The 60,948-nt window shown below is 40.8% G+C and overlaps 2 protein-coding genes across 5 annotated transcripts in view; one reads left to right on the forward strand and one right to left on the reverse strand.

The window, feature by feature from the left end:
• melk (maternal embryonic leucine zipper kinase) overlaps positions 1–4,303 on the forward strand; it is a 6,703-nt gene extending 2,400 nt beyond the window's left edge. For both annotated transcript variants that reach the window (XM_072463710.1, XM_072463709.1), the window contains exons 8-18: positions 38–136; positions 270–338; positions 520–618; positions 698–784; positions 926–1,057; positions 1,185–1,343; positions 1,424–1,697; positions 3,148–3,244; positions 3,327–3,483; positions 3,588–3,691; positions 3,773–4,303. In XM_072463710.1, the coding sequence (XP_072319811.1) occupies positions 38–136; positions 270–338; positions 520–618; positions 698–784; positions 926–1,057; positions 1,185–1,343; positions 1,424–1,697; positions 3,148–3,244; positions 3,327–3,483; positions 3,588–3,691; positions 3,773–3,950 (1,455 nt within the window). In that variant the 3' untranslated portion in view covers positions 3,951–4,303. The remainder of the gene's footprint in view (positions 1–37; positions 137–269; positions 339–519; positions 619–697; positions 785–925; positions 1,058–1,184; positions 1,344–1,423; positions 1,698–3,147; positions 3,245–3,326; positions 3,484–3,587; positions 3,692–3,772) is intronic.
• A 14,891-nt stretch (positions 4,304–19,194) lies between these two features.
• On the reverse strand, positions 19,195–58,578 carry pax5 (paired box 5). 3 transcript variants are annotated; one of them, XM_072462709.1, is made up of 11 exons: positions 58,157–58,578; positions 47,689–47,854; positions 45,854–46,051; positions 45,235–45,296; positions 43,132–43,257; positions 36,174–36,358; positions 29,530–29,656; positions 24,558–24,659; positions 21,254–21,340; positions 20,906–20,992; positions 19,195–19,665 (listed from the first exon to the last, which is right to left on the reverse strand). In XM_072462709.1, the coding sequence occupies exons 1-11, from the start codon at positions 58,197–58,199 to the stop codon at positions 19,583–19,585; spliced, it is 1,266 nt and encodes a 421-aa protein (XP_072318810.1). In that variant the 5' UTR covers positions 58,200–58,578; the 3' UTR covers positions 19,195–19,582. The 3 variants fall into 3 exon arrangements, with proteins under 3 accessions (XP_072318810.1, XP_072318811.1, XP_072318809.1); XM_072462710.1 differs by lacking the exon at positions 58,157–58,578 and adding an exon at positions 53,079–53,327 and having other exon boundaries at positions 36,258–36,358; XM_072462708.1 differs by lacking the exon at positions 58,157–58,578 and adding an exon at positions 53,079–53,327.
• Between the last annotated feature and the right edge of the window lie 2,370 nt (positions 58,579–60,948).

Here is a 60,948-nt window from a genome sequence, read left to right on the forward strand (position 1 = left end):
GAAGCTGAAATTGTGCTGTGTGATGTGTAACTTCCAGGCCGACGTATGGAGTATGGGAGTGCTGCTGTTCGCTCTGCTCTGTGGGTACCTGCCCTTTGACGACGACAACTGCATGGTGCTGTACAGAAAGATCACGGTATGTCGCATGAATACGCACGCACCTTCTGTCCCTGCTGGTGTTCTACTGGACGCAGAGCCAGAAGGCAATTGTATATTTATTATGGTTTGTTTTATAATGTTCTAATACAGTGTTTGTGTTTTGTTTTAAGCGAGGCAAATATGACAACCCTCACTGGCTTTCAGCTGGGAGCGTTCTCCTCATGAACCACATGATGCAGGTGTGGATTTGTCGCCATGTTAATTATTTAATTCATGTGAAATATTTGTTATATATTTTTTTACAATCTAGACATGTTTTTCAAATCTTGTTTTGTCCTTTCTTGTTTCCTCAATCAATTAATCACAAAGCTTGATTAAGGGCTGCTCAAATTGAATTGTAGTGTGTTATGTGTCCTCTAGGTGGACCCCAAGCTTCGTCTTACTGTCAGACAGTTGTTGGATCATCCTTGGGTGTTGAAAGACTATAACAGCCCTGTTGAGTGGCACAGCAGGCTGCCGGTAAATACAAATACTAGTACTTTTTCCATCAGTATACACAAATATTATTTATTATTTGTGAAATGTTTTGTCTTTGTAGCTGGGCCATATTGATGAGGACTGTATCACTGAGATGGCTGTCAACATGAAGCGATCAAGAGGGAGCACAACTGAGCTAGTCAAAGAGGTGTGCCCTGCTTTTAATTTAGCTCATTCAATTGTGTTTTCTTTGTCAAATTTACAATATCCCTTTTTTTAAGTCCTTGTATTGTGTAAATCTTGGCCATTGTTGGTAGAAATGCCCTCTAATTGCTGTGATCTGTGACAGTGGCGGTATGACCACACCACAGCCACCTACCTGCTGCTGCTGTCAAAGAAGCAAAGGGGTAAGCCTGTCAGACTGCGCGCTCAACCACTGCTCCATGAGGACTCCTGCTCTCCATTACACCAGGGACTCCAGGTCAGACTACAGAGCCACAATCCTCTGTGCTGTGCTTCACATGCTCAGTTTTACAACCTACACACCATTTTAACTACCTCTGAAGGAGTAGTTTTATATGCTCTGTATTCTCTTTACATTTTATTAGACAAAGGAATCTCTTCAATTCAGTGAAGATGAAGATGGTTTTATTGTTGGTTCTTTGGACTTTTGCTCTGAATACTTGGACGATGGCCCATTCCTTAAATCACAAACACCCCAAGGTGTGAGAGAGAGGCGGGATAAAACCCCAAATAACAAAGTGATGGTATGTTGCATCTACACTATTGTGTTTCACACATTTTTAATGATCGATCATGAGTAACCAGTGAATGCGTCTGTCTGCAGAAAATGACATCTCCCGTCGTAGAGAGATGTGATTATAGCCCGATGCCAGAAAGGGGACGAGCAGCCAGGCACCACCCAGAGAGGCGAGCAAAGAACCAGGAGCACTCCACAGAAGATAAAGAGAATACAGTTGTGCAGGAGCGAGATGCAGATACATTTTTGGTGCCGCCTCCTCAAACACCTGTATCCAGTAAAAAGAACAGCCGACCAAACAAGAACATACTGACGACTCCCAATGACAATATCGGCACCAAAACCTCAGTTACGCCAAGAGGTAAGACCTAGGAGACATAATTAGAGCCATGCCTGCATAAGGAATCTGATGTTCTATCAACTGTCTTCATTCAAATATTTGCATTTGCCACTGCTCACTGCTTTCTATTCATTTAGTCTTTTTCTCGCCTCACGCAGCGTTTATTATTACAAGTGCCACAGCCACATGCCACACATTTGCAAGTAAATTGTCTTCTGGTAATATACTCATTTGTTGGGCTTGTTTTTATCCCTGGGCCACTCATATTTCTATGATTTAGCTGTCATTGGGCCATTAAAATGGACACACACTCATTTGCTCCCAGACACTTATCACTGTCAACTCCAAGGTAAGGTTATTATCAGGACGCTAATTCTATTCACTTATCTAAAAGTCAAGGACACTAATATGAATGGAGAATCGTTTAGGTCTTAATTATTTGTCAAGGGGAGTTTTGTTCAGATGTCCAGCCTCATTAGTTTCCTCTCCAAAGCTTTGTCATAACTTAGCTCAAGAGCTTCTGTGGAGAAAGCTCGTGTTAAACCCTTGAAATGTGTGTACGATTGCTGCTCTTCTGCCGGCCTCTGTTCTCCGAGCGGCTCTCGACACTGTTGTGACCGTGACCGCGCACATACGCGTGGTCCGTGTGTGGCGGTCCCCAGGCGTGTGCCGTGACAGGTGTAGCTGTCTCTTTCCCCTGCTCACTGTCCCACGTGGGCTGTAGTGACACGTGTTCCGCTGCACCAAAGCCCACCTCTGTCCGTGTCAACCCACTGATTCTGTGCCTTTTTGATATTTGGGAGTTTGGTCGTTACAAGCTTTTTTCCGTGTGTTCATATGTCTGAAAGGAAATTTACTTCAAACATTCTCGGTCACATACGTATTTTCTGGACTATAAGTTGCATTGGAGTATAAGTCGCATTTTTGAGGGAAATTTATTTGATAAAATCCAAGACCAAGAACAGACATTTAATATTGAAATGCAATTTAAAATAACAGATTAGAGAACATGGCGAAATGGTGTTCCTATGCTAACGTAACACCTTCAGCTGCATGACGCACAGACAACGAACTGTCGTAAGTGTCTGGTATGTTAACGTAACATATTAAGTTATTCAGATAAAGAACATGTTTACAAGTTTACTAAAGCATCAGTAGTACCCCAAATCACTAAATCCATTGATTTCTTCTTCCTCTGTGTCACTTCTAAACAACTCCGGAGATGGAAGAAGTGCTGATTCTTCTTCTGCATCGCTTAGAGCCTAGAGCGCCCTCTTGCGGTTATCAGTGTAAAAATAATAAACATGTGAAATGCGGTTGCCAGTGTGAGAATAACGAATAATATCACGTCGCTCTGGAGTAATAAGTCGCACCCCAGCCAAAACTCAGAAAAAAGGTGCGGCTTATAGTCCGGAAAATACGGTAATATAAATAACAGAATTAAAGTACACTGGTCTATTCTTTGTTTTAGTTGGAGGTAGTGCCAGCAAAGACCAGAAGATAAAGAAGGCAGCAGAGAACGTTGAACCTGCAAATCTTGAAATAATGGCCTTGAGCCCCGACAGAAGGTGAGTGGAGTCTTTTCTTTCCCCCGTTCTTTTGTTTTACAGTACAAAGTGAATGTACCGCGTTTCTCCTCGTCGTGTCCAGATCTCGATCTTTGGACATGGCCGGAAGTGAAGACAGTGGTAAGAAGAGGAGGGCGGGGAAAATGTTTGGCTCCTTGGAGAGAGGCCTGGACAAAGTAATCACCATGCTCACTCCAAGCAAGCGACGAGGGCCACGGGATCGACCACGCAAGATCAAGGTGGGCTCCGAAAGTCGAGGAAGATGAATTATTGATTGCTTCATAACATCTATTTGGTATTTGTGGATTAAAATAATTTGTTGCTGTTTTTTGTTTTTTTTAAGGTGCTGTACAATGTGACGCTGACTAATCAGACGAACCCAGATCAAGTCTTGAATCAGATCTTGTCTGCTCTGCCCCAGAAAAATGTCGACTTTACACAGAAAGGGTAGGAAAGAAACAAATCTGCCGTCTCTATTGCGTTCTTGAGCAAACACTTAACAAGGTTTTTGCGTTCCTTTCTCTCCAGGTATACCTTGAAGTGCCAGACATGGGGGGATTTTGGAAAGGTGACCATGGCGTTTGAGCTGGAGGTGTGCTTCCTGCAGAAGCTGGACGTCGTGGGGGTCCGTCGACAGCGGCTGAAGGGAGACGCGTGGGTCTACAAGCATTTGGTGGAGGACATCCTTTCCGCGTCCAGTATTTGAAGAGAACAGTTACGGTCTGGTACGAGAAAGCAGCGTATGAGCTTTCAGGCCTCTACACGAGCCCGTCATTATTTTAAAACTTTAACTAATGCACTACGGCCGAATGCACGTGCAAGTGTCTGAGCAGTGCACGCTGGGCTGCTGTACAGTAGTTTTACGTGACTCTTTTTTTTTTAACATTTGCATTCCACATAATTAGTAAGTGAAATGGATTCCTTGTAAATTCTCCCGAGGTAAAATGTGTGTATGTAACGAGTCCGTTTCCTCAACACCTTCCAGCCGCTTGTTACCATATTTATGTGTAGATGTTTATTCTCCCCTCTAGGTGTATGTATGTTGTTGGAATAACACAGAAGAACGCTGCGTTATTATTTAACCGACATCATTTGTATGTGCATATGTGTATGTTCACAACTGTCCATTATGTTTTACACGTTTTGTATTCTGTTTTCCTGTCTGTAAGTAGTCTACTGACGATTTAAAAGCTGCAAAATAAATAGTTTGTGGTCCCTACTTTGTCATTTAGTGAGATGATGGGCAGAGTTCGTTCGTCGAATGGTGAATGCGACTTTGCTCACGTCGAGGGCTGTCTTTGATTTGCTCAGTAGTTTGACAGAGTAGTTTTACACGCTGTCGCCGTCCACCTGTTCAGCCTCCGTTTTCCATCTCTTATTGATGGGGATGTGCGAATACGAGACAGCGTTTTATACCACAGGGGGATTAAGATGGGTTTTGATTCCTACACTCTTTGCCATATTTTAATTCTGGTGATAATAAGTTAGAAGTGTCACTTTTACACATTTATTCTTTTAATTTGTGTATCATAAGGTGGAGGTGCCTTATCCCAGTGATGATGCAATGCCAGTAATAGAAATCCAAAATCCCATCTTCCTTTGCAGCCTAAAAGCAAATATGAATCCACCTTATCACAGGGCAGTAAATGGGGTCATTTTTTACTTTTTCGAAATGTGATTCGTGGCGTAGAAATTTAGAGGGAATTATCTGAAATAAAACATATTGCAGTAAGAGGCAAATCCATGAAGGGAAAAGCAAAGCGGAGAATACAAATTTTCCAGGATTGCCACAAAGTCTCTCCTTTTCTGTTTTGTTTGAACATCTCAAGCTTTTTTTCCCCTTCAACATGCCTCGTGTCAAAACTCATTGTGTCGCTGAGTTTTGCGTATTTGCATTTAGAAGAATTAGAACAGGTTTACATAATAATCTACCCAATTTACATAGCATTTCCACGCATTCAGCTTTATTTGCCCTCTTGCTCCCCCCCCCTCACAGTCAACCCAACAGTGCAACCAAAGCAATGTAAATGTATCTTGCGTGATGAAAATGGGGGGCTGATCATTGTTATTGCGAATGCGGCAGTTGGGAGCACGATTTCAATAATGATCATTGCCCCAGGTTGTGTGTTGCATATAATAAATGTAGCTATAATACATCACACGGAGCAGGATTCCTCCACTCCACATGGTCAAAGGCAGGAAGCCACTTTAGGCATGACAGTTGGGCGGCTGATGGGCACATATTTGTGGCAGGCTCTCCTTGGTGTCTCGGCAGGGAGTGGGAGATTAATGATGGGCTGCAGTGGTGATGAGGGGGGGGGTTTAATGGAGTCTGAGGAGAGCGGGGGGGCGCGGTGATCGTTTAAGACTGAGGTGAAGGTGAGAGTAAGCAGGTAAAGCACACATCATTGTCCTGTGAGGGGCCGCGACTCCTGCAGGGGACGGGTTCATCGTTGGTCATGGAAGCCTGGACCATATGCAAATATGGGGATTATTGTGCTGTTGTGTGATCTTCATTGAGTGCTCTTTTTTTCACACAGGAATTTAAAATATGTGTGGTATGAATTGATTAAAAGGGCAAGTTAAACACTGTTGGATTCACATTTTGATAATACATGAGATGGACAGATTGTGGATTGACACTAATGTAAGGAAATTCAAATGATCCAATTGGTTTAGCCCCTCCATTCAAACAGATGGCGCTAAAATCCAAAATTGTGAACACCTCCCTGTTCAGAGGAAGCCCTGAAGTCTGCCAGTCCCAAATATCACAGTTGTGCTGGTCTAGTAAAGGGCATTGGGAGGCAAGCAGTGACCTACTCTCTCTTGCTCACTCTACAGGAGCAGTTCTGGGTAAATTCTTTCTGCTTTGCTTATAGAATTAGAATTAAATGTATTTCAGTACAAAATGATTACATGTTACAGTCCATTAGTTTAAATTGAGCTCCAAACAACTGTCCACATGTTGTTCTTGGGTTTCTGTTGTAGGGTTATGTTGGGGTTTTAGGCTACAGTAATGCAATATTGCAATACATTTGAGTGATTATCATAGAGTTTGTTAGTCCTGTTAACTTCTTGGGGAAACTAGACTTGAATAATCAAATGCATCATTGCCAGACATGTTGACCTGATCTGATTTACTTATTTTGAACATGTACAATGTTTTAAAAATGCAAAATTAATCAAAATGCAGTCAATACATGTCAGTGAGTTCAAAAAGGAGACGGAGGAAGTCTAAAGCTTATGGACTAGAAGGTTATCACAGTTATGTACCACTTAAACTTCTCACCTTCAGTAAATACACAATGTGGGTCAAATGTTTGAGTGGATTATGCCAGCTTTGTGCCAACGTCTTTTATAATTGTTTACTTAGAAGCTGCACAATGAGGCTTTTGCTCGGACTGGCCCTTTTTCTCCTTTTCCTTTGTAAGTCCTTGAGCAGTATTTTCAGTTACTTGCAATGTGTTTGATCAGCTCTACTTATGCTCGTTTTATTCCATACGTAGGGCTGCAGAAGTCCCAGATGTCCAACGACAACCATCCTCCCTGTGAGGTAAATGTATGTTTTAATACTTGGAGCAACATTATCATCACTAGTTCACTAAGAAGGTCGTCAAATCCATTCTCACGACACTTCTTCTTCCCGTCTCAATGATTACAATTACAATGGTTACAATGCCCTATGCAGTGTTGCCTGTGGCTATAGAAGTAGCTCTCCGCCGTAGGATTCCCCGAAGGAGTGAATAAATGTTTAAAGGAGACATGTTATGCTTTTCTTTTTTTGTAGGTAGGAGCTATAACATTATTTGGTCATCATTTTACATTTTGTTCATTTGCAAACCGCAATATTGAACTAAAATGGCAAAGTAATAGAAAAATATTAATTTACTTCCTGTTCAAAACTGCAGCAATGATTCATAGTGACATTTCCAGCAGCAGATTTTCATTCACATGTATTTATTTATTTTGACTAGTGCCTATGTAACATTTTAGAACCCTAAATGTGTCAGAGTCTTAATGATTACAATAAAATACAGGGTTGTGAGCGGGGATAGGGGGCAGGCAAGAACAGGAATTGTCTTAGCACTCGAGCCTCAGTTGCAGGACAATGCAGGATTACTCAAACATGCATGAATCAATCAAAATACAACTTTGAGCAAACTAATGATGAGGAAACACTGTTGTAATAAGGTTAAAAGCTCATTTGAGTTTGCATAATATGTCCCCTTTAACAGTATTTGAACACATAATAGACATTTTCCACAGCAGATTATGCATAACTACATTTCTCTGTGTAGGCTGTGTCGTTGAGTGACTCCACCGTGTCGCTGCTCCTGTCCCCTCTGTCCTTGTACTCCTGGCTGACGTCCGTCCTGCTCAGGCTGGTGCTGTCCCTCCCAGCGCTCATCCTAAATGTCCTGCATCACTCCTGGCTCCTGCTGATGGCCTTTCCTTTGTGCGTCGCCTCTGTCGGTTTCTCATTGGCGTTCACCATTACGCGAGTGGCTCTGTATCTTCTCCATCTCGCCTTGGTGCTTGGAGTTGTTGCTTTTTTAACGCTCTTCAAATCCCACTTGGCCAAAGAGGACGTGAATACAAAGACTGTATCGAGCCAGCACAGAGTTGCTAGGAGTAGAGTTGGACATCAAGGCTGAAAAAAACAGGCTGAAGTCAATTTGTTTGGAGCTGCCTTACCTTCATCTATTAAATTAACATTTCACAGTACATTTTTTACTCTGGTCCAGTGTGTAAATTGGCTTAGAGAAGCAACAGGAAGAAAAGCTCTGATTAGTGTGCGTCCGTGTGACCTAAATGAGGGTGAAAACATATGTGCTTGCTGCCTCTTCAAGCCCTAGTCCACTTATCTATCCCCCAATTATCTGCGGATTGTTGTACTGTTTTCTCCCCATCCACCAGTGTTTTCATTAGATATGTCTGTCAAATGGAGATGAGCGAGTGAGAGCGCAAAAAGCAGAGAGGAGGAAAGAAGGTTTTCCGCTTTTGACTGGTATTAAGTTTTTTCTGTGTACATTGCAATAGATAGTCCTGAGAAACACTAATAAAGGGAGTTAACCGTGAGAGAAAGTTTATGGAGAAGTGTATGCATTGAGGCAAGAATGCTCAAGCAGGCAGTAAACAGCAATGGACACACAAGAAACAGGAATAAAGAAGTGTATCACACATTGAATAGGTAATCCAGTTGGTGTTTAAAGTATAATGGTGGCTTTCTTTCTAAGGTCCTGTCTGCCTTTTCACTTTGCTCTCTGGCAGCTAATTATAAGCCAACGTTGCAAACACCATACAATAATTATGTAAAACAATGAAACTGTATTTTCAGCTCTTGAGAAGGGCAGTGCCTCGGCGTACTGAAATTACAAATTATTCCAACTACTAAGCTTTTTGAGGTGGAAAAAAATTGTTTAATAAATAGCGGTAATACTTGCCACTAATCACCCATTTTCAAATTCCTTTGTAGCAGATAATCTAATATTTCCCACAATGAATAATAAAACTAGCGGAGTGGATTATCTCAATTACATATACTTGAATATTTAACTTCAAATATTCCTCTTGTATTTACACTCATTACTTCTTCCTCAAACCGTTCCATATTTCAAAATTGCACACATAAAACACATTTGATCAAAACTATTAACAAACTCACGTGAAAGTAATGGGTGAACTTTTAGCGCTGGTGCATGTGGGTGTGTGCGTTTAAAAGAGACAGACAGAAAGACAGAGGGGAAATGAGGCTGGATCATAGAGATTTATTACATGGCTGTGGCATCCTAATTAGCATAAAGACTGGACCGGCCCACTCAAGCAGAGAATTAAAAACCTTAATTGTGCTGTCAGCCCTCCTCTCTCTGTCTCACTGTTGACTCTCCCCTTTCCTCTCTCTATGAAGTAGCCTGTGTCTGCGCCGTTTAATTGTTAGTGATAAATGGGGAAGCAGGATGTTTGTAATTGTCTCCGAGATGGGAAGAGGATGGCGGTGATAGAGCAGAGGAACAAGAACACGACAAGAGAAAGCTTCCCGAATTCCGAAAGTGATAGGAGAGCAGCTGAAAGCTATTCATCACATATTTGGTAAAGTTGTAAATGAGTTTGGCAGCGAGCAGTGGGGACGTAGAGCTTTGTGAAACGAGGCCGGATTTCAGCGAGACAATGTTTTTGTCAAGTTTGTAAATATGATTAAAGGGTATTAGGGCTATTAAAAAGGGTCACTAGGTTCTATTGCGGCTCAGTTAACAGGAACGCCTGCTGTTTAAGATCTGGAATTACTTTTGTTCCAATTGGTGCCAAACTGAACTAATTGTTTGAATAAATAATTCATGTAACGCAATTCATGTGTTTTTGTTGCATTACTTCAAATGGTGAAATGTTTTTTGCGCACCATTGACCATCAGGGGGCAAAAAATGTATTAACAAGACACATTTTGGTTCTCCACATAGGGAAATTTGTCCTGTGTATTTTGACTCCTGGACCATCAGAATTTTCATTTTGAAGGATTTGAACTACAGCCTCAGTTATTTTGATGGTGAAGAATCTGTTGGTTACATGTCCAATTGCAGTTCATTGCTTATTTTCTCTATATATATAAAAAAAAAAAGCCCCATTGCAACCTCAATATATTTGCAAAGCGTGGCACTTTACTTGTTGCCGTTCCTGACACATTTTTCCTCTTTTCTCCTGGTTTGGGACTGACTTTTGGAGTAAATTGTAGCTGTATTATAATTATACGTCAGTACTAAGATCACATAACGATATGTTTTTTCTAAAGAAGTTGTGTTGTGTTTTTGCAATGATCCTTTGTGCTGTCAGCGTCTCCTCAGCTGCAGTAGCGGACGAGGTTAAGGCTCGGTATCCCTTCGCACACAGCGCCTCTCCCTCAGCCCTGACAGCTCGCCCACACACAATGCACTGTCTCAACTCCCTGCCCCAATCTTATACCTCCTTTTTAACCTATCTGCCCTTCTCCTATGCTCTCCATATCTTCCTTTTGACTTTCTATCCCCTTTTTCTCTCTCTTCTACTCTCTAATTGGTCTCTGCTAGGTTAGCTTAGACAGGCCTATTCATCATAGCACTATCCTCAGAGACAAACCCTCTGGGAGCCGGAGCTAGATAGACAGAGTCAGACGGGAGGGCAAAGAGGGGTCTGCCGCTTGTCAACCCTCTTCCTCTCTCTCTCCCCATAGTGTCAGAAAAAGCCCAAAAAAATGTTACATTAGTTTGGCTATTAGTTCGCCGCACTGTTTAAATGACTGCCAGTGAAGCGCACATTGAGTCTTTGAGACATTCGTTGCATGTGGTACATCTGATGTTGAGGGACAGCATTGTTACAGTATATGAAAAGTTAACATGATTTCTGATGTCCAATGGGAGATGTAACAAGGCAGACATAAGCACTGTACTGCTGGTGATTTGCTCTAAAAGGGCAATGAGAAGCATGTAGGGCAGGGTTGACATGTCATCTGCGAAAAGGTCAAACCGGATTTTCTCATGTGGATGTGGGATAGCCAGGAGTGTCTGTGTGGTTGATGGAGACAGTGAGTAAATCAGAGGTAGACTGGCATAAAGAGAGCATACATGGACATCGACATGAACATGTGCCTGAATTAGTATTTCAGGTTTATATAACAATGAAAAACCTGTTCTTTTGGGACCTCAAATGTTTTACTTTCCTGAGAATACTTGGATTGGTTGTCTGACTCCATCTGGTCATAATTGTGAGTGGATTGTATTGAAATGGCTTTATCAGCACAACCAGGGCCACTGCTTGGCATCTGGGTGCCCTAAGCACTGGTGCCCCCAATCCTCCAACCAACTTTGAACTTGTAAAAAATACGTACGTTTTGTTTTTCCTCTGTATTCTTGTGCATTGTAGATGCAACATTATGAGCAACTCATTGCTCAGTTTATTATGAGCAATGTCCCTAATTTTCTCTGCTCCGCCCCTGCTCCAGCATCACCTGAAACCCTTCTCCAGCTCTTCTGCAGAACGATCGAGCCACTAGAAAACACTACAGGCTGCAAACTATTGATGCTTTCTGTTGCATTTATGAAAACACGATTTAGACATTTGTAAGAAGTTGAACCACTTTTGCTTTGCGCACGGCGTGGTGTCAGTTCCGCGGTGGTTTGCTGCACCAGCTGGAGCATCGTCTTGTTTCATTTGCTCTTTTTCAATGTTTCTAATTGAATATGAGATTGAAGTGATCTCAACTGTGCCCCAGATTGGTCTGAGTCTGTTCAAACTGTGGCTTGTACAGTGGAAATGCCCGTGCGCATCTCCTAGAGCTAGTTTTAAATGATAAACAGAGTATGCCTTCTAAATATGCTCCCTGTTTGATTGTAAAAGAAACAGTGCAGCTACTGCATAAAAATAATAGTCTGTCATTCAATCCAAACTGCCCGGTCAGGCTCTAGCCCCTCAGAGCTCTTGATGCCCTATGCACTGCACTGTGCATGAGGGGAGAGATGGAACTGTTCTGCAGTACAAAACGTGTTGTTATGTGCATCATGCTAAAGTCTACACAGAGCTAATGTGAACAAAAGTAAAGTTCCACGCTCAAATTATGTTTTTCAAACTATAAATGTAACTACAATGTCCAGGTGAATTCATTGATATAAATTGATCTACATTTTGGCTGATTTGAGCAATGTTATATAGTTTATAGTTTTATTAATTACAAGATTGAATTGTTACTGTAATAGGCAACTCGTTGTTTTCCGACTTGACAACTGGAACACAGAAACAGAGAAATCGTCACTCCCAGGTCTGATTTCTGACCTCCAAGGACGACTGGAACCATGGGCGTCGGACCCATTTATCAAGGGGTTATTGTCTGACGCATCAGTAGTTTCTTATTGTGTTTTATCATGGAAAATTCAGATTTTAAAGGTGCACTATGCAACTTTTCTAATGGAGATACATGTTCATTTAGAACTAACCCCTTGTCAGAATATTCAGTATAGGCTAAGTTACATGTCTGATCTGTGGAGAGGTGGCCTTGCTCACGGTAAGAACACAGATTTTTCAGAGTAACTCTAACCCTGTAATTGAATAAATAAAAGATCAATACCTTTAACACCATAGTGGAACATTCCAATAATATCTCCATAGAGACAAGCAGGTCGAGGACCCTCACCAGAAAAGTTCATTGGTGCACCTTGAATGAACAGGACTTGTCCTTTCCTATTATACTAAAAAAGGATCCATATAAGTCTGCACAGCTGTTCAATATTCTAATTAAAATGAATGAATATTCTACAAATTATGCTTAACATTATGTGCATAGGTTAAATAGAATAGGCAATTTACAATTAGATGTGGCCCTGGGGTTTGGCCTTTAGACTAAAAGCCATGATTTTTCTTTCGGCTCATCCAGCTATTCACCTTAGTCCACTCCGCCCTCTTTTGTCTCTTTATGCCACAGATCATCACTTCTGGTCAGGTGGGAACTCAGCTCATCAAGTATACAATGAGGGTAAAGTCTCACAGCTAAAAATGTTATAAAGTAGATTGATTTGTGTAAAATGTCTAATGTTCATGTGACCAACGAGTCAATTATACAACGATTCCCTGGATGGCCTGAAACTACATTTTCTGCTGCGTTCAGACCATGGCATCCAATTTGTGCCGGACGCCCCTAGTTGACGCCAGTGCATTTGAAGGCAGACACATTTTGGATGCACGTCCAGCACGTCCAGCACGTCCAGCACACATGCACGGTCAAGGAGTTCTTGTATTTTCTGGAGAAGCTGTTCTCTTGGTGTGATTACAACCCAGGCTTTTGAAAGTGGCTTTTGTGTATTTGCTTTACAAAGCCCAACAACAGAGGGCTCGATGGCTTTTCTGGGTCCACCAGGTATTTCTGGTATTTCATAATTTGCTCCAAAAGCTACGTCTGAATGATTTTTGCAGGTATGTCACTGTGTGTAATCTCTCATTGGTTACTAAAAGTTCAGCTTTGTTCAACTTGTGCGTTGGAAAAAAAGCACCACATCAAATGCTCAAAACGCGGGATTTGCGCCGCTCTGTTATTAGGAGCCCAATACTCATGTGTTTACTGAAGAATCCTGTTATTAGCACCGAGCCCTGGGGCTACCATAATTATAGACACACCTGCCCACACCTAGACACGACCAGACAAGCTACAGTGCCACACAGTGGCTGGTGGTGCAAACATGTAAAACACCTCAATATGGCTCTTACATCTTTAAATGTGGCTGTTTTAAATGTCCATATATTCTAATAACTGTAGAATGTGAACATAAACATATATTGAAATGTATGCATCACAGACTTTAATATGTGCAAATACATTTATATGTTTCTGAATGTATTTTGTGTGAATAAGTTATCCAGTCAGCATAATTAATTGTTACACCAGTGTTTAAATGTTTGCATATTTGCCCTAATGAATTATAGGGGAAACACTAGAATATACTTTACATAAACACAAGTGCACATTAATGATCAGAGGAGAAAACAGAATAAATGCAACAACAGCAGTAAATATGCAGGTCATGTGTTGAATCCATTCAGTTCCTGTTGATCATTCTCTCCTGTTCAGTCTGCAGGGCTCTGCTCCTCCAAGAACCCCACTTTTATTTCTTTTTTTTTTTTACTACAAACCGCTTTTCACTAATAAGTTGAGGCCCAATTATATTCATTTGGCACCACACCTCCCCCCTACAGGGGCTTTGGAGGGCCAAAATGTACCAATGCTGACTGACGTTAATTTGCATGACTTTTTGGCCTCCATAAGTACCATTGTTGTGTGTCTGCTCTGTGTGCAGAGGAGGCACTAAAGGATGTGAGGAGAGATAGAGCACATTAGTGTTTAGTTGTGTTATGTAATCATACACAGAAGAGCACAAGGGACATATGTGTCACGCGGCTACTAAATTCTGTCAAACATTGATCCGACAAATCATCAGACGCTATGAGCAGCACCGGTCAGACATACAGCTCTACTATTTGTATTTTATTTCGAAGAACTTCCCCTGTTCAGGTCTCACTACTAACAATGCTCCTGCTCTCTCTTGTTTTCTAATGAATACACTCATACTTCCTAACTGCAACAGCACAATTATAGTCCACCAATGCTTCATAAAATGGGTATTAACAGAAATTATCCAAGTTGGAAATGTCAAAATGCTGCAGATACGTTGATACAAAGGCTATGGTCTCTATGGTCTCTATGGTCTCTATGGTCTCTATGGTCTCTATGGTCTTTATGGTCTCTATGGTCTCTATGGTCTCTTTCAAACGCTATGGCTCTTTGGTCTCGCTGATATGGATGAATGTATTGGACTTCATGCAGGGCTGGTTACCATGTGACCTGCCCGAGTCACCCAGGATGTGTCGAAGCACTGGACTGGTGACATGCGCTCGACTAATTATGGCTCCATTAAAGAACCCGGCAGGCGAACCATCAAACTGTGGAAGTTTGATGGTTGAGAATGAGCAGTGGCTTGTTTTAGTTCTTAGTTAGTCTATATGTCTAAAATTTTAATTTTTGTGTTTAAGTTTTTGCTTTTTTTGTTTTTTGAGACCTGTATAATTTGTATATTATGTTATGCTACTTTTGCGTTGTTAAATAATTATAAAAATAATGTAAATAATAATTTCATTTAAAAAATTGACTAAACAAACCACCATAACCCTGTGCCATTTTCTGTAAATGCTCCTGCAGCAGTTTTTAGCAATCCTTCCTGTGTCCCCACCTCAGTCCAAAATACCAACAGTATCAAATACCAACAGGATGAGTCTGGCAGTAGCAGGATTGAGCTCACAAGGAACACATATGAACACTATGTAGATATAGACACAGCAGGGCAGTGTCCTGGACCAGAGCCCAGAGTGCCGACAGCCTGGCTTGTTTCTCAAGATGGAGGAGTGCTGTTGTCTGCTTTGTTGTTACCATGTCATGCTAGTGTCCTATTATAACCCCCCTCACACACACACACACACACACACACGCACACACACGCACGCACACACACACACACACACACACACACATGAACACAGGCACAGTATGTGTCGCATGCTCACACACTACTGCTCCTGTCAACAGTGCATGGGCCCAGTGCCAAACTGGCCGGGACTCCATCCCTCTGAGGTTTTATGCTATCTGTATCATTGAACAAAAGGCAATACAAAGAATATACAATGAAATTAAATGAAATGTTATTTCTAAAATTGTAACAGTCACTACGTTTTAATTTTTATTTAATATAATAATTTTATATAATCTTCACTTATGTGTTTTTTAAGAATGCAATGGCAGAAACGGGACAACAAGGACACACATTTAACTTCCAAAAATTATTTTTTTATTCTGAAGGATCAATAAAATTATGGCAAATATTTACAAATAATTACTTCTTAGCTTCACATTACAGGTACATAAATGGAATAATTCACCACGACAGTCACTCAGGTGATGGACAGGTACAGTGTATGAAGATGCATCAAGCAAACTGCAATTTATTTGTCCATTTCACAGTAAAAATAAAATTAAAAATAAAACAGGAAATAAAATAACAATAATATTAATAGTAATTTAGAGAAGATGAAAAAAAGCAGAACATCAAATACACAATCTATTTCCAATTTCCTTTCCTCAAGAAATTGGTCACAATTATGAAAAAACTAAACCAGAAGGAATAAAGAAATTCAGTGATATGATATCTTTGGCAAATTCTCACTGCAGTAAAATACATTCAAATATTAAGACAACACACAACACACAAGAAGAAAAAACACCAAGTTTTGTTTGCAACTACTAGAAAATTGAATATAAAACATACACATTTTCTTAAAGAAGCGTTTGTTTTACTTTTTTTTTTAAATCCTCCCCTCCAGAATATGTGAAGGCAATTCTTAACTTCATCTAATGTTTGTATTTGAAATTATTTCCTGTTTATTTAATGTTTCTGTACAAGACTCTGCTGTTAAAACAGGCATCACAGGCTTTGGTGAGCGGTACAGATATGCTGCGATTTCAGTTTGATTTTAGAAGGATAGCTCAAGGAGATTTTTTTCTGTATATGACTTTCTTTTAATTTTTATTACCAAAATGTCATAGGTATAAATACCCCTTCAACACCTCGGATAGGAGGCCATGAACACTACAAACTTGGGATTGTTACACGAAAGGCCACAGTAAGGTGAAAACGTATGTATTTTTTGATTGGATTGATCGGATTAAAAAACAGCACAGTCGATTTTGTAGGTTCAGTCCTGTGTACGTCTCCTTTTTTTCCACAGTTAAATAATATTAAGATGTACAGAGCATTGTAAGACTTCAGTAGCAGATATGTCCAAAGTCTAGTTATATTAGCAAGCATGAAACAGATTGTGCCACTAATTGCTGTCAAGAAGTGATGCCGGAATCCCCTCAGGTTTTACACCAGGCAGTAGCCATCTTCGAGGGCTTGTATTGAGACACAGTCAGGCACTGCACACTTGCTGAGAGAAGTCATAATAAAAAAGAAAGCTCATTTACATTTTTATTTTAGGTTTTGACTTTGACAAGATTGTTCAAGATGAGAATGCCGAAACCACAGACAGAAGAAACACTGCTACGGGAAGACCAAATGACAGTTTAGGCATGAATCGGAGTGCGAATCCGTTATCTACATTTACTGGCAAGTGATCATCGTGTGACATTTCAAAGTTGACAGAAGAATCGACTGACCTTAAACAACTTGAATGTTAAGTACAAACTGCTTACTAAACCAATGGATTGCTTACTAGAGTTGATTAAGGTAACTCACGGGTTACACTTGATAATCAGGGTACTATATTTGGATCAGAGATTGTGAGCTGGCTATGAAAATTGCCTGTAACACCTTTGCCTTCAATCCACACATCGGTTTCTTCTACTGCCTGTGGTTACAAAAACATGTTCTAATTGTTTGATTTTGCCATTGAAATGACCTGGCTTTGGTCAGATAGAGAAGTCAGAAAAAGAGTGGAAAAGGGATTAATCCACCGTGTTTGAAGAAAAGCGGTCAGCAGAGCACTTTTAATATTCCTAATCTGGCCCGGTGTTGGGCAGAGGAACGGCACGGGGAGAGATATTCTGATAAGATTAGAGCAAAAAGACAGGATGAGCTTCTGATGGCACAGCAGGTTTGGGCGCCCCTTGGGAATGCGGGGCACGTGGGAGGGGCCAGAGCGCGCTAAAGGACAAAAGGGGGTGTGTCCTCGTGCGACTGTACTGTAGTGTACAGTGTGCCGCCAACGGAAGTCAATGTCACGGATGCCAATCAATCGACACGAAATTCTGTCCTCTCCCCCACAATGTGAGCCAATTAGGTCAAAGCAATGGCAAGGCCGGATGTGTCCTTATGAAGATGCATAGTTAACAAATAATCCTGTTAATGGAGAGGAGACTTGTTTGGTGTCACAGCTTCTTGGACGCAGCCGATTCACCGCGTCAAGGACTTCCTCAAGGATTGACTCCTGTTCGCGCTACAGGGTGTGACGTAATGCTTTTGTACAGCATAAAACCGTTGTAACTTTTGAATTTGTTGTGCCTTTTTAGTATTTTGTTTTGTACAATAACTTGGTACTAAAATCACTGTCTGCTTTAAAAAGTATTCATACAAGGGTGGCTGAATCTTGTTTTAGAGTCACGTGGTCAGCAAAGGGGGTTGTCGACATATAAAACTAAAGGCACTGTCCTTGTTTTTAGCTGGTGTGGTTCAGGTTTGATAATGCCTCAAAGTTTGAGAGAAAAATACAGAATGGAAAGAAAAATGCTCCCCGCTGCTCAGCACAGCGGGCAAGCAGTTCATTAAAATCTTTTTTAGAGTTGTTTGCTCACAACTTTCAAACTCTACAAAAAGATAAGCTCTAGCTACTTGCTCAGAAACAACGACAGTTTGAGAAACTATTAACTTTGTTCAGTTGTATACTTTTATATATTTGTATGTTATGCCACATACAATGTAGCGTGCCCAAAATGTCCTCTAGTAAACTACAGAAGCAATGAACAGTCTTAAGCAAAACAATGAAACTGAGAATAACACTCGCAGACAATAGCCAAAACAACACCACACACCTTTGTTAAAGAAAGCATCATCACTAAAAGCTAAATTTTCATGGGAGTATTTCAAATACCTGTCAACATTGTGACTTTGTGTTTTTCTATTTCACTGATCACTGTACAAAATTGTCTGGATGGAAAGTGGGCCATATTACAAAACCAGTTTATATTAACCAGAAAGAAGTCATTATTTCAGTGGGAAAAGTTATGCTTCTCTGATGGATGTGAATGGGTAAGGCCTCAACCCTGGCGTCATGCATTGTCACTGCGCAGAATCAATGTGGCAACCATTTGTTTACTTATAATTCACCCAGGCAGTTTCATCTGTACCATAGAACAGTTTGTAAGTAAAATGTAAAGCAAATGAAAAAAAAAGGGAGGAGAAAAAATACTCAAATGGCGGCTTTAAGAAATGATTGAGTCTCTTTGTGCTTTTGTAGTTAGTCAGCCGATCCACTAGGGGGGCCCGTCTTTGGGGAGTTTCAAGAGAAATAGAAAGACAGTATTAAGTAAGTTCCATGGCTTCCTGTTTTCAGGGAGCGAAAAATGGCATTTTGTGTTGACTTGTACCAGGCGAGATATATCGCAGTCAATTTACATTTATCAACAAAGATAAAGATTAATATGAAGAAATGTCACTGCGTCATGTTCGTCATCATCACTATTCTATCACAACAGCATAACACACATAAATCGTTACAGGCATTAGTCACTCCCATAGCACAGAAAAGCTTCATAATATATTACTCTGTTTCTCCTTCATTATAAATAGCTCTTATATCTGGGCTGCGGGGGCAGGATAGCACCTTCATGTACAGTGACGCTCCCTGGGTCATTTAGATTTGGGGCTGTGCTTTTCATCTGGTTTGAAATGCCTTTTTGTTTTGTAAAGCTTAAAATGCCGTGGAACTGGAATGGCACGTTATGTCTGTTTTTCCTGCTATTCGGATACTTTCAGCAAAGGTGACAAAATGACAATGATTCAGTGGATTTTGGTCATTCAAAGTTTTGGGGAGTTGGATTGTCTTTTACATCACCGTTGGATGGCATAGATACACGATTGATTGACAGTGAATTTGCAGAAAGGTTTGCACTGATGAACTCACTCAACTGCACTCTGATCCCACTGGCGTGTTCGGAAACGTGGTCATGACAGTGGCGGATGCTGGACGATTTGTCAGCCTAGTCTAACTGGGAATGGTCTTCACAATGTCAAGTTCTGAGATGTCCCGGTGCTATCGCTCCCTCCCACATGTGGTCCTGGTCAGTGGCGGTCGTAGGCTGAGGCTGTAGCAGTAGCAGCAGGGCCAGCCCCTCGAGATGCCGCGCTATAGTAGTATGGTGACCCTGTGAAGATAAAAAAAACAATACACATCTTTAATACTACTGTACAGTGGAACTTATGTCACAATCATTCATTCAAATCCCTGATAATAGTGGCTAATTATTTAACAAATGTATAATCTGCTCATCAACAACCTCTCAGACGACTACTCATACAACAGAGGAAAGGAGGGTGAAACTGTTTGCCCAGGGACACAACCCATGCATTTGACCCATAGTTCAATGGGGCAACCTGTCAGGAGCAGTGAGACGCAGCGCCAGTTCTTGATCAGAACAAGGTTTGAGCTAGAGGATTGTTACCTATTGTGCATATTTTGTATGTTTGTGCCAGGGGGCAGGGGAAGTTAAACCCAAAATCTTCTTGCTGTGGGGCAAAAGGGCTAACCACTGAGCCACCACGCCGGCAACCTCCCTGTTAGCCGATGCCCAGTCCTTCACTTGAGTCACATTCACATAATATTACACTGGCTGTTACGCACCTTGTGAGCTTTACCCACTGAAAGGTGCTTTAGAAATATGTTTACTTACTTACTAACATTATATTGTACAACTCAGTGAGTAAAATAGAGTCAAAGTGCAAAATGCTAATTCTCTGAATGATCTGCCAGTTTCTGAATCTCAATGACTCGAGAACAGTGTTATCGGAGGAGTAAATGGCATGCATATGTAAAAGAGCTATCCTTTGACTCTATGGCAAATGTGAAATGAGCAGCAACAATACCTTCTGCAGATTGTATTGTACTTTTAATGTAAGAAATGAAAGGACTTCTATGAGATGACATGAGCAGATGAATCTAATGACCATAAAAGCTTTTTCTCAGACTGTTTGACCAATGAGACGAACTGCGAGCCAACTCACTTTCTTCTTTCTGATGATTTTCTTTTCATCTCGTAACCCACACACACCTTAAAGAGTCCATCTAAGTGCCAGTTTAAGCTACTGATCCCTTGAGTCTATTCTCTCCTCAGGGAAGAGGTCAATTCAATACTGTAACCTCAAAGCCACACACAGTGAAACTGCCACACTCACACCTGTCTCTGTCACTTCCATCCATCAAGATGGCCGCTCACTGGCAGGTTATGTCTGTCTACAGCGCAGGTAATCTCAAGGGGCTCTTTGGGAAGTGAGGCATTAAGCCTCTCTGATAAACTATGTAGTCCAGGACTTTAGGCACCTTCACTTCTCCCTCCACACTTTTTCAGCCGTTTGTCACTTAGGGATCGCTTCTCTTCTCTAACGTACCTTGCATCTGTCCTGCTTGGCTTGTGAAGAGACTGGAGGAGCAGCCAATTTCTGTGCCCAGGATAGAACCATAGTCCTGCTGAAATACTGTTGAGACGGGAAGGAGGAGAAAGAGAAGGTGGATTCAGTCAGTCAATTTTATTATTAGTTTATGTTCACATGTTCCTTGAGACCTATAAAGGAGAGGCCTTGATCTATTCCTGTTCAAAACTACCAAGACAATTACTATGACAGTCAAGCTAAGTAGTTATTTATATTTGTAAAGGATAAGAGGACATGGTGGCATTGATAGTTTTGTTTGTAGAACTAAACAATATTAGACACACATTAGAGGAGTCTGTAACATACCTAATAAACTAGGGTTTGGAAATCTCCACGATTCATTGTAAGTAGAATACTGAGGATGAGAATATGGACTTCCAGAGAAATCTCCTCCTGCAAAAAATGAAAAAATAAGTATAGAAGAGTTTAGTCATCATAACCACATCAGTTACAGTAATCTATGCACTTTTAGTATCTGTAAATGACACACAACATGAAAGTGATCGCTTGAGACTGAAGGAGAAGTTCCTCGTCGCTGTTTAAATTATATTTTCAGATTTAAGTGTGAATGCCGTCATTTGTATTGACTGCACTGGCCTGAGGGCTATTGGTAGTGACTGTTGAGCTGAGCTGGTGTGTAACGGCCTTGTGGATGATAGCATAGCTTTTCTCCCTCATTTACTTCTTGCTGTCTGGGGTCTTCTCGTTCTCTCATCTTCCCTTCACCCTGTTCTCTATATGCGCCTCTCTCTCTCTCTCTCTCTCTTTCTCTCTCTCTCTCTCTCTCTCTCTCTCTCTCTCTCTCTCTCTTTCTCTCTCTCTCTCTCTCTCTCCTCTCTGACGTCTAGCTCTCGCTCGCCCGTCACCCTTCACATCAAAACAACATTCTCCCCCGTTTCTTCTTCTCCTCTGCGGACTCTCCAGCGTTTTCATTTTTTCTCCTTTTTTTTCTTTGGTTTTTATCCTGAACCTTCACTCGTCCCGGGGGATCCCTATCCCATCGCTGACAGTCACGGACCCCAGTGCCCCCTCCTCCCTCTGCCTCTGGTTCTGTCGGTTCTGCCTCAGTGCTCTCCTACACCCCCTCCGAGTGTCAGCCCCCCTGCTGCACGCACAGACAGAGCGCACGGAGCAGCAGCAGAAGAAGTACAGAGTTGCTTGCTTAATGAAGGTATGATATTAGACAGAGCGGACAAAAAGAAGGATAATTTGCCTGAGAAGTGCTGAGATAAAACATGCCCACGTCAGAGAAGCAAAGTTAAGAGATTATCCCCTCCACTCATTCCGGGCAACATTCAGAGAACACAAAAGAGAATTTAGACACTGCATGGGACAATTTAGGTACCGTACACATAAAATTGTATGATGGTAATGAAGCTGAAGGAGAAACTGATCGACAAAACGAATGTAACTAAGGGTTAGCCATGCGTACACTTTGTTATATCACAAATTCAGTAACAACTTGTGTGTAAAGGCAGACATTATAATCTCTTTGGTATTTTGCCCCCGATTCCAAATCACACACTAGAATTAGATTTACCTGAATGATGATTTTATAATGTTTTATAATATTATTGGACCCAATGGAAACATGGGTGTAGATTGTATTGCACTTTTAATGTGTTCATGTATTTTGTGCAATGTATTAATCAAGGTATTAATTAAGTAGTTACTAAGCCTGAATAATTCTTATTAAAATATGTGTTTATTATCAAGTTCATGCTTTATTGGGGCTAATTAAAGTGCAGTTATCAATTAGAGTAACTGAGCTTCCTTGTGTTTTTTACATACTTAATATATACACAATTCTATGTCTTTATAATTTTAATTATTGGCATTTTGTTTCCACTGCAGTTTTCTATGTGGTCTGCATCCAATGCTTTGATCCACTTTTGGACCGACTTTTCTTTGTTTTGCTGAAGCTTCTATATATTTGTGTTTATCTGCGTCTGTCAGGTGGGGTCGGGATGCGGTCTCCATGGCATCCCCGGGTTCGAGCCTCCCTCCCCTTGTCAACACCGTAGTGACGGCGACGTGTCAGGTTGTGTGGGAGACGCGGACGTGGGTGAGAGGGGGGAGCTGTAGGAGGCTAAGGGGGCCCTCCCTGGTGTAGCTCGGTGTCAAGGTCGCACACTTCCAAACAATCGCATGCCAACACACACACAAATATGCTGTCAAACCTGAGCGCGGGACGGGCCAGTGCAGGGGGACAGGGCGACAGGGTTAGCCATCTTTAGACGTGCTGTTCCGACATGTCCACTGAGAATGTGTGAAAGTGAATGAGTGGGAATACAAAGAGGCCAGAACTTGTAAACAGTGTTTTGATGTTGTTTGGGTGTGGGTTTTTGTTTTTTTTCTTCTTCTTCTTCCCTCTGAGGTATACTTCGCACTGACCAATATTAGAAAGCAGAGGGAAAGCCAAGAGAAAATGGTCCAAGATTGAAACACAAAAGCTGCGTGGAAGGCGGAGTGGAAGGGAATGAATTAGTCGTGGGTCACTGGTGATTCTCATTAAAAACAAATTACTAATGTTGAGGAGGGACAGCTGTGCTACTGTGGCTGTTTTCTAACGATACACATGCACACGCAAACACTCAACACACACTTATACAGATGCATGCAAACGCACACGGCCCCCCTGGGAGCACTGTCAGGCGGAGTGGAGGGAGACAAGAAGAAGGAAGTGGCAAAGCTAAATACACCCCTGAAGATATAAAGAAGCTCCGGGGGGAATTGGGGCGGGTGCGTACAGTTACAGGTCTCTGCAGGAGGGAGCGGGGCTGGGTTACAGTAAGAGGGTGTGTGTAATTGACGGAACAATTAGACATAGTTTTTTATAACATGACATTTGTCCTAGTTTGGTCCTGGTTTGTGCCCAGTAAAGTCTTGATTTTGAACTCCGGTTTAGGTCCGGTCTAGTCCTTGTTTAATAACAAATTTAGTTTCAGTTTAGTTCCAATTTTGATGTGGTCGATGGGCAAGTGTGAACAAACGCTAACAATTCAACAACCTCTAGGGGATTTGTCATAACAAATAGCACATTTTGATTCATTATCTCAAGGACTATTGTATCCTAGGTCAATGTGAAACTACAACTATTTCATTATGGTATGTTCATATATGCACACTGCACATTGCGCCAAGAAATGTAAACTCAATGGATGCATATCTATTTTAATACCAATAGTATTTTCAAACTTTTGTTATGCCGGTGTTGGTAAAATGTTTAGTTACAGAATACTGAAAAACAATATTAGTGTATTTAAGTGTTTGTTTGTAACCTATTCTCTTCTCCAATCAGAGTACTCTAATACTTGTTGAGTTGCATTATATTATTGGCCTGATCACAAGCTTTGACATTTCTTTATAAATATGTTTTTGTCTGGAATCCTATCCTGCCTCTCTGATTTCAGATGGTCACAATTAATAGGTATATTAACCAATCAGAGAAACGCAACGTCCGTTCGTGTCTTAACAAACACGACGGCATAAAAAGTATGAGTAAAAAAAAAGAAACAAAGCACTAAATTCTATAAATCTGAGGTAAAAGAAGAATATTCAGAGGAGAAGTCACACGTGATACAAATTAGATCAAATGTGTACTACTTACCAGTAACCATGCCCGTGAGCGAAGGGGTGGAGTAGCTGCCCTGTCCAGTGGGAGGGACATGAGGAGGGTAGCCTGGCAGAGTTGTGCTGGCCAAGTCTCGACCTGTAACCACAACAATACATGATGCATGTTAATACTCTTTGTGGGTCCATTTGACTGGGAATACTCGTTTAAACTCTGGTATGTTGTACTTCAAGTGTTAAACAAAGGCTCAATGGACAAATGTTTTGTATTGGTGAGAACTTGGAACATGAATCCAATGATAATTGTTTCACTTTAGTAAATCTAATCTTGCTGTATAGATGCTCAGATGTGGTGGGAGATGTATTAAAAATTGGTAATATTGCAATGTTTGTATTAGAGCTATGCTAAATTAGAACAGTGAGTATATAATCTTAATTGAAAACTGTCAACAATGACCTCAAAAATGCAAAACATCTAGTGTAATTTTCAAAAGAAGGATATAAAGTCTCTATAAAGTTTCTGTGCGTTTGTGGATCATTTTAAGGTGCTTTCACATTTTGTGTTAGACCTCAAACAAGACATTTACGGTCATATTTTAGCACATTCTTCGTGTATGATTAAAATATTATTTCAATATTCTTATCAAGATAATACAAATTAATGTATCTAAATGTCCCTCCTAAATTAAAGGTGGAAATGTAATATGCTACTGGCGATCTGTAGGTGTCTAAAGTTTTGACACTGAGCACCTTACTATCAAATAACAATCACTTTTCATAGCAAACAACACCATAGTATATTGTTTACTTCCTCTTCGTTCTCTTTTACTTTGGGTGGTAGCCGCCCCCCCTCCCTCGACCTGTCACTTACGGGATAGGATCTATAACTGCATTAGACTACATGACAGTGTGTCGGCCCAAATCATTTCTCTGTGTTTGCACGTAGTCGACACTGGGAGTGCGCTGAGAGCGAGCCCACCATTCATCATCATCACAGGCCCTGCTCTTCCTCCACCCGTCCTACGCACCCAACATTTATCATCATCATAAACACCTCACATGCTAACACCATCAATCCCATTCACTTCCCTTCCACTTAACCACTGCTAACTAACTGGGAGCAAGAGGAAGCGGGGAAGGGAGAAAACAACAGCACGATGGCAGAAAACGGAAAACCAGGAAATGTACTTTGCTTAATAATGCCAGAATTTGCCAATTAATGGAGGCTGTGTTCTTTAATTTGTATTGGGGAAATTAAATCATTGGTGCATGTCAACTGGTGCTTGATATTCACTTAACATTAAGGTCACTTGCGGATCTTTAATTTGTGTTTCATTTTAATTATATGATAGAATTCGTTAACAATCTGTTGTTCTATTACACGTCTGCAAAAACCTTCACTGTACGTGTCCTGGGGCAAAATGCAAAGACTGCTGCCAAAGCTGCCACTCATCACATCAAATGGGACGGACTTCAACCCAAGCCGGGACACATCAGGGGTAAAAGTGTTATCTAATGAACCCTTAGACAACGAGATGGTTGGATCAACGTTTAACTTAAAAATTGGATGTTTACATTTTTGTGGCCCAATCTTGCAAAAATCTGAAAATGCATCAAATCTGTAAAAGTTAAGGATCATTTTAATTTATCTGGGCTTGGGACCAATGCAATTTTAAAAAATCCCATGTGATTGTGGTAAATTGCTTATTAGTAGATAACGTGGAAGTTGAAATTGATACATAAAAATCTGAAATAACTCTAAATAATGGTTCCCTTAATTTATTCAAGCAATTCTCCCATCTCTTCATGTTCCCATGCTCTTACCCTCACAGTGCATTTGTTTGCTCCCTGCCCGCTCCTCTGTCCTCTTTGCTGTCTCGGCGTAGTAAAGTTTTTCTCAGTGTTTGACGCGACAGCCAGGCATTAGTGCAGACGGTCTACTCATCCGCTCAGGGTCAGTGCACAGGGCAAGAGGAGTGGGAGGAGAGGGAGGAGAGGGAGGAGAGGGTGGACCGCAGCTCACATGGACTCTCCACTGCCCAACTTAGAGGGGCCAGACAGGGCCACATCCTTCGAGGTGCGCGTGTGTTTGTGAAAATGTACGGCCGTTGTGTTGATGTGTCTGTTTTCTGCAGCTTTGCCGTAGAGGTCAACCAGCAAGTACAAGTCTCCTCTGAACGGCTACAGATGAACATGCTTTGTGTCTCTCATACACTGTCTATCTATCCACTGAAGCCAACACAAGTCAGGGAGCCAACACAAGTAAGGGAGACTGCTTTTGTTCTGAAATATTGCACTTGTAAGTTAAATTGTATTGATTGAAACTTCAGCTACATGAGACGTTTCACTCCCAAGCCTTTATATATATGCAACATTTTATTTAAGAGATGTAGCGTTTATATTATTACATATCTAATTTATTGTAAAAAGTGATTACAATTGTGGTTATGTCCTTTTAAGCACAGTGAGTAGAGGATGCACATAAGAAAGGTTATACTGTACAATTGAAGCTATTGCTAAAAATCAAGACCTCACGGCCTCAATAATACTGTGTGAAACATGCCGACATCTGATCCCCTAGAGGGAGCTATTCTGAGACCAAAGGCAGGAAACAAAATGCATGCATAATATTCCAAAGATGTGCGCATATGTGTTTGCATGCATAAGCTGAAATGGAAATTGTATCCCTCTCTTTCTCCCTCTCCTCTTTTCCTCACTTCTCTGTTGCTCCCTCTCTCCATTCCCGCAATCGTTTGGAGCAGGTAATATTCCTCAGTGGATTGGAAGGCCAGGAAAAAGGGCCCATTCACTGATATCCCAAAATCCCACCTCTATGATTCCTCTCATTACAGATGGGAACGTCCAAGGCTTGTCCAAGTGCTCCCCGGTCTACTCTTAATTAACCAGTGCCGCTCCCAGTGCCCCTGAATAGAGCTTGACGTCTGCTCCATCCCTCCACTGCACTGCTCCATCTTTGCTCTGGGCTTTCTATCTCTCCAGAGAGACACCGAGCTCTTTAAACAGGTTGAGTACTTTGAATAGTTATGTTCATTTACAGTCAGAAAGGACAATAATTCCCCCTATGATATTAAGTGGTTCACATTTGAATAAAGGGATGTGATCTCCAACTGAAAAGGGTTTTGGCCTCAACAATAGGTCTGATTTTGAACATGTGAGTGTAGGAACACTTTAATGTATTTAATGTCTTTGTCAAAATAGTAGGGATGTCATGATATAAAATGTTTGTGTTGATTTATGTGAGAAAAAAACATCACGATTAATGAGATTACAGGGAAATATTGTTTAACAAATTACTACTGGTATTCATCAAGTTTGTGACCAGCTTTATGAAACTGAATTGTCTGAATGACAAACTGAAGCAAATGTGAAAAAACTTTTAATTTAGGTTTTTAATTATTTTTAGTTATTGCAATCAATGAAAAAAAGTTGCCACTTTGATTCAACTAAGTAAATAGAATAGATACGAGCGTCCTACTGACTTAATGTCTGACTAAATGACTACAGGCCTGTGGTGCTGACGTCTGTAGTCATGAAGTCTGGTCTTGCTCCACCTCAAGTCCTTCACCTCCCCCCTGCTGGACCCCCTGCAGTTCACCTACAGAGCCAACAGGTCTGTCGATGACGCCATCAACCTGGAACTCTATTTCATCCTGCAGCATCTGGACTCCCCTGGATCCTATGCCAGGATCCAATTTGTGGACTTTCAACACCATCCTCCCTGCTCTGCTCCAGGACAAGCTCTCCCAGCTCAACGTGCCTGACTCCACCTGCAGGTGGATCACTGACTTCCTGATGGATCGGAGGCAGTGCGAGCGGCTGGGGAAGAACGTCCCAGACACGCGGACCATCAGCATAGGAGTACCACAGGGCTGTGTACTTTCTCCCCTGCTCTTTTCCCTGTACACGAACTGCTGCACCTCCAGCCACGACTCTGTGAAACTGATCAAGTTTGCGGACAATACCACCCTCATCAGGCTCATATTGGACGGGGATGAGTCCGTCTACAGGAGGGAGGTGGACCGGCTGGTGTCCTGGAGCAGCGGTAACAACCGTGGACTTCAGGAAAGTCACATCCCCCCTCACCATGACAGACTCTCCTATCACCACCGTGGACTCTTTCTGCTAGTGGGAGCCCACCATCATCAAGAAGGCCGAGCAGAGGATGTACTTCTTGCGGCAGCTGAGGAAAGCCAAGCTTCCAGTGGAGATGATGGTGCAGTTCTACACAGCCATCATTGAGTCCATCCTCACCTCCTCCATCACTGTGTGGTACGCTGGAGCCACAGCCAGGGACAAACAGAGACTACAACTCATTGTGCGCTCTCCTGAAAACGTGATCGGCTGCAGACTTCTATCTCTGCAGGACCTGTACGTCTCCAAGGACTCTGGGACGTGCAGGTCGGATCACCGGCTGACCCTTCTTCACCCTGGACATGGTCTATTTGAGCCACTCCCCTAAGGCAGGAGGCTACAGAACCACAAGAACAGTCTCTTTTCCTCTGCTGTTGGACGCATAAACATTTAACACTGCTTTTTTCACTATTCTGACCATCTGTAAATTGTGTATATACTCATAAGTCTATTTTTAATTTATTAGTCAATTTTAAAATGTATGCATGCCCATTTGATATATTTTGCTATTATTGTTATTATTATTATTATTATTATTATTATTATTATTATTATTATTATTATTATTCACTGTTCTATGCTACATGTTAATGCCAAAGCAAATTCCTAGTTTGAGAATTTTGATTCTCTAACAATGGCAATAAACCTTTTTCCTGATTCTGATTTTGATTCTACTGGATAATTTCAGTGCAGGTGAGCTACAACACGGTATTTCAACCCAACCGATGCAGTGAGTGGCATCTATGTGGAAAGACAAATCCCGTGGTCATGGAAAATATGCCAGTATATTTGAGAAGGGTCAAATAATTGGCATCAAGCTCAGAAAACATCGAAGCAGAAACGAATCAGTTGTTTACCTGGTACTAGTGAGTAGGACTGAGGACCAGAAACGGCGGCGCCTAAGTCCGTGCCTGGATTGGCCAAACTGCTCTTCATTTCATCCAGCCCGCCGGCGAGCGAGGCCATGGCCGAGTAATCTGAAGTCTGCAAGCACAACAAAACATAGAGAAATATAACATTTTCTGGTGCAACATGAATATACAGTTGTTCCTTACAGCTAAGATCAATCTGAGTACATCTCTAGCATGTGGCTATTCCCCCCTATACATGCCCACACTCAGCCGCACACAAACTTTATTGATCTGTTTACAAAGACAGGGATTTACTGTACAACCAAGTCCAACAGTCTATAACCACAGGATCAACTTGCTCTTTCTCTTCATCTCCCCTCATCCTCACAGACACACAAACACGCACACTCACACGGCATCACACAAATCACAGCGAACACAAAGCCTTGTCTCCCCAGATACCTACAACAAATAACAACTGTGATCATCTCGGCACACCAACACAGTGTCCGATGCCTGAACACTCGTGAGGTCTGGATTTCAGTCGGAGAAAAAATAAGTAGAGTGACAAAATGATGGTGCTGTAAAAAAAAAAATCGCTGCCCAGATTTCTATTTTATTAATGTTTTTAGTATTAACACTGAAAAAGAAAGAATCGGATCTTGAATAGTTTTACAACGATCAGGACAAATGATATCACATTCTATTTTGTGTAATTACTTTTTTTTAAAGGAAAAAGGAAATTACCATATATTATCTTAAATAAAGTGTTTTGTTAACATTGTGGGATCAAAATTGGTGTTAAGAATCAGGCTTTTTACTTGGTATTTGAATGAGTGAAGTGAAAACTGGGACAATACCAGTATAGATGGTATGGATGTATTATTTAGTATCTTCTTTTGAATACAAATACAAATAATCATGAGAATACGTCAAACTCATATTGTGCTATTTGGACATTCAAAGACGCTTTACAATACAAGAAAGAAGATACAATACTTGATTCAAGTATTTAAATCAGACAATACAAAAAATAATACAAGTATCATTGTCAACTTAGCCAGATGTAAAGGTTCAAAATGATCTCACATCTATTCCAATTGACTTCTACCTAGTCTGTAGATGTAGATGTCACAATGGAGGCAAAAGTAAAACAGACTGTCCCCTGCCTCCTTAAACACAGATGGATGAATGGATAGTCTCATCACCTGTGTGTGACCCCATCCCTCCATCAGTGACCATCGATCTTTATCAGCTGTTATGTGAATCACAGAGTATGGTGATTTAGAGAGCAGCCGCTGACAGTGATGACCAGCAGATTAAACACTGCAGAGTTTCAGGGCTACACACAAGGAACTTCTGTTTCTAATGTCGGATTCTATTTATTTACTTATTGTTGTAATTTATTTTATTTTTTGAGGGTAAGTGGAAGATGAACAAACTATCAGGTCCTTGGATTGGATATGAACAGTTAGTTATGGACACAAAGGGCCATTGACTTTTGCCTTTATACAAAATGCCAACTTGAGCCTTATAAACAAACAAAAGCTAGTGCTGTTCTTTTCTTGCATCTAATGATTCTTCTTTAGAATATCATTGATAGTGGTGAGTTCTGTATCCGTCTCCTGTAATGAACCTCAGAGCTGAATGATGAATCGAGTTCAGAGGTTTTAACACTGTTGCAGTAGAATGCATATATATACAATATCACCATAATCTAGAACTGAAAGAAATGTAGCCTGGATTTACTGTTTTCAACTATTAAGCAGAAAACATGTTTTATTTCTAAAGAAGAATGAAAATCTGGCTGTAAGATTATTTGTCAGTTTATCATCGACCCAGATGCCCAGGTATTTGTATTGGGGTACATGTTCAATCATATTGCCATCAAGCGTAAAAATAGATATATTCATATACAGAAACAGCATGAGCTCTATTTGTGAGGTCATCGGAAAACATTTTTTTAGAATTTGTATCGAACCCAATAGCATCCAAACGATCCAAGAGAATACTGTGATCTACAGAATCTAAGGCCTTTGACAAATTAGCAGCACATTCTTCATGATTGTCCAATGCATTAGCAATATCATTTATAACTTTGGTAGCAGTTGTGATATTGCTATGCCCTGGTCCAAATCCAGACTCGTAGCTATTTAAAATTGAATATTTGGTTAAGAAAGCTCGCACCTAGTTACTTCTTAGCTTCTCCGAGAGTTTTGCTAAGCAGGATAGTTTTAAGATTGGACAGAAATTATCCAAATCATTTCTCTGGCCTCCTTGGGAAAACTGCTTTTGTTCTCCCTTTGCACATAGTAATGGGATACTTTCAGTGTGAATTGTGAGATTAATAAATATAAAACTAGTGTCCCAACAAGTTTTATTTATTGATTTATTTCCAATTCTGTGCATTGCGTGTCTGCTCTTACCCTCTTAGCCTGTACATGTTGGAGCTGACCTGTAAGTGTAGGTGTGCGTTTGTGCTCACTGACCTCTTAAACACCCCTTAGTTCGTCAGCACACAACACAACCACTGGACTGTGACCTGCCAAATAAGAGCTTTACTCCCTACTACACACATCTCTGTCCGCCTTTTACGATTTTCGACACATTTTAAGTCCTATTTTCCTGTCTCACCCCTTTCGCTTTATATATCTGTAGTTTTTATTTCCTTCCCCCTTTAGCTGCCCCCCTGTCTTGTTGTAATGGTGTTTAATGTGTCCACGTTTCCATGTAGATTGGTGGGTATGAATGGGGGTTTGGGGGGCTTGGGGGGTTTGGGGGGCTTGGCGGCCGGGGCTGACACAAGAAGGGGTGTGCGGCTGTAATTGGCCATGATGAAGTTTGGCCAGTGGGGTGACAGGCCTGCTAAGGAAGATGGATCATTCTCATTCGCCCCCGTAAATGTTGTCAATTCCACCGTTCATACAGCGCCATCAACCCTCATCAAAAAGCGGGTGGGGGAGTGAATGTCGGGCCAAGAGGAAGGGTTGGGGTTTGAGAGAAAGGGGCAGGACGGGTTTTGGAACTACTCTATGGACTATGGTATAGTCTTCAACAAAATATATTTTTAATTCACTTAATAATCAATAATATTTTTGGTCAAGCCATTTGATTGGGGAAACATCAGAAGACACCTTTTATGAGAAGATCAATGTAAATTCTTTAAATAAAAGCCACAAATGATCGTTCATGTTCATCATATTAAACAATTGCATTACAGCTCTGGCACTTTGCATGCATAAAACTATGTAAAAGAAGGCTGCTGATTGAAAAAAAAAAAAGCTTGGATTATCTGTATTCTGGCTTCATATCAAAGTCGTCTAATACTTTTTCAACTTAATTAATGAGTCAAACTAAAACACTTGCCAAATTGACATCTTCTGTATTGTCAGCCCTTCGAGCTCTCTCCGCACAGCAGATTGGTACAGTGCCTCTGAGATGGAAGTGTAATCGTTTGGTCAAAATCTCACATCAATAACAGATGAGCCCTAATCGGGCCTAGACACATGCACACTTACGCGCGCACACACACATACACAAAAATGTGCATATGCTCTGTCAACCTGCACTATTTGCATAATAGTATTTCCCCTTTTCTCCATTCTCCAATAGCTTCTGATTTCTCCATCTCTCTCTGGCATTGTCTTGTGTCGCCCCTGATAGAAAAGGGCTGGACCATAAACAAACAAATCCCTCAGAGGCTCTCAAACTGAGACAGCCACTGTGGGGAAACAATTAATCTGTGCTTAAAAAGAGCTTGGTGTATCTTCTTCAGTGGAAATCCCTTACACGTAAAAAACATTTTAGACACAATATGGTGTATGATTTATATAAAATTAATACATTTTTAAAATTTGCACAGCATGGTTTGCCTACTGCTTTGGAACGCACATTATATGGGTTAAAAGTGAACTTTTATTATTTTTTTTACTTTGCTGCATTGCAATATGTCTTTAATAAATGGGTAATTATCTGAGTTCCCGATCTTAATTCGCAGATTGAGAATGATCCTCGGATAAGAGTCGAAACGTTTCAACGAGTCCAGATGACTACAACTTAATCTTTTTCAACAAACCTTTGTTTCATTAAAACAAATAAATGCGCTTTACTTTTTTAATTTAAGCTTTTTTAATATCATGCAGTCTTAAGTGCATTTGGACCCAGGGCAGCCCAGATGGGTGTGGTCTCTGCTGGGGCCCCTGATTTATCACCTGAGTAATATGAAGTGATTGAAAGGAAATTCAAATGAACTCTGTTGGACAGGCACCCACATGCACACTCATGTGCACCCACACATTAATAGCAGATCTTAATAGAGAAGAGTGAAAGGGGAAGAGATGAGAGCAAATGATGGCTTGTTAGCAAGAAAAGAAAAGGTTGGAGCAGGACGGGGCTACAGTAAGTGCTGTAGACAGATAAAATAAGATTTAGCTGCATGAAAGACATGAGTAATAGTATCATATTTGCTAAAGAAGGAAACTGAATACGACTTGCAAAGAAAATGTTTAAGAGAATCGTTCTTGTAAACAGGGCACAAGATTTGCACAGGACTAAAAATAATATGTGCAGTTATAGTTGTACGTAATATAATAGTTTGTTTAAATGTCTTCATAGCTTAGAGTCTGGAGTGGAAAACAAAGAAATCAAAACCTTATGTGTTTTTTAATGCAACAGTATTTTTCCTTGTGGATGAAGTGAATAATAATTTTCTTAATTTGTCTGTACCACGAGTTATGTAGGATTGAATACATCTGCAGATGTAGGAGACCATAATGTTATTCCATTTGAAATACAGTGCAATACAAATGCATCTTCCAATAGCAATGCCCAGTGCAACCTATACTATTTGAACACAAGGCAGCTTATGTTTTATTAGTGTCATTATCTTTTTAGTCCTATAAGCATTGCATTCCTCAGCTGGCCCCCACCACTGCAGCAAACATAATGTTTTTTTATGAACGTCCGTCACAACACAGCTTGACCCTCCTTGACCAGCCTCCAGCACACATCCACGCACACATCCACACACACATCCACACACACATCCACACACACATCCACACACACATCCACACACACATCCACACCTCCGCCGCACACAAGGAGGCTGGGCCGGAGCTGTCAGAGTGTCAACGTAAGGGATATGACTGTCAATCAACCCCCCTGGGAAATGCAGGGGGGTGATCAGCGAGACAGGAGCACAGTTTGAGACAGATAGTGATGTACATGTGTGTGTGCGTGTGCGTGCGTGCGTGTGTGCATGTGTGTGTGTGCCTGTTTATAATCACAATGCTGTTTGCTAAAGCCATTTTGACCCAGGGGTGACCCAAGCCTTAATACCTCCCCTATCCCTGTGCCTGACCCCAGCGGCTTGACCGCTCTCATGGCCGACACTGACCTGGGAATCATGTGCATTATAGTCCTGAGTCATACCAGTCTATAGAGGGACTAGCACTGCTCCCTAACCGACCTCTCGCCCTCACCCCACTCCACTACTCATGTCAGTCAGAGGCGACTTGAATAGCCTAAAAAGCCCAAATCTGCCCTATAGGTCTAAGGCTGCAACCTACTTGTGCTGCTATGTACTTCTACACAGCTAATGTGTTTGTCCTTTTGGCCTTGACTTTGCTTGAGTAAATAAACAAGAAAAGGCAGATCTTCAAAGATTTTCTAAAGAGCATTTAAGACAGAATATTTTTATTCCTTAATTATTGACTAGAGGGCTGCAGATTAGAAAATATCTGAGAAACAGTAGCAAGAATACAAATGCACCTGTTTTGCTTTTGTTATTCAGTGGACTCCATGCACCTGTCTATTTCACTCAGATTTACATTATAGAGAATCCAAAGGGCAGGAGGTCATTTTAAATGCAGCAGTTACCTACAATAACACACAGCACTTCCCTGCGTAGTCTCTCCCACTCAAACACACAAAAACACATTCCCAAGATGCATCATCAGCATGCGGACGGTTCTGAGGGTGTCCCTGAGCAGCAGGAAGTGAGGTCATAATGAGGCATCAGGTCAATATGCTCATTAACCCCTGGAGTGTGTCTCGATTATAGGAACATCAATAGGCTACTCTTGACTGGCTCCATCAGCCTTCTCAAGTCTAACTAGTCAGGAGCAGGAAAACACACTCAGATGCTAATGATTATGCAGTTGTGATTAAATACATGCAAATAGACTTCGAAGGGGCTATATTAGTACATTTTGAACTTGTTTCATTTCCGTCTCTTTGAGCAGTCCTAATAAATTGTCACACAGATCCACAAAAGCATTGTATAGTATATAGTATTACATAATGTATCAACTGTATGAGAGTGGCATAGCAAGGCATAGCAGGCAGGGCAGGCTTTGAGTTGCAGTTGAAGCAGCGAGAACCAATCAAAAGCTGTAGCTGCAACGATTGCTTATGCTAAGCTTGGAAATATTAGCAAACAAACAGGGCTATTTTAGCATGAAAAGGGATTGGCAACCAAACCACTGTGACACACATAATCAAATTATTTTCTTATGCTTGAGTACCATAATAATTTGGTACCTTATTACGTCATTGGAGAACTATATTTTCAATACAGGTTGTCACAGTGTATGTTGACTCCCTCCCTCCAGCCCTAGCCTGGAGCCTGCACTGTACTATGCCCTTACCTTGCCACAGTCTGGGCTCATATACAGCTCGGGGCAGGCCTGCATTGGACTGGACATCTGTCTGTCAAACAGGCGATCCAATACCTCTATCTGTTGCGGAGAGAACAGTTCCCCTCTCATCTGCTTTCGGAGGAAGTCCCGCCCACTGTGGCCGTGCCCATTGGCCAATGGCGACTCCTGCATACCTGTGCAAACAAGAGAGACACGTTAAAGATTACATTTGATTGAGAAATTGGGTATTTAGAGCAGAAAATATTCATTTGATGAGAAAATTCAAAGGTCTAGACCAGTCGCTCCAATGAACTGATTGTGTGAAAAGGTTATACAAAATGGTTTTACTTCACATGATCCTTTTCACTACGCGCTCTACCCATCTAGCTACACTCCCAGACGCACAAATATATATTTCTCGGCTCTCCTTATTGTCTGTGAGCTCCCATATCCTGTAGTTCTTGCGAGGCTGAGGGACTGAACGAGACAATTACAAGAACCCTGAAGAGTCGTGCCCCACACATGATTAGAAAAAAAGATAAAGAGAAAAGGGGGATGAGGGAGAAAATCCCCTGCTATAGGCTCAATTCATTGGGCAAACCACTGCAGAGAGTCCATTTTAGTCCTGGGGTCACTGTGTGTTTGGGTTTGGTGAGAAGGTGCGCTTGGTGCTGGGGAGAGTGATATGACAGGGAGGTGGGGTGGGGGTTGGGGGAATAAAATGTCTATTACCATTCAGCTTCTGAGTCATATGTAGCTCAGACAAATCCCATGTGATGAAGCAAAAAGAGAGAGTGCAATGATGAATGGCTTTTGAAACTAGCTATTTGTACAGATTTCTTTATATGTCTTTTAGGGTTGTTTTTTGACAGCCTTCATACAATGAATGTTAAGTTCTTGTAATATAAGTAGCTTGCATTGTATTTTACATTCACTCTCTGCATTTGATAGTGGTAATAATGATGATAATGCATTGGATTTGTATAGTACCTTTCATGTACATTCATACTTGGCAATGTGAATTAAGTATCTTTAAGGACACAACCGTTTCTATCTGGTTTTCCTTCCATGCTCTAACCAGGCCTTGCTTTGATCGGGCATTGACAAGGTGACATGACAACAAACAAAAGTGGCCAGCTACGTCAGTTCCCTCTTTAATCACCACCAGTTACAAGACCACTCTACCAACTGAACCACTGTCACCCCCTGAATGGGCAGAAAAGGGTATCAGAGGTAATGTATTAAAAGTATTAAGAATGAAGAGAAAAGGAAGCCGTTAGTACGGCAATGTATAATCATTTGAAGACCATGAAGAGCAAAGGAGGCAGTGTCCATGTTGGCCAAATTGAGATGGTTTGGACACAAAAACTGGATGTTAAGCTCTGGATTCCCTGGCAGAATGATCAGAAAAGAAGAGCAAGGAGTAGGTTAACAGATTGAGCTGAAACGAAAATCAAAGGAAGGTGGGCAGCAGCTCTGGCTGTTTACCCACAAACTGAACAGAGATTTGATCCTACTGACATTGTATACTGCGGTTGTGTCATTGGACCAGACACTTTACCAAGATCTTTGGAGTAGCGGTATTGCAGAACTGTAGCTATCATAGTACCAACTGTATCTCGCCACAAGAAACTCCCCATTCCTCCTCAGTCCTCTTTCTCCTGCTCTCACAAACACTCCTTTTCGATCATAATCTCTGTCCCCTCGCGCACACCTTCAGCAGAGTGCAGTCAGTGTATGAAGCTGGTCCCCGGTGACAGACCAATCAGGGTGGAGATAAAACCCATATGATGCTTTAGCCTGGTAACCCACTGCGACCCATTTAATCCCACTGGCCCGTCCCCATCATGGAATTCAATTGATCAATCATGTAGCTCTGATGGCACTATTTCAGCCAGCTTATTGCTTTCTGCTGTCACTCTGTCTCGCACATAAACACCACCTGAGATAGTGACCGTCCTGCCCACACTGACCGAGGCGGCTGCAATCTCACCACGGACACATTAACATATTGAGAAGATGAGTGGTTATTTGGGTGTGTGTTTGAGCATGTTGTGGAGTAGTAGCTTGATATCCGGCCTCATTGTATTAGCGGTTGGGTAAAGAAACTCATTGGCGTGACGGGTTAAATCCCATTCACACAGCAGCCTCTATCTCTACGAGCCGGTCTCAGAAGGGAAGCGTTCGTCTTGCCTCTTTTTCAGAGCAGAACAAAACAAACAATGACGCCTTATTGTTCTGGCCTCTCTGCCTTTTGCCACTCTCTTCCGGCTTCTCTGTCCATCTCCTTAACTCCCTTTCAATTCCTCTTGCTCTCTCTTTGATCCTGGTCCCTCATTACTATATGCAGGTATCTCACTAGAAATTCAAGGACAGATGAAAATACCCTGGATAATAACATTGATTTTCATTTTTGATTTTTACCATTTTTGATTTATTTAGTGAGAAGATTTAAGACCGTTCAAAAGTTGCCTTGAAATGCATGCCTTTGGGGAAAATTGACAAATTATGAAAAGTATTTTCAAAATTGTTATTTTACCTGTATTTAACCAGTAAAGATAACTAATCTTTTTTTCAAGTGAAGTTGAGTTGCGTGGGCTCATCCATGGACTCAAGTGTATATTTTGTGAAGGTCCCAAGCATAAACAAATGTAGACTGTGTTAAGAAGGGACTCTGGATTAAAAATATGCACCCACATAAAAGGTATACGACTGACTGTGCCTTTAGAAAAAGCACAGGTAGAATGCTGTTCAGATCTGATCACACATTTAAAGACTTTCGGCTGAATCATTCGGCTGGATCTACAGTCATAGCTGGCCCCAATTTTACTCTAATGGTTCTTCAGCAATGAGGTCGAACAACAGAATCCGTGGCATAGTTGAAACTAAGTTTCAGTACATATAGGATTTAAATACAAAAACACACAAAGCACTCAGTAATGTCCACTGTTTTGTAAGTTAGTTTTCAAACTGCATTACCCAATTTTCCAACCTTAAAATGAGGAAGTAAGCATTTAAATCAATCTCACATTCATAGCACTCTCAAATCCTTGCACATGCATGAGTCTTTAGAACTGCTTCTTCAGCGAAGTTAAGCTGTGCCAATGCTCAGCCAAAACTGGAAAAAGTAAAAATTTTAAATGCAGCAATAGGGTTATTTTTATCAGTATTTATTTTGACTTGAAAATTGTTTTGTAATAGTTTTGTTCTTATTTCAATCCACTGTTTATTTGTGTGTGTGTGTGTGTGTGTGTGTGTGTGTGTGTGTGTGTGTGTGTGTGTGTGTGTGTCTGTGTGTGTGTCTGTGTGTCTGTGTGTTTTTTATCTCATTTCAAACATTTTTCTTATTTTAAAAGTAAAACAATATATGCTTCTTCCTATTTCAAGAAATGTAAAATATAACCAGAACAAGATAAATACTACTTATTTTAAGCACTTAATAACTTGTAATCTTAATTTTGTCATGCTTACGGCTCTTTTTCAGGGTCTAATTGTGATCAATTGAATACTTTCTAATTAGATGCAGACAGTATGCAGCGGTCTGATTTTGTCTCAAAGTGCTGTCTTTACATACTATGCATTTATATGAATAAAGTCGCGTACCCGACCTGAACAGTGGGTAGGCTAAGCACACTTTTTGCACTTGACACTGTTTGGTCCTCCACGTACAGCCCCCACACAAGGCCTGTGGCTGTGAGTCGTGCTGGGATGGATTCACTGATCAAAGTTCTTTTTGAGGGCGGGGGTTAAACAGAGGAAGCAGGGTTGAAGGACAGAGCCCCCCCATGTTTCTTTCTTCTTCATGTTCTACCTGCTACAGAGACCCTTTATCTCACAGAGTCACAGTGAATGCACAGGGGGGTGAAGGGTCAGCTTTGTGCGTAAATGCAACTGATACTATTACTTATCATGTGATTTCTGACTCAAATGCAAGTTTAAAACAATAGTAAGCCCGAAAGACGTTTTGACTAACCAGCCACCTGGCCTGACGCTATATGAGGTGAGACGCACACACACACACACACACACACACACATAAACATCTATTCTCCAGAGTTCAGATAATAGGTTAAGACACAAAAGTCCCCTCCTGGCCCCGCGAGTCAAGTTCTTCCATTCAATCCAATTCATCGTAATTCAAACCCGGTCACCCCCTCACTTCCCTTCACTTTGGCTGGGGTCAAAGGTCACCACAGGGCTTTAACCCCGCACAATTCTGAATATACACACACACATATGCCTCGGAGCCGCCTTCCTGTGTTCCCATCTCTACGGCAGCTGCCATTTTATCAGTTACAGCAAAATTCAAACCTTTTTTTTTTGTCAAAGCGCACACATTGTCTTGTGAAATGAAAAAGGGAGATATGATCAAGATGTTAAGAAAGCGTTAATGCAGCTTGTCGTTTCAATTTTGCTTGTTTTAAACTACGACTGCAATTTCTAATACAAAAGGTAATGCGCATAAAAAGAACATTTGGGTTTTATTGAATGTGCTGAAATGTGTAAAAAGTGTTGGCTTGTGTATGACTTTAGAACTCTACGTTATCCATCTATAGACAAACACAATCCTGGAACATTTTCACAAAATAACATTAGGATTACATCACATATTTAAAAATATATATATCACTCTTGTTTAAAGGTTGCGTTTTATTTGAGGACTGAACTTTTCCGATGCTTTGAATAGTGTTTTAAAATATTATTAAGAAATATTATAGAGTGACATTGTCTTATAATACATAAATAAACTAGCTACGGCAGTCACGTTTTGTATTCCTGTGACACAACTACATTAAAAAGCATGACTTGGTATTGAGTTGTATATTTGTGTTTGTATAAATACAAAATCTGCAGCTATGGAAACGCTTTGAAGTTTGATACATCTTTTAGAACATCATATGTGTGCTTTTGGTTAAAATATAACTATAAATTTGCCTTATGACTATATCACTAATGTTTGGGACACTGCAGCTGAGAACTATATTTATTGTCAAAATAAAGTTCCTGTTATTCCTTTTGTTCCCTTTTGTATTGGGTTGAAACTTTAAAATCTGCCAGTACCATCGTAGCAATGACAAAACAACATTCTTCCTTCAGACTGCATGGAGATAAACCACACTGACATGTACCTCGGGCATGCCTCGTCTTTGTGCGTCCGCATGTTGTCACGCTGGAGCATGTGGCTGTGATTGTGTGAATGTGGGAGAGGCTCGTGCTGCTGTGTAATGTATGTCTGTGTCTGTCCGTGTCGGTGCATGCTGTTCTCCCTGTTGCCCCTCGCTGTGTGTGTGTGTCATTATCCAGTGGGGGCTGCTCTAATGGAAGCTGTGATTAGCAATGCTGTTAATTAGACCACCGAGCCAGGCGTGCGGACTTCTGCCACAGAAAACTGCCACACGCACACACACGAGGAGAAGTGAAGCAGGAGCCCGCATGCCTCAGCCGGGCAATGGAAAGTGCAACAGAGGATCTGGATATTTGTTTGGTGTTATGTGAAATGACCGCACATGTAGAGAACAAAGCCAAACAATGATGCGGCTAATTACTTATACTTGAACTGCTGCTTGGGCAACACAGTTAAGCCTCATGCTGTATAGGATAATGGTTTGTGCCAGTATTGTACAATCACATATGTTGAAAATTCTACAAGGAAGGCTGCTTTGAAGGCAGCAAGTGCAACGTCCCTGTGTCCGAGAAGGTGACTTGTAATCACAAAACATAAAATACAGTATTATCTGGAACCTACTTTGACCAAATGTGAAGTGTCCAAAGTGAAACAGGGATTAGCAATGCAAAAACATGGAAAGAGAGGGAGACTGTGCTTAACTGACTAAAATTATGTGCGGTTTAATCTTCGGCAGAGCACAAGCTAATGTCGCTAGTGCTGTGTCAGCCACTTGCATTTATTTATTCATCATTGTAAGTTCAGAATGTGTGTTCCTACACAGTAATGTTATTGGATCGTCCAAAGAGGCTGTCAAGTAATTCGTTTTAGAATTCTGTAGCTGCCACTTGTATTATAACTTGAATAATATAAATGTTTATTCAGTGGTGGAAGAAAAACTCCAAAACTGTATTGTGCAATTTAGTAAACGTGTACTTTACATAAGGTACTTTACATAAGGTTCTCTATGTTGAATGACAGAAATTATAAAAACAACTCCAGCTATGTCTTCTGTACAGCTTTGCCACAGTGAAGTGTTGTGTTCATCATCTCCCTATGATATTGGTCAGCTTTTCCAGAGTCAGAAAACGGGTCCAACTCCCACCTTCACCTGAACATCCTGCTCTGGCTTCTTCTTTCTGCTCCAGAGCATTTCTAAAGTCCTCATCAGGAGCGCCGTCTTTGTGTTTCTTTCCGTGTGTGTGCGATAGCCCCCAGTGGCGCTCTGTCACCCCCCCTCTTGCTCCGACATCTGGTCCTGTCTCATTTACGGTAGGAGAATGTTGGTGTGATGGCTTTTTAATGCCACTGACACCGCCACGTACACACACTCATATCAGCATGTTCCCCTCAATTAACATGCAAGCAGCATTGATCCACTATGACAGCATATATGATCAATAGTTCATGCATAAACTGGCTTCTCAGCAAGATTTGGCTGTTGGTAAACAACAAGGGGTTGTGGGATGGACATGTTTGGTTTTAGAAACTCCCATGATGCAACACTTACATCTGGCATTGATTCACAAGGTTGGACCTGACAGATTATTATTACTTATTATTATTAAGCATTTGTGCACTCAATGGTCAGTTCTTCAAGCCTCAAACAAGCTTATAATGTTGTATTGCATATACCTAATGTACAATGGGCTAGAATACATCTGAGAAATCAAACCCCTGTTGTATTTGAAACAGAATAAATCTACTGTGTCTTCTAAATGTAGTTTTTAGTGTACTTTCATTTCCGTGTTCATTATCATTGGACATAATCACATGCACAGGGAGACAGATTTGTTGTCCTACCTTCATCTCTCTTCCTCTTTCCCACATCAGTCGCCGAGCTGATACCCAGAATCCCACTGATGGAGTAGGAGGAGCCAGCCGAGTCGCTGGTCACTGCAGAGACCTGGGTGGAAGCTACAGATGTCCCTGTAAGAGGGAAAACACAAGAATTAAAGTAAAAAATAGTAGATGAGTAAAACAAAACAAAACTATCGCAATGGAAATAGATAGGTGTTCTGTGGTAATGATCACTTCTTCCGCACAGTGGGAAAGGATCAACAGTTTTCTTTACGGTCTTTGGCTTTCAACCACAGTCTAAAGCCGTTCATGTTTAGGTTAAGTTCAGTTTCTGTAAATGTGGTTGTTTGACACTTTTGTGCTTGGCCCTCCGCATGCCTGAAGTAGCATGAATTGAATGTAGATCTCTATGACACAAAATTTCAATACATTTTCAACATATTGATACAAGCAACTTTAGGCAGGAAAACAAACACAAGTCGTATTTTTCTTTGTGTTAGTTGCCGTTGCTAGCTTTTCGGCAGGTGTTAATAAGATGTTTTAAAGTCAATGTTGATTATGGAGTTGAGATCTAAAACCCTTCATTAATTCTGTGTTTTGTCTCTCCTCTAATCTCCAAACAGGTGGATTTTAATATTCTTCTACTTAAAACAATAAACCTTAAAAAGAAAATGCGTGTGTATTTTTACTGCTCTAATCTTTCCCCTGAAGGAGACACGTTGGTTTATGGGCAACACAGCGACATACTAGTCACCGCTTCACTGACACGCACACAACATGGAGTCAGTCACTTTCTGGTCTCTTATCTGCGCCCCTATAAGCGGACGGAGGGGCTGAGTGACAGTATGGTATCCCAGGAGGGACAAGAAAGGTGCAGAGAGACAGACATCCTAATCCGCACTCCCAGCAGACCCGACAAACACACAAACACACAAACACACACACACACAAACAAACATACACACAAACATACATACACACACAAACACACATACATACACACACACACACACACACAAAACAAGATCTAAATAAAAACAGACAAACTGGATCAAGGTCCCTTCTAGCCACTTGTGCTAACAACAAGGGGCCTATAATGAATGCATATCCCTCCTTTTTCTCCAACACTTGATTTAGCACTTCAATTATCTGATTTTCTTTTCTCTTTCTTTCTTTTTTTTTTTTTAATCTGGAACGCAACGCTTTTATTCGGCAAATCCAAATGTTCAATTTTCCGCCCGGGAGTGGGACCATTTATCTGTGTAATCTCGGTGTGTCGATGTGCGTCTAGGTGCAGCTAGGTGTGTGCGCAAAAGAGGCATGGAGCGCTGCGTGTGAAATTAATTTAGATTAATAGACAATGCATGATTATGAAGATACGAGATACAGGGAATCCACTTTGGGGCGGAGTGGGAGATTGACTGCGGTATGTAATGTATGTGCACGAATATAGTATGAAATAACGGTAATAGATATATGGCTTTGGGAGACTTAAATCCAACACAATCTGATATCTGGAGTTGGGCATGTAAATTAGCATAATAATAAAGAGACTGGATTCTTGACATGATGTCACACCAGCACTGGCATTTGCATGTGTGGCGTTAACGGAAAAAATCAATTGAGGAAGACCATGGGGTAATTTTAAGCAAACTGTAAATGAATTTAAATGAGTTTATGCATAGGGGAAACAAGTCAATATTGGTACTGAAAACCTCCACAATACAAGGCAAATAAGTGTTTCTGAGATTTACATAAGACGGGTTGATGCATAAACTATTGGTAAAGGTCATGTCTGATCCCATCTTTTTTAAGGTTGGAATGTGTTTTCTTTTTAGGTGTTAAGTCAGAATGCCTTTAAGATGATAGCTAATATTATTTTATACATTAAGAGAAATATTGGATTATTATAAATGTGATATTGAATTACATTGTATTATAGTTGGAAGGGACCAATGAAATAGGAACCATTACAGGCAAATTCCTACTATCGTTCTATTCTTGAACTTGTCAAAGAGAGTGTATCTGCATTTGATCCATACTGTCTATTTTGACAGTTCAGGCTTTGCTCCCACTAAACTGTGGATCGTTTCGGGCAGGACTTACCTAAGTTGTGAGCCACCACTGAGCCCGGTTGGCCCGGCTGCTGAACCTTAGTCCGAATGATCCTGGCGGAGAGAGGAGAGAGCAGATATTAGCGAGGATCCGGGTGCCACAGGAACATGAGCGTTGTGGGAACAGCCCTGTATATGTGCCAGCCTGTGTATGCGTGTATTTGTGTGTGTGAAGTGGCTGAGGCAGGCTGACATGGCAGAGGGGCCTCACACTTCCTGCTTGGCTGCTCATGCAAATCCTACTCCTCCTTTCTCCATCCTTTCTTTTCCTCTCCTCCCCTGCTTCCCTCTGCTACTCTGGACCTTTTTTCCTAATGCCTGGTCCTTTCATATGATGCTTATTCCTTTCCTTGCTCCAGCACACCTTACGTCCCTTTTGTTCACCTGTTTTGCCCCCCACCCTTCTCTCTCTCTCTTATTACACTATCCCTCCTTCCTAGCCCTGGGCTCAGGGGAAAGACTTGTCATTGTACTACCGTGTTGAACCACTGAGCTGCAGCCACTTCATACATATGGAGGTCTCTTAGCTGGTCACTATTCCGCACGCATATGAAACAGTATATCCTGCCTCCACCCATGGCTACCTGTTGCCGTACGTGCGAGGGCATCACCTGTTGATGGAGCTGACGCTGGGGACGCTGTCATTGTCGCACACTCTCTCTGCAAGCAGCCTGTCCCGGATCTCCCAGGCAAACATGGTAGGGTTTTGGCGTTTGTAATCGGCTATTTTGTCAACCACTTTGGGTGTAGCAACCTTTGGTTTGGAGCCCCCGATAACGCCGGGGCGGATGCTGCCTGTCTCATAGTACCTGCAGAAAAAGTAATGTTGAATGAAAATACAATATAGAGAATGTCAGACAGATGCTGTGACTATATGCAGCGATTCATGTAATTGACTAGAGTATGAATGGTAAAAGGTTTCTCTTTTCATTTCACATTTTTCTCCATTTACCAAAGTGTACTTTCAGCAGCACAAGAGAATTTTAGCCCTTACAAGTGCCAATTTAAGAGTATGGGGTGAACTTGATAGCTTTTTCAAAATCTTGCTTGGCATTTTTTGTTGTATTTATAGATTTTCAATATCCTAAAAACATTAAAGAAACACTTTCAAATTGAACCTGAGTTGTTCGAATTTATAACGACTTAACTTAACACGTTTTGTCGATTGTTATTTTCCCCGGGGTAAAATGAAGAAGAGGACCACAGATCTTTGCACAGATAGTCAAAGTGTCCACCATGGCTATTTCATGAATGGATTTGCATGCGCAAGGGGCACAGGGGGCAGGGGGACAGCAAATACAAAGCTTGAAAAAAAAATGGGGGGATGCGAAGTGCGGATGCAAGCTGTCAGTCAGTCTTAAACCTGCTGCTCTGCCTGTTTCCCCTTCTCATTCTCTCCCTTGCACTGTATGCTAGAGTAATCCCTTCCCTCTAGATGTGTGTTCTGTAAACGCAATGCCACGTTTTCTTGTCTTCCCATGTTTCTCTTCTGCACATTTTAAGCATTTGATATTTTTTTTCATAAGCGCTGCTCGAGAAAAAATACAACCAAAATGGATTTAAATTATTCACTGGCAAATCATCAGTGAATAAAGTGGTTATTGATAGCACACATGGAGAATTCAAGTTGGTGGTTTTTCTTTTTTTTTTTTTTTTTGTTCTGTTGGCACCACAGAGACACAGAAGAGGATAAAACAAACGCATCCCACCAACACCACCATCTCCACTAACTCGCCCCCCTCCTCCTCGCAGTAACGCTTCAGTGAGTTGAACGTCCAGGATAAGGGAGAGAGAGAGAGATACACAGGCAAAGAGAGAAAAGGAAAAGAGAGAGAGTCAGACCAAAGGGAGAACAATGAGCAACACATTTTTTGATATAGCTACGGGTCGCTACCGACTAATCCTTCCCCCTTTTTTCTGTCCCCAAAACATGGTCTCGCTGTCTAGCACTTTTTTCCGAACATTCTGATTGTCTTTTACAACCATTCTCCACTTTCCGTGTTCCTTTATTTTCGGGGAGGGGTGGAGAAATATGGTGCCACTTTTTCATTTTGATGCAAATTTCCCAAAAAGTGATGAATCTGTTCCCCCTTTGTGGGCCTTTCTTCGCTGAGGGACGGAACGAGCATGGATTTTAGTTTTGGATTTATCTTTGAAAAGGCAGAAGTAGACAGACATGGAAGTAGGAAAAGGGAGGAGAGGTCAAGATGAGAGAGAATGGAGAAGACAGGCCTTGAATTATTGTGTGTATATTACCTTGAAGACAGGATTAGGATATTGTTAAATTGTTCCAAGGCAATACATCATTTTAGGAAGTAATACATGCATTCAACTTTATATTACTACTGACTTCTGTATCTGTAAGTTATTTCCACTTAAATTACACTATGAATATCTAGTGTAATTGTGTTGTTTTTTCTGTGTTTTCACATTTCCTACTCCTTACCTGCCCAGTATCTTGCTGACACATCCGTGGCTAACTCGTAGTTGTCGTGAAATGTCGCAGGGCCGCACGCCTTGGTGAGCGAGTTCCACTATTCGCTGTCGAACCACGTCTGGAAGGGGCCGTCCGTTTACAAACACACCTCCGAGCTGGTTCACGCCGCCATGTCCTAAGCGACAGGATCAGATCAAAAGGGTTAAGTAGAGACAGCACTAATGCAACACTGAAGTCTTACTGTCCTACTGCTTCACACCAGACACGCTCCATTTTTTCATGCTTAGGCTGGCATTTCCACCTGTTACCCCTAGTTGTCAATAAATAACAAACAAACGGGCAAACACTGTGTAATATAATAGTATGCAAAGTTAGCAGAGCCACTTGGTCGGGTCCTGTGCCCACGGCTGGAGTCAGTTTAACTCAAACACCAGTGATTTCCTTTCTGCCACTTATTTGTCTTGTTCAGCATAATGGCGGCGGTCGAAACTCTTCCAAAGTGCAATCTTTGCCCATTTTCACCGCAGGCTGGCTAAGCTAACACTGCAAGTAAATGAAGGGATTTCAATTAATTATTGACCAAGGCCTGGCCCCGGCCCCTTTTACTGAAAGATACAGCTAATATTCCCCCTGAGGGAGAGCAGTTCCAAGAATGGTACAACGACAGAATGCTAACAACAGGATAGAGCAGAAGGACAGCATAGAAAACATAGACTTTCCATAGTTTCTAATGTGTTACGTTAGAAGGACATTATGCACTGGTACAAAATAGGGATATGGTATTGGTTAAAATCCAATGGCTGAGTTGAAGATGGTAATTGTTTGTTTCTTTCTTTGACCTTGACATTTCTGGTATAGTCACACAAAAAAAGACATCTTCCTCTAAGTTCCAACAAAGACATAGATGACTGTATATAGATATAGTGCATACATCTCAGCACACTGTTTCTGTCATTACTACCACGCATAAGGCAAATACTGTATATGAGCACATGTGTGACCAAAGGCACAGTAAATCCAGATTCTCTCCTGCCCATAATCCAGCACATGGCTTTTTGTATTACCATGATGATTACGTCTTTAGGGGGAAGCACACACATGCACACTAATCCTTGCTGTGGGGGTAATAGATTTTAAACACATTAGCCCAGCAGGGATACCCACTAAAACACAAAGCTGTGCCCGAACCTGTCCAACTAATTTCTCCATCAGCATACAGTTAAAAAGCATTACAAAAACAGTACAATCTACATTCATTTATTTTAATACTATTGATATATATTTTGAGTAACTTTTAACTTTAGCGGAAAATACAGATCCACGGCAAACTTGGATTAAAATGATGTGCTAAAACATGGCAATCAAGTTTGAAGCGATTATGGACCAACTATGTACTTTCCTAATACACTCACGCACCAATGTGGAATCAAAAGTCCTGCATTCTACCAAACCAAACGTGCTATTTCAAAATGACACCGTCTCCCACTTTATTTTTAGAGATAGAAGAAGGCTCATTATGCAGATTGTGGCTGCAGACAGCATGATTTAAAAAAGCAATCATTTTTTTTTATAAAAGGCAGCAATATAGAGACAGTCCAAGCTATTTATGTAATGTGAGCTCCAGTAGCGGTGGGCCTCCAAATGCCATGAAATGTAACATGCACTGAACTTCTAAGACTACATAATCACATTAGCTGGATCAGTAACAAATGACATTTATGACCACTTTAAAAGAAACAAGACATGTAATTAGGGAACGGGTGTTATAGAGAGCTATTTTGAGGAATCTTCTCCAACAACTGAGAAAAATGAAATGCTTCAAATCAACATTGAATTTCCCAAGGATAACCGGCTGAAAGTATGTAGCAAAATAACAATTAAAATGTTGGAATAAAACCATAGACTTAATTTATTTTAAACCTTATTTGTCAAATGTAGATAATAATAAGAATAAAATACCAAATCATATTGTTGTATAATCTCTCTTAAGCGTAAATTTAGTAAATTAAGTGTCAAGGTATAAAGACATTTCGCAACAAAAATGCCTTTGATAGAGACTGGCACATCTCTGTGCCAGTTTTTGTTTCATGTGGATAGGTCTTACAAAGCTATTACTCATAAAGAAAGTAGCATTTTTCACAGATGCAGTAAATATAACTACAGAATTCCGACCACCACTTCATTCCACTTCACTTAACCTATAACACACCTGTAAACAATACACACAAACGCCCCACTATCATATGTATGCTTAATTGTTTTGCATGTTCTTAATGAAAAAGGTAGGTGCCCCAATGGAATTTGGCAATCTTCAAATTGTGACCCAGGACTGTGCGTACTGAGATTCCCAGTCTCAGTGGGTCTGTCCTGTTAAATAAAGGTTTAATCAAATTAAAATGTGTTTTTCTTTATGTTTCCCTCATAATTTACCATGCAGTTCAATATAGGAAATAAAATAATACATTACTTTAGTTATTGGGCTTTTCTACAGACACACTTTTGCCCAGTGTCTAAAAGTGCTCACACACGCTCTGGTGACCTGGCCTGATTCAGGTGCGCTCTCAGAATGCTTTTGTAGAAGAATTTTACAAAGACCTGATTTCGCCATGCATTTTATTATGATCATTATGTCCAAAGACCTTTTGCAGGTTTATAGCAGCCTACTGCTCCTGACTACATGTATCTCCACAGAATTCTCTCCATTCTTCCCTTTTTCAGTCTGTGCCTTCTCCCCAGATAAGAGTAAATGAAATGGGTCCTTTCACACTTACCTATCTGGGCCAAGGCATGGAATGGGCCATGCTTTGTAAGGCATGACTGTAGCCTACAAAAAGGCTTTTCCGATCACTATTTATTCACTTATCTGTGTATTTACTGTTAGCATTAGCTGTTTGAGGCTCTCACATTCTTGGGATTATGTGTTTGAAATTTATTTTCAGAGCCCATAAATACTGATAAAACCAACACTTGAAGGCATTTGTTTATCACTGACTTCACATGAAATGAGCTAGAAGTTCCCATATTCTTACACTGTTATTTTTTATAGTATTCTCTTGAAAGAAATTTAAAATTGTAAAATTGAATATAATTGCCAAACAAATGTTGTCAAATGGGGATTAAATTAGGAGCAAAATCCTGCATAGTTTGCTTAACCAACGATTGTGCCAAATTAAAGCAGTTTTGTTTCTGGACCTTGAGTCTCAGGAGTAGCATTTTATTTTCAGTTTTGATGAAAAACAAATCAGACTGTATAAGGGTCATTATGCATCCCATTGTATTTTATTTATTTAGCTTTTATAGGACCTGACTTAAGAGCTCTGCTTCCTCCTTAAATATTTGATTGATTCAATGTTTCCAGGAAGAAGATAACGCAAAATATATTTGCGCTTCCCCATCCAGAAAATAAGCTCTATTAGTGTCTGTGTCTCAGAGTTCGCCTGTCCCTCCTTTCCTCCTCTGTCCACGACTCTATCTCTCTCCCTCTCGTCTGCCTCGTCACGGCCTGACGCCTCAAAAATAAAGCAAAGAAGAAAATCACTACTCAACGCCAGCGGTTTTCTTCCTTGTTTTTTCTCGCTATAGAAGCCAGAAATGACTTTTGGCTTGAATGCTGGAAAGTTGCACTTTGGAATACAGATGAAGCACATTTCCTTTAGCCAACACTCTTTAGATCTCGAGATGTCCATAGTGGGATGTTGAAATTGCTTTAAATGCGTGGGCCCATTTCAGTTACTTTATTATTATTATTATTATTTATTTATTTCTAGGTGTAGACCTTAAGTTTTATTGTTAAAATAGGCTGCGTAGAACCACCATTAAAGTAAATTACGCACCATATCTTTAAGCACAAATCTATGACTTAATATTGAAACAATAATGTCAATTTTAAACAATGGCAATTCTTCGTTTACCATTTGTGCCAATGATAGGCTACCCCTTTTTTTTTTTTTTTTCTTTTGACTGACTCACGAATGGATGACCAAGGTATAGGCCGCAGTCCTGCCTGCTTAATATTCAGCATACCACCATTAACATTACAATGCGTTATTATGAAATTCAACTCATTACCATCACAATTACCTGCGTTAGATTTTTCAAACATCGCTGCAATATATTATTTGACCTCAAAAAACACCCGAGAAGCAAGGCCCTGTGCAATAAAAAAAATTACTGCTCTTAATTCATCAACATTGCAGAAAAAAAAAGGTTTTAGGCCTATAGCTTTTCCATATGATTAAAAAAAAGTCACGTAACACCACGGGTTGCGTGCCGAAATCCAAACAGCTTCATTACTGTCACTTTAACAAAAGATTTCAGCTCATTATAAAATAGTGCAGGAGTATTCATAAAAGGAAAAGGACATAAATGCAGTTTATTAACTCCTGCCTTTAACGTGTTTATATGTAATCGTTTTAAACCGTCCCGAGACACTGACATATAGCACATAACTTAAGCTGCGCTCCAGGCTCTACACAGCAACACCAGAAACGAAAATCATCGGCTGTAGTAAAATCAGCAATGAGAGGAAATATGACTTGTTTTTGTGATTGAATGTGTGAAGCACATTTTACTTTCCCCAAAAATAATGCACCGATTCTCTCTGGAACATGAATTAAAAATAATATTTTCCATTAGGCTACGTTTCAGTTTTCATACATGCAATAAACTAAATTCAAACAAGTTCTAATTATAATAGAGCAAAACAACACTACGGGCCATGTCACGACTGAGTAACCAAGTCCCTCATCCCGCGCGCACCTGCTCTGCTCCTGTGCGTGTGCGTGTGCGGGTGGATGCGTGGGCAGTGTGCATGAACCTTCTCACACACTGTTAGGGGTCAAAAACAAAGTCTAGCCTTGTTTTTATGAGAAGACCTTAGCAGACCTCGTGCGTAATGTGCTCTATGTGCTGCGTCTAACCCGGTTTGTGGATCAAGTTCAGCTTTTAGTCATGCTTTGTTAGACCCTCTGCCCCCTCGGTCTCTCCCTGTGGCCCTCCGGAAAGGAGCGGGGCGGACACGCATCACAGGGCTCATCCAGACACACCAAACCACATCCACAACAAAGCTGGAACCTGTCCCCCAAAAACAATCTCAAACAAAAATACCACAAAAACAACTTGCGTATGATATTGGAAGTTAAGATGTGCAATGTAGGCTGTCGGTAATAAAGGCTGAGTAAAGTCTCTGATAAACTGTGATTGAAAATTCAACCAGTGCAGGTCATAGCATGCGCCAAACTTTTGCAACAAGGAAATAAAACAAGCAGCACATGCAACTAGTTATTTCAATTTGAGTGATTATGATGTTAAACAGCAGGGCAATTTTAACACTTTGTTAACTGAAACGGTTACTTATGTGAGGTTTAAAACAACGTATATAAATGAAGGTCTAAACTTACTGTGCATTGCTGCGAACGGGTCGTGCTTACAATGAATCTCCATGAGAAATGTGGGGCTGTGGGGCCCCGTTTCAGTCCAAGGCTCTTCAAAATACCACTGGACCCCCAGCTTCAGCCTGCTGCCTTTTCCACACCGCCAGCCAAAGAAGCGCACAGGGGCGGCAGATGGAGTTAAAGCGTGTATTGGATACAAGCTATTACAATTCTAGGCCAACAGAATTGCTGCAAAGTTTGTTTCATTAAAAATACTCATAGTTTTGACGTGCTTGGAATGTAAATAAAAATAGTTGGTTGATGATGTTTTTTTTGTGTAAAATAATGGACTTCCACCTCATGGGGACGGGACGCACCAAGCTCTGTTCTGGGCTCTCCAAAACCAGAAGAGCTTTACGACAGCGGCAGCGGTCATTCCTTACAATCTTGAATCAAAAGGCTGAGGAATAAAACGAGGACAATTGTGTCCCGGCTTTCTCTCCGTCCTTCCTCCGTGGCAGTCCGGTGGTGGTGACTTCTAAAATAACTTTGTGTCTCTAAGATGTTTCAAAAAAATACAAAAACTAAAATAAACAAATACTGCTAAAAAAAATAAAACAACAACTAACAACAAACTAAAAAAAAACTCTCTCAATATATTTAGTCCAAGATAGATTGGTCCTCGAAGTGACTGAGGCGAGTCTTCGGGCAACAGTCTCCGGTCTGCTAAAAATGCAGCGTGTGAGTTCTACAACAACATCCTTAAAAGTGAGTTAAATCTAACGCATAAAAGACAAAACAGCAGTAGTTGATCTTGAGGAGATCAGTGGCAATGAGTTCTTGTCCTCCAGTGTGAGCGGATGGCAGTAGGCTGAATGGCAGTTGTCTGTTGTGACCGGGTCTCACTGTTTTTCCGGGACTCTGCGCGAGACTTTTGAGATAAAATTGATGAGAAGTAAAAACAGCCCTGACTTGTCCTAGTAGTTGTTTCCCAAAGACGTCAGAGCAGCGGCTTGAACACAAACGCTGGCGTTACAAAAAGAGACGGAGAAAAACGGTCGGCGCCCAGCGTTCCCTGTGGCGCGCACCGCGTTTCAGGACCTGCTCTCGTGCGGACAGCGCCAGCAATTCTAACCTCCACGCGCCGGCCACCTGCCCGTCACTCAGCGCGGTTTGAGCCAATCACAGAACGAGTGCTGAGGCTACGTCACAGTCAGCGCTAGACGTCAAAAAGAGGGGGAGTTCAGTGATTGGATGATGCTTATCCCACCGGCCAATGACAGCCTGCTCACATTTTCAAGCAGCCAATACAGAGGCGCGAGGAGGCGACGCACGGAGTAAATGATTTTATGTTTAATTTCAATTAACAACCAAAACCTAGCTCCATACAGTTTGCGCTCAATTTATTCATGTCAATATTAAATAGCTAATTAATGGTAAAACGAGGATTATGCCTTTAAAATGTTTACAGAAACACATATATTGTATTGGCATTTTGTGTAGAGTGAGATTTTGATACAAACGTTTTTTTTGCCTAGCCCATTATTGTAATACAATTAAAATGCAATTGTCAAAAACTGTTATTCTCATCTTGTGTGAGCTGTCGATTTCCCTGAAAACAACTGGCATGTGAAATTTCCTTGTTTGAACACAATGTTATAAATGTGTAGCTTGAGGAGAAAAATTGAGGGGAAAGCGTATGAAAGATGCATTGGCACTCATTACCTAATTGATTGCGGATCCAAATGAATGTCGTGTTTAATGAAATGCAATTGCAACGAGCTGCAGTGAGGCTCTGGTCTAAACAAACTACGGCATTCAATACATGCTGGTCCCACCTGATTTGAGAGGGCAGAGCTAACTCCCGCCCTTGTAATATTAACTGCACAAATAGCCTAAAGCTGGAGCCAAATTAAAAAACTGTTATTTCCCCTCTTCCTCTTTAGACAGTTAATCATTTTAGATTTTCCATGTTTACACATTGTCAGTAGAAGAAGACCATGCGTTTAGCATTATCTCTATTGTTCATTCGTGAATCATAATCATTATCACTAACCCTGATATGACCTTTTACCTCTTTTCAAACTCTGTTGTATCAACAAAATGTGTGATGTAGCTTTAGGCAAAGTGATTTTGAAAAGGTTAATATATGAATTAATTTTCTAAGTATTTAGTTTCTGTTTTCATTTGATTTTCAATTTGGTTTGGATAGCAACTCTTCCTGATTGCAAGTCTGACTTTGATCTCCTAATGACCCCAAGGAGGACACATCCATATACCAATCAAAAGGCTTACAGAGTTCATGCTTGGATGTGGAAATGCTGTAAATTAAAACATACAGTAGCTCGTAGACTTGGCCCTGCATCCCTTTAGTTTTTGACATTTACAACGTGAACCACGAGGGGGCGCTTTAGCTGTGGGACCTAAACATCAGCACTCTGACTTTAAAATGAAGTCTGATACCTACCATATTTCGTTTCGACAATGGGCTAGTCATATCTAATTAATTATAAAGGAGCTCTAGTCGACAGTATATACCTAAATTAATCTGACAAACCTCAGTATTGCTCAGTAAGAAATATTTCACCCTATTGCTTTATTAGGTATGGTTTAACGCTCTATATGCACCAGCTATTGGGCCATTATAACTTAATCCATAATACAGCTCCTTAAAATTACTATTCAAAACTCTAAAATTCGATGCACCAATACGAACTATTAAATATCATTATTATTAATTTTTTTTTGTAGAATAGCCATTTGTGGAAAGGCCTGCAGTCCAATTCACTTCCAGATTCTGACAATAGTGTTCCATGCTTTTGGATGCAGACAAACTCTGTTTTTAGAAAATAAATAATATTTGCTAAGATATAGAGCTGAAAACCACTTTCTTTCACCCTCCACTCGTTCAAGTAAATTGCAGTCGTCGCCCCATGTCTGTTTTATTTGCAAATTAAACACATAACCAATTAAAAATCCAAACACAATTAACCATGTATACAAATTGTTGTCGCTTTAGGGTTGGAAATTTAGAGAAAACTTCCATCAGGGTGGGACGACTCTAATCCGGGGGTCCAAGACCATTACCATATTTCATTACCACTCCAGTGTTCGAGATGAAAGCTGGGAGGAAGAAGACAATGTGTAGTCTATTTTGAAAACATTAGTGACAATGTGTAGAGATAACCATTAGGAAAACAAAAAAAATGAAGGCACAGTCAGGTGTTTAAACGTTTCTCTTTTCTATTACTTCTCCCTTTCCCCGTTTTCATCCTCCACCAAAGCCCGACTGCTTTGATGTTTTCGCGCCTTGGTCTCAAAACGAAAAAAAGCAATGAAAAATTAATAGCGCATGTTAACTCCACCGGCTCGTTTATTACACGCCCGCTGACTGTAAACATAATGAGAAAGCTTCCGTATCTCTTTTTAAGTTTTTCATTGGCTTATGAGATACAGACTAATAAATGATATGTTGGTACTGGGAGTTTCTCGGAGTCGTGAGGTAGAACTGCAGGCCTATCCCAATCAGGTAAGCCCCCCTTTTCACAGGACCCGGACGTATGGCGTTATTAGCGTGGCATATGACGCTTGTATAGTCTCATATGGGGCACTTGAGGTCATTGTGGATAAATGCCATATGAGGTCATCACATGCACCCCCTCCCATGTCTTGCTTATACGTGCCTCAACTAATATAGAATACTCTCACGTGATTGTGATTATGTTTGTTGATTATGCAAAAAAAACTTTCTGTGCAGCATTAGTATGTTATAGATTGTATGTGTGTGTGTGTGTGTGTGTGTGTGTGTGTGTATGTGTGTGTGTGTGTGTGTGTGTGTGTGTGTTTTGTTGTTGTTTTTACGACACGTTGTATAATAGGCTGTAGTTAAATCTTTGATTAAGATTAAAACCAGGTCGACCTGTTTGAGCACGGGCACATGCATAAAGCGAATATTTCCAATGATCCAGATGGTCACTGGTTTTCTGGCCTAGTCATTACTTAATTGTCAATGTGTAAAATAATAACTTTACATCTTACAACTTACTTTGTGAGCATGGGATGTCGTTGCTCATTGAAAGAAGCGGCCATGTGCGCACTTTACGCACGGCAGGTTGCAGAGCGGGAATAGAAACCGGGTTTCATTAGATCCACATTAATTTTGATTTAGCTGCTTAGCACGCATGGCACGTAGTTTAAAGTGATAGCAAATGGAGAGGCAGTAGGTAGAAGCAATGGGCCCGAAAGTCTCCGTAAGCGACCACGGAGGGCCTCCTTTAAACGCTGATTTCCTCTGCGGTTAAAGAGCTATTATCCGTTTGCAACGAATTTCACTTCTCTCGGCATTTATCGGGGATTAAAGTCCTATCCACACAAGAGTAGCAAAAACACATACTTTTTTCTTTGATGCAGATAATGGCAATTATGTTTATAGGCTTTTAGTGCTATGTCACTCTGTCCCACACACTGCACAATTTGAACATGAAATAGAAAATCACAGTTATTTCCCTGAACCTAGTAACCTGTTTTTCCATAGCCTACATCCGCATGATATGAAATGTTATGATATCCAATGGATGCCAAATAGTCGATTGAATGTTTGCTGTTGTTTTATGGGCCGCAAAGAACCTGTTGAAGTAGGGCCTAAATCCAATAAACACGCACATACACGTTCCTGAATGAACTGTTTTCCAGAATACTGACAATTCAATAATGACTTGGAAGTATTTTGATAACAATAGTAAACTAAAGGCTATTTTTGTAATATCTTCTGAAAATATTACCCAAAATACTGTCTAATCAAACATCAAATGTAATGTTATTATCGGGCTTTTGCCATCGGCAACAATAGTTTATATAACCCCAAAACATATATTTAAAAATGTTTTTTTTTGCCTTGTAAATTAATAAACTCGTTGTATTGTACATTTAACCAAACCTATATCACCAAAACTAAAAGTGTGGCAAAGTTTATGGTAAAGCTGCAGCCTTTAAAATATGCAAAGGAAATCTGCAAATAAAAGGCTACAGTAGAGGCCAAACCATGTTTCAATTATTATTGCAAGAATATTTAGCAAATAATATTACAAAATGGAGCTGATGCTTACCTGCTCTGCCGACCCGTTGTGTGGGACCAGGGCCTTGCTCCATGTCCTTGGATGGTGCGGGGGGAGGAGGTGATGGAGTGAAAGAAAAAAGGAAAAGAACAAAAACTTTTTTTTCTTGAGTCCCCCTCTCCGTCCTACAGTAGTTTTGGGCCAAGCTATAAGTTAAAATAATTCGACCCTTCCGCTCCCATTGCACTCTGTGCAAGTGTTCAGTCAGCTGCAACTAAACGCTTTAGGTGGAAAAAGGGCTTCGGGGGGAAGCGTGAAATGATCACGCCGAGTAAAAGAGCTGCGCTTTCAATGTGCGCTCATGTCCTTTTGATTCGAACGTGCATGCACTAATGCAATAGGCCTATATGTGTACGCGCACGGACACATAGATCCACCCAACTTAAGAGGATTCCCGGACCGGACCCCCCTCACGTGCATATTTTACAAAGTTCCACTAAACTTTCTTCCCCACGCCCATCTCTCGGCTGTCTGACTCGTCTCCGTGTCCTCGTGTCAGTAGTCCGCTGTGAGTTTGTTATGCTACTGTAGGCATATTAGCTCTATCTGCAGAAACTCTGGACCGGACTTTAAGAAAACAGCTTTGCACAACCGCGTCTCGTCTTCATTGAATGGATCTACACCTGTTACGCATGGCGCACTTTACGCATTACGCGTGGAGCAATAGCGGCATCCTCTTCTCCTTCTTGGTCTGGCTGTGTTCTGTTCTAACAAATAGCCCACTTCAGACAGTCATCTCTTAGATTTACTTATACGGATAGACTTGCATTGGCTAACATCATTTTGCTGGGAAGAACAAGCTCACCGCGATGTAAGCTACTGAATTTGCCATTGTCGTTTTTACATGAAAAGACTTTGCATAGACATGTATTCATCTAAAAATGGGACATGAGAACTATGACTGCAGAGGAGCTTGGGCTGAAATGTCACAATTGGTGCGAAAAAATAAGCTTGCTGTTACGACCTATTTTATCATTAGACTGATAATAGCCAACTTTTTCTTCAACATTTATATGGGGTAGCTTAACCATTTAACCTTAAAAGTAGTCTAAATGAATGATCTAAATGAGCCACAAAAGCTGCACCCGCCCGCGTGTGCTGCAAAACATCTGCTGCAGCTGCAGAACTCACCGAAGTAACAAAGCGCGGGACATCTGGCCTGGTCGTCGTGACTCGTGCACCGACCCTGACCGTCAAACTTTTAACAATTATGACAATTATTATGATTGTTATCATCATTATCAACAAGAACCAAACTAACCAAAAAGAGTCCAGGACTATTGTTCTTTTCAAACTCACATATAACATTGATACAGCTGATATTAGGCCTACAACATTCTGACCATACAATGCTATTCGCCCAAATAATGTAGGCCTAAGACTTCAGTCTCCAATACACATAGACATAGGCCCATGGAAATAATAACAACTCCATGCAAGGCCATGTAAAAGGCTGTAAAATGGAAAACTAGCCTATGTGCACATTCGCTCACCCTATAGGTGTCGCCTCACATTTGACTTTGCCCACGGTTTGTCGTGACAGAATTTGCCATAGTTCTGATAGTAATAATAATCTCCTGTTTGTTTTCCCTCCCTGTGCTAATTAATGTCATTAATATGAGGAGAGAGTTGTTGGATCAGTGACCCGAGCTCTGACCGAGCGGAACCGGAAAGAATCGCATTAACCGCGACACACACAAACTAAAGGCCGATTAGAACAATGTAAACACATAAACAACAGTGAAGATGTTCTCCAAAGGGCCGCCCGCCGCTCTCAGCACGGCATGTACCGGTACATTCTGGATCAAGTCAAAAACACACTGCATCCAGAAGGTCAGACTTGTGCTCAACACTATGGGTGCTAGACCCAAACTGCTCTAAACTGCGCATCTGCCCAGATCTTCTCTTACGGCTAGAAACATAATTACAAAGAAAGGACCAGTACACTTAATTTATTATTTTCCATTTGTCATACTTTTTTCAGATAGGGTCATCTTCAACAAGTTCTTTTGCTAATGAACAAATTGGCCTTTCAGAGAAACAGCCATAATAACTCAAATTGTAACATATAGCATTCTATTGTGTTTATGCTTTATTTATTTATTTAATTTTTCTATTCATGCAAATTACTATGACTAACAATGATGAAAACGGTGAAACAAGTTTTCAAACAAAGAATCAATCAGAAAGCAGCTTGAAGATATTATTTGTTCATTGGACATTAGCCTATGTGACACAAACTAACTTGTGTAATTTGTATGTCAAGGAAAACATTTCAGCGTGACCACCGACCGGACAAGGATTCATGTCTTTGTGGTTTCTTTCTCCCAGCTGTGTTTTACAAATGTAATCCCCATACCCATTCCACTCTTTGAAGAAACGTGTTATGACACATCATTTTAAAGAGAGAATGTGGGTACAATGTTAATTTGAACTTAAATCAAACTCAGCTCTGATTATAGTCACAAAGAATATTTAAAAGTCATCTAACTTTCCGTGTTTAATCCTTTGTGTTTGTTGATTACTACATGGTTGACATATTGACTAAATATATTTTCTCATTCCAAGAGTGTGGCTTAAAATGTAATTTAATAATGATAAAGAAGTCATGGTGAAGACATGTATTATCAAAAGGAAAAATACAGTAGGTTATTTAATACCTTTAAATTTAGCAGAAGTCACATGTGCTGCTTTTATATGTTCCACAAATTATTTGAACATCTTACACTTGAGTACATTTTTGGATAATGACTGTTTGTGAAAATAAAATTCAGGGCATTAAG

The sequence above is a fragment of the Eucyclogobius newberryi genome, unplaced genomic scaffold, assembly GCF_026437365.1.
Source record: "Eucyclogobius newberryi isolate DKJ021-1_F unplaced genomic scaffold, fEucNew1.0.hap1 SCAF_4, whole genome shotgun sequence".
Classification (NCBI taxonomy): Eukaryota; Metazoa; Chordata; class Actinopteri; order Gobiiformes; family Gobiidae; genus Eucyclogobius; species Eucyclogobius newberryi.

Excerpts from the sequence above, each read along its gene's own strand:
- pax5 (XM_072462709.1), bottom strand. The coding sequence starts at position 58,199 with ATGGAGCAAGGCCCTGGTCCCACACAACGGGTCGGCAGAGCAG. Across the intron at positions 45,297-45,853 it reads AGCGTCAGCTCCATCAACAG|GATCATTCGGACTAAGGTTC; the intron begins GTGATGCCCTCG and ends TCTCTCCGCCAG. Across the intron at positions 19,666-20,905 it reads CCAAGCAGGACAGATGCAAG|GGTCACCATACTACTATAGC; the intron begins GTACGTTAGAGA and ends TTATCTTCACAG.